General features: G+C 41.9%; 2 protein-coding genes across 2 annotated transcripts; both read left to right on the top strand.

Moving 5' to 3' along the window:
- The first annotated feature begins 16788 nt into the window (after positions 1–16788).
- Positions 16789–36177, top strand: ATP6AP2 (ATPase H+ transporting accessory protein 2). The gene is made up of 9 exons (XM_059911001.1): positions 16789–17029; positions 22959–23089; positions 24735–24866; positions 29510–29605; positions 29758–29895; positions 30939–30992; positions 31844–31993; positions 32989–33108; positions 35164–36177. The coding sequence occupies exons 1-9, from the start codon at positions 16990–16992 to the stop codon at positions 35356–35358; spliced, it is 1056 nt and encodes a 351-aa protein (XP_059766984.1). The 5' UTR covers positions 16789–16989; the 3' UTR covers positions 35359–36177.
- A 23016-nt stretch (positions 36178–59193) lies between these two features.
- Positions 59194–59667, top strand: MPC1L (mitochondrial pyruvate carrier 1 like). The gene is given in 1 exon segment (XM_059910370.1): positions 59194–59667. A coding segment is annotated over 1 exon segment (474 nt).
- The last annotated feature ends 1281 nt before the right edge of the window (positions 59668–60948 follow it).

The following is a 60948-nucleotide window of genomic DNA, read 5'->3' on the forward strand; positions in this document are numbered from 1 at the left end:
AGCCAGCAGCCCCCCGCCCGGACCCTCTCAACCCATCAGAGAAGGGAGATCCCTCAAAAGTGAAGGACTCGAGCCAGTTCCCTATAATCTCAGGAATCTCTTGAGTGCCACACAGATTTGCCCTGGGATAGTCTCTGCATACCAAGGCCTGCTGGGAGAGGCCATATCCAGCCACAAAGAAAGGTCTTGTTATACCCCTCCCCTGAGCTATCTGTCACCACGCATCTACATAGCTAGGAGAGGTGGCTTGAGGACCCCTTGGAACCAAAGTCAACACCAAAGTGACCTGCTGCCTCCCCCCTACACAGCCCGTGTTGTTTCACCTTCCTTTTGTTTGCTTTTTACTTTTCATCTTGTTCATTTATTTTTCAAACAGCTCATACATTTGCATGGTTCAAAATTCAAAAGCTGTCAAAGGATACATAAGAGAAAGCCTTCCACCCCTGTTCTCAGCCACCCAGATCGTCTCCCCAAAAGCAACCAATTTTATCAGTTTCTTGTGTTTCCTTCAGAAATATTTGTATGTCCATACAAGCCAATATCTCTCTCTCTCTATGTGTGTGTATATATATATATATATTCCCCTCCTTTTTACATAAATTGTAGCATACAATACACAGTGTTCTGCTCCTTGATTTTTTTTTCACTTAACAGGATATCTTTTCCTTTTTTTTTTTTTTTTTTTTTCCACCTAACAGGATATCTTTACAATCAATCCATAGGGCTTTCTGCTCTTATTACAGCTGCAGAGTATTCCAAAGCATGAATGTACTGTAAGTTATTTAACCGAAAGTCTTCTAATTGGTAGACTTTCAGGCTATTTGCAATCTTTTAAAATTACAAATAAAGCTGTACTGGATAAACTTATAAACAGGACCCAGACAGCTTTTAACAAGCAACTTCTCTTACCTAGAAACAAATTAAAATCCCAACTAAGGAAGCACCTTGCTGTATAAGATAAAGAATGATAAACTACTCTGGAGGATCAGAAAAAATGGAATGTACTTTTGGCTGCCTTGGGCCAGGGGAGAAAAGGTATTTGGAGTGGGAGAATGAAATCTGCAGGAGGGGAAATTACAGATGAATTCATTTTGAAAAAACTAAGTTACATTGAACTGTGTATAGAATGTATGGTATGGCGGGGGGGAGAGTTGTTATTTCAATTAAAAAAAAAACCTCCTCTAACTTAAAAACTCCTGTATTAGCATGGCATTATAGGAATGTAAATATCAGGCACTCCAAAATAAATTACAGACATAATGCAAAATCTGACCCAGTTCTTAGGAACACAGACTATAAAACACTATAACAAAGGCAAAAATCCACATCAAATCTCCATTGTCTCAGAAAATAGAATTTAAAGAAGTCCTTCCCTATTCAGCAGTGTTATCACCGGTAAATGAGAATAATTATCTTCCTGCCCTTTGTCATTAATATATGCTTGCCACTTCTTGGCAAATGTCTCTGGTTTGCTTTTTGGTTGGTGGGTGAAAGGTGAGTGGAATGCAGTTAAGGTAGTAGATTTTCCCACAAACAGGCAGTGCAGACATAATATCTTTCCACACTGCGCTTGATGCTCTGAATTATTAATTAGGACGTTAAATATATAGCTCAGTGCATGAGGTTATATTTAACTCCATATACTGACGATCTGAGCTTTGCACCTTCCTGGGTTTGAAAATTAGATTCTGTAACAACAGGATTTCTTACGTTTGTTCAGAAAATCATACCTGTAACGAGGGTGGGGAATCACTTTAAGCAGACCAAGAGAGGTGAAAAGTCAATTGAGGTCCTGGATGGAATCCCCAAATAGGAACTGGGAAAAGAACAACATCCATTATTAGCTCCTTGGCACTTTACTCCCAGGTTCCATCTTTCAGAAAATTCTGTTTAAAAGCATTAGAAAAGATTTGGGCTTCCATCAACCAGACCCAGGTTCTGATTTGGATTCTGCCAAAACCGAAGATACAAAAATAGGGGGTTCCAGCAATCCCACTACTGGGCATATACCCTGAGAAAACCATAATTCAAAAAGAGTCATGTACCAAAATGTTCATTGCAGCTCTATTTACAATAGCCAGGACATGGAAGCAACCTCAGTGTCCATCATCGGATGAATGGGTAAAGAAGATGTGGCACATATATACAATGGAATATTACTCAGCCATAAAAAGAAACGAAATTGAGTTATTTGTAGTGAGGTAGATGGAGTTAGAGTCTGTCATACAGAGTGAAGTAAGTCAGAAAGAGAAAAACAAATACAGTATGCTAACACATATATACGGAATCTAAGGAAAAAAAAGGTCATGAAGAACCTAGTGGTAAGATGGGAATAAAGACACAGACCTACTAGAGAATGGACTTGAGGATATGGGGAGGGGGAAGGGTAAGCTGTGACAAAGTGAGAGAGTGGCATGGACATATATACACTACCAAACGTAAAATAGATAGCTAGTGGGAAGCAGCTGCATAGCACAGGGAGATCAGCTCGGTGCTTTGTGACCACCTAGAGGGGTGGGAGAGGGAGGGTGGGAGGGAGGGAGATGCAAGAGGAAGAGATATGGGAACATACGTATATGTATAACTGATTCACTTTGTTATAAAGCAGGAACTAACACACCATTGTAAAGCAATTATACTCCAATAAAGATGTTAAAAAAAAATAGGGGGTTAGATCAATAAATTTGGGTGCATCCCCTCAATGAAATAGTTTGCAATTATTATGTTAAAAAATTTTATGCAAACATTTTGTGAAATGGATGGCACTGCAATGTTTAATGTAAAGGCGAAACATTAGAAGCATTTTAAATGTCTGTTGAAATGGGTTTGGAAAAATAAATTATGATCCATAATGTTGTGAACTGACCAAGGTCAATTTGGTCAGGTAGTCTTATGAGGCTCTCTTGTAGCTGCCATTAGTCCAAGGTAGGTGGGGCCTACCTATTCCCCACCTAGCCACCAGGTTGTAACAAGAGCGGGTCTCAGGCCCAGATCAGCCAGGTAGAAATTAACAAGCAGGCCTAAGCAACAGTGGTACAACCTCTTCTGTGTACCCAAAGGAGTCCCAGCTCGGTCCTTGCATGCAAAATTCATTTAAGACGGAGGCTACAGTACTCTAGAAGCAGGATTCTATTAGCCTTGAAGGCAGCATCAGGCAACCAGAATATTCAAATTCATGGTTGGACAAAGGCCCCCTTAGAGATCTAGCCGGATGTGCCCCTGAGCACAGGCTACATGCCCGCCTAGATTCAACTGCCCTGTCTGTGCAAGTTTGGAGAGCGTCTCTAAAATAGTTCAGCCAAGCCATATACCTTGAATACTTCTCAGTTCAACAATAAGAGCCCATTGGGAATATCCGTTGTGCAGATTCACTTGAACAATCACTCTGCTAATTAGCAAAATCTAGTGTTGATGGGAGATAAAAATAGATGAAGCTCGTGGAGGGTGACTTTTCTGATTAAAGTTGGCCGCCGCTCCTGGAGTGGGAATTCCTGTAAAGAGCAGCTCACTGGCCCTGAAAGCGTAGCTTAAACTAAATAACACACACTTTATAACACACTGCCCGTCTTTAAAGTAAGTTAGAGACATCATAACAAAGACAACAGAATACTATGCACCAATTAAAAAGAGTATGACACATCACTTTCTGCTACACAGCAAGATAGCTAAACCATTTTAAAGTAAAATAAGCAAGAATATATAACATGATTTTTATTTCTATAAAAAAAAATCATATATATGATTAAATAGGTATAAAGGAAAGTCTAAACAGATATAAAATTTATTGTTACCCCTAGAGAATAATTAGCAGGAAGAGAAGGGGGGACCTTCCATTGTTTCTTTATGCATTTCTGCGTTTTGAATTTTTTATGAGTATGTATTACTTTGATAACATGAATTTTAAAAATTAAAGCTTGTTAGAAAAGGATGTTGGGGAAGAATAATTATGTGGAGAAATGTTTATAATATATTCTTGGCTAAAATACATTAGATAGTATTATATTAGATATGGCAGCCATTGTCTCCTCATCTGTGTGCAAACCCCCTGTTGGGGATTGTATTTTCCAAAGATGGTCACGCCGATAAATATGCCAACGCACAAGCTCTTCTTCCGGTGTGACTCTGACAGGCCTCTGTTGACAGGTGGGGGTGGGGGTGGGGGTGCTGTCTGTGTTCCCTCCCCTTGAACCGGGGCAAACCTTTCTTGCTTTCTTTTTTTTTATTAAAGTGTTAACAATTTTTTAGTTTTTCTTACTGTTTTATTTATTTATTTATTTATTTATTTATTCATTTATTTATTTATGGCTGCGTTGGGTCTTCGTTGCTGCGTGCGGGCTTTCTCTAGTTGCGGCGAGTGGGGGCTACTCTTCGTTGCGGTGTGTGGGCTTCTCATTGAGGTGGCTTCTCTTGTTGTGGAGCACGGGCTCTAGGCACGTGGGCTTCAGTAGTTGCGGCACGTGGGCTCAGTAGTTGTGGCTTGTGGGCTCTAGAGCGCAGGCTTAGTAGTTGTGGTGCACGGGCTTAGTTGGGCGCCCGTATGGGATCCTCCCGGACCAGGGCTCGAACCCACGTCCCCTGCATTGGCAGGCGAACTCGTAACCACTGCGTCACCAGGGAAGTCCCTCTTTCTTTTTTTTTTAATTTAATTTTTCTTTTATATTATAGTTGATTTACAATGTTGTGTTAGTTTTAGGTATACAGCAAAGTGATTCAGTTACACATATACATATGTCTGTTCTTTTTCAGATTCTTTTCCCATATAGGTTACTACAGAATATTCAGTAGAGTTCCCTGTGCTATACAGTAGGTCCTTGTTGATTATGTATTTTATATATAGTAGTGTGTATATGTTAATCCCAAATTCCTAATTTATCCCTCCCCCACCTTTCCTCTTTGGTAACCATAAATTTGTTTTCAGAGTCTGTGAGTCTGTTTCTGTTTTGTAAATAAGTTCATTTGTACCATTTTTTTAGATTCCACATATAAGTCATATCGTATGATATTTGTCTTTCTCTGTCTGACTTACTTCACTTAGTTTGATAATCTCTAGGTCCACCCATGTTGCTGCAAGTGGCATTATTTCATTCTTTTTCATGGCTGAGTAATATTCCATTGTATATATGTACCACATCTTCTTTATCCATTCCTCTGTTAATGGACATTTAGGTTGCTTCCATGTCCTGGCTATTGTAAATAGTGCTGCAGTGAACACTGGGGTGCATGTATCTTTTCTAAATATATATATGCCCAGGAGAGGGATTGCTGGATCATATGGTAGTTCTGTTTTTAGTTTTTTAAGGAACCTCCATACTGTTCTCCATAGTGGCTGTACCAATTTACATTCCCACCAACAGTGTAGGAGGGTCCCCTTTTCTCCACACCCTCTCCAGCATTTATTGTTTATAGACATTTTGATGATGGCCATTCTGACCAGTGTGAGGTGATATCTCATTGTAGTTTTGATTTGCATTTCTCTAACAATTAGCAATGTTGAGCATCTTTTCATGTGCTTTTTTGCCATCTGGGCAGATCTTTCTGTCTGCCTTGACCAAGCAAGTGACATGATGAGCAAGTGAGCAAGGAAGTGATTGATGCTCAGTGACCTTCCAAGGCCTGGTCATAAAATGCAAGATGGCTGCCACCTGGCTTTCTCTCCCTCTTGGGACACACACTTGAGCCTTTGGTGTCCTGAGCCATCATGTAAGACATCTGGTTACCCTGAAGCCACCATGCTGGAATGATCATGTAGACATCTTTTCATGTGGAAAGATCACGTATCAATAGAAATAGAGAGAGAGAGGAAGATACCCAGTATGCCCAGCTGTGCCAACTCCCAGCTGTTTGAGTCTTCCCAGTTCAGGTGTCAGACATGTGAGTGCAGAAGCCTTCAAGATGACAACACCTCCAGCCACCATCTGACGGCAGTGGCATGAGAGATCCCCAAGCCAGGACACCACCTAGCTGAGCTGCTCCCAAATTCCTGATGCAGAGAAACCCTAAGAGATGATAAAAGCTAATGATTTGAAGCCACTAAATTTGGGGGCTATTTGTGGTGCAGCAGTAGATAACTGTGACACCCCCTGAGAGAACCTGCCACTTCCTCAAGTCTGGGAGGGGAAGCCCTAGGAATCCATTGGCTCCATACGCCCCTACACATACCACCAGTGACAGGACCCCTGGAGGCTGCCTTACCCCGGCGGGACTTCTCTGTTTTTCTCTTCCGGAAATTTGCAACGTGAACACCAACATTGAGCCTCCTAGCTTGAAGGCACTAGGAACTTCAGCTTCAGTTTGTAGCCTGTGTCCCAATCTGCAGAGGACAGAAGAAGGAATCAAACACTTAGAGAAAAGCAGGAAAGAGAGAGACCTCGTAGCCTTAAAAAAGGAACCTCCTTTCCTGTTTTTCTATCTTATTTCTTTAATTTTATTTATTTATTTATTTATCTATTTTTGGCTGTGTTAGGTCTTCGTTTCTGTGCGGGGGCCCTCTCCAGCTGTGGCAAGCGGGGGCCACTCCTCATCGCGGCGCGCGGGCCTCTCACTATCGCGGCCTCTCTTGTTGCGGAGCACAGGCTCCAGACGCGCAGGCTCAGCAATTGTGGCTCACGGGCCCAGTCGCTCCGCGGCACGTGGGATCTTCCCAGACCAGGGCTCGAACCCGCGCCCCCTGCATTGGCAGGCAGATTCTCAACCACTGCGCCACCAGGGAAGCCCTCTATCTTATTCCTGATGCTCTTCCTTGTTTCTTCCTTGAGACACCTTTATAACCATCATCATCGTCACCTTTATTATTATGGCTAAGGATGACTGAATGCTCACACGCCAAGTTCTAAGTGCTATATGCATATTAACTTTTTTTTAATTTTTAAAAATTATATATTTATTTATTATTTCTTTATTTTTGGATGCATTGGGTTTTCGTTGCTGCGCGCGGGCTTTCTCTGGTTGCAATGAGCCGGGGCTACTCTTCGTTGCGGTGCGCGGGCTTCTCATTGCGGTGGCTTCTCTTGTTGCAGAGCACAGGCTCTAGGCACGTGGGCTTCAGTAGTTGTGGCACGCAGTCTCAGTAGTTGTGGCGCATGGGCTTAGTTGCTCCATGGCATGTGGGATCTTCCCGGACCAGGGATTGAACCCATGTCCCCTGCATTGGCAGGCGGGTTCTTAACCACTGCACCACCAGGGAAGCCCTATGCATATTAACTTCAATCCTCGCATGACCTACGGGGTTGACACCACAATTATCCACATTTACAGATGAGGAAACTGAGCCCTGAAAGGTCAAGTCACTCGTCCAAGATCACAGTCAGTTGGATAACAGGAACTCTTTATCCAACACTGTTGTTATATACCCTTACATCCTGCCAATAAAGACTCCCTGTTTTTGTTAAGGTCACTTGCAAACAAATCGCTTCTGATCAAGCCAAATATGTATGGAAGTGTTCCAGTTTGGTAAAACTTGATGCAAATAGACTTAACAGGAGTCCAGAGGGAAGGATGCAGTGGTTGCAGGAGACAATGCGATAGCTCCAGATACAGATGCAGGTCAGAACTGCAAGCCACTGGGGCTTCCAGGCTTGAGGCTCAGCTGCTGGTTGAGACGGAGAGCACTGCGGCTGCGCAGGAGTGGAGTCGGGGTGGGGCTGCAGACGGAGACCATCCATGCTCAGGCCAAGGCAAATTTAGAAGACGATGGAAGGAAATGAATCAAAGCTCCAGTTGGATTAGGTTAAAACTGAGGGAATCTGAATAAAGTATGGGCTTTAGTTCATCATAATGTGTTAATATTGGTTCATTAGTTGTGACAAATATACACCAAACTAACATAAGAGGTTAACAATAGGGGAAACTGGGTGCGGGGTATGTGGGAACTCTCTGTGCTATCTTTGCAACTTTTCTGTGTACAGAAACTATTCTCAAATTTAAAATGTATTCAAACAAGCAAACCATCTGTAACTAGAAGGCCGAACCAGGCACCAAGAGACAGTCTGACAGTGAACAGAAGAGGAAGCAAAGGCCAGAGCAGGAGTCTGAACACCGGGTGGGTTAGGAACATGAGGCTGAGTCTGACCTGCCCTTCTCTCCCCAGCCCTGGGCACCCCATCCAGCGTGCACTGGAACTCAGGACGCTCAAAATGTGTGTGGGGGGGGGATGGGGGGTGCATGCCTGAGGGCAGCGACGGTGCAAAGCCAGGCTCCCACGCTCCCCTCTCGGCTCTCAGTAATCTCACTAACAACCGGGAGTGGGTCAGCGCAGGACACCCCCGCAGGCTGCTGTGTGCAGGGTTCCTGGTGTTGCCCTCTGAGGTTGAGGGAGGGTATCTGGAGACTGGAGATTTTTCATTCATAACTCCCCACATTCATAAGGAAGGGGAAGTAGCTGCCAGAGGTGATGGGAGAAGAGGGAGCACAGTTGGTTTCCTGATGCTGGTAATGGATCGGTAATGACCAATGCACACTCCTGAGTCTAGACTCTTTCCCATTATGGGCAGCAGGATGGATGCCCAACGGCGGACTGGAGCTAGGGAGGGCGGGGAGCGGGGGAGATAGGGGCTTGAAGACTTTTGCTGGCAGCTTTAAATAGTTATGGGGGTGGGGGAGGGAGAGAGGAGGCAGTGACTGGGTCAGCAGAAAGGATGATTGGGCAGGTTTTGGGGGCCCAGCTGAGAGCCAATCCCCAGAGGTAGGGAAATTTCCACAGCAGCCCATTATAGGGAGAGAAGGCCAGCAGCCACATGATTCCGGGGTCTGGGTTTTGTCCAGTAGTTCCAAGAGAAGTCCTGAGAGGCAAGGAAATCAGGGCGTAGCGAAGAGAAAGAGTGAGGGGTAGTCCATGGGTCCAAAGCGGAATGAGCATGGCAGAAAAGATAGAAGGGGAGGGACTTCCGCGCTTCCACCGCAGGGGGCACGGGTTCGATCCCTGGTCAGGGAACTAAGATACTGCATGCTGTGCGGTGTGGCCAAAAAAAAAAAAAAAAAGAGAGAAGGGGAATCAATGGGGGAAATAGAGGACCACGGGCCTGAGCAGGTAGCCAAGCATCCCCGCCAGCTCTTGTCAGCTTCAGAAGCTGTCTTGAAAACAGTTGTTGCCAAAGTATGGTCTTACCTTGTTCTTTCCTTTTGTAATTATCTGGAAGATGAACTTGCTGTGATCACTTCACTAGCAGAAGATTCCCTTATACACTTTGTGTATGACTAGAAACCATCACTTGTTAATTTGTTCATTCATTCATTCATCCATTCATATATCCAATGTTGAGTGTTTACAATGCGCTCTGTCAACACTGGGCCCTGCTAACTTGGAGCTGAACCATATGAAAAGAAGCTTTTTCCCCTTTCCCCCTTCATATGGGATGTAAATTCTCAGGTTATTTATGCAGGGTTCATCTCCAAGTTAGCAGGACCCAGTGTTCACAGAGCACACTGCAAACGCTCAACACTGGATATATGAATGAATGAGTGAATGAAAAAATTAAACAACTTCTATTCATGTTAGTTTAAATATGCTGATCCACTAGGTGCAATCTGAGAATACTCTTAAAATATTTTAGGTGTAATTTGCCTACTGTAAAATGCACGGATCTTAAGTGAACAGCTTGTTGTGTTTTCATCTGTGTATATCCCCCATGTAACGACAGTCGAGATCAAGATACAGAACATTTCTATCACCCCAGAGAGTTCCCTTGTGCCCCTTCTCAGTCTATCTCCCTCACCCTCAGATTACGAACATTCTGACTTCTGTCATCATAGGTTCAGAGGACATGGTGCTTTTGGTTAGGTTTTTCAGGGGGCTTTGGAGAGAAACTAACCCAAAGTCACTGAAGTCAGTATCCAGTGGCTCCATGAGATGAAATGCCCACTAAAACTTGGAAATAAGATTGTGCTCTGTCTCAGTCAGGGTTTAATCAGGAAAACAAATATGGCGAAGACCATGGAAGGGGGTTGGAAGCTCTCACGAATGGAGAGGTATGGTCTGTGCAGTCAAACCCAAAGGGGGCTTATTACAGTGCCCTGTCAGTCTGACACAATTATCTAGTCTGCCCAGCGGGTGTGTTCCTGCTGCGGAGATGGGTACCACAGAGCCTGATTCATTAAATATTTGCTGTGGTTTCATACTCACCAAGTTGATTTTGAGTAACTAGGATTCCTGTGTCACTTGCATTTTTGGAGAGAAAACACTCACCAGGTTGTCATGAATATGCAGACTACCACATACTTATATATGTCAAAATGCTATTTGCAACATTAAGAACTTACGACTTTATTGTTTTGGGTCAATGTCACAGTGTCAGATTCCCTCTGGGACACTGACAGAACTGGTGTTCTCAGGCTGGGAGGCTGAAGCCTGGATTTTGCCCTGTGGTGAATACCTATAGTAGATACCATCTCTTAAGATCTCTTGTAAGACAGCCGTTAACATGACAACCACAACTCTGGCCTTTCTTTGGAAACTTCCACCCTCATTGAACACATGTTTTGTAAACACAAGAATCTCCAAACATAAGTTGAAATTGCATACAAATAATTCCTACCAAGTCAAAGGGAGATACGGCTCCTCAAGATTCAAACAAGCAAACTAGATTTTAAAAACCTTTTTTATTGTAAAATATAACACACAAATAAACATACAACATCAATGTTCAAAATATGGATAATAATGAAATGAACGCTAGTGTAACAACAGCCACCTAAGTCATTAAGAAATGACCAGCATCCCCAAATCTTTCTGCATGCATGTCCCTTTTAGACATATACCCCTCTCTGCCACCCCATAGGTAACTTCTATGGCATTTTTATGGTAATCATTTCCTGGCTTTTCTTTATACTTTGACCACCTATACTGCATCTCTAAACAGCATACTTTCTTTTTGTGTGGTTTTGAACTTTATATAAATGGAATCATACTGTTCATTTCTTATTTCTATATAATATACAATACAATATAAATGTGATATATAATACATAATCTGTTTTTTATATTTATTCATTTTCATTATGATATAGTACGCCATTGTATGAAACATACAGTACCACAATTTATTATCCAGCCTACTGTTAATGGATATTTAAATTGCTTCCAGTTTTGGGCTATTATGAACAGTGCTGTTATGAACATTCTTGTACATGCATTCTGGCACATGTAAGTGCACATTCCTGTAGTATTTCTTCCAAGGAATGGAACTGCTGGGTCATAGGGTATGTATATCTTCAGCTTTAATAGACAAGGCAATGTTTTCAAAAATCATACCAATTTATACTCCCACCAGCATGTTATGAGAGTTTCAGTTGATTCACATCCTTGCCTACACTTGGCATGGTCAGACTTTTAAGCTTTTGCCAATCTAGTGGTGTGTCGTGGTATCTCGTGGTTTCAAATTTGCATTTCCCTAACTACTAATGAAGTTGAGCATCTTTTTATATAGTTGCTGGTCTTTCCTATTTCCTCTTCTGTAAAGTATCTATTCAAGTCAGTTGCCCATTTTTCTATCAGGTGGTGTCTTATTGATTTGTAGGAGTGATTTCCACTTTCTGGATATAATTGATCTTTTCCCATTTTGTGACTTGTATTTTCACTTACCTTATGGGGTTTTTTTTTTTTTTTTTTTTTTTTTTTATATTTCCATACATATTTCCATACAAATACAAATATAAGATTTTTAGAAATTTCATGTAATGTCTGAAACATTTATATTAACATGTTTCCATACAAATAACCCAATGAAAGTTTAGTATTAGTTGTTTTGTTTGTTTTTTTATACTGCAGGTTCTTATTAGGCATCAGTTTTATACACATCAGTGTATACATGTCAATCCCAATCGCCCAATTCAGCACACCACCATCCCCACCCCACCGCAGTTTTCCCCCCTTGGTGTCCATATGTCCATTCTCTACATCTGTGTCTCAACTTCTGCCCTGCAAACTGGCTCATCTGTACCATTTTTCTAGGTTCCGCATACATGCATTAATATACGATATTTGTTTTTCTCTTTCTGACTTACTTCACTCTGTATGACAGTCTCTAGATCCATCCACGTCTCAACAAATGACTCAATTTCGTTCCTTTTTATGGCTGAGTAATATTCCATTGTATATATGTACCACATCTTCTTTATCCATTCGTCTGTTGATGGGCATTTAGGTTGCTTCCATGACCTGGCTATTGTAAATAGTGCTGCAATGAACATTCGGGTGCATGTGTCTTTTTGAATTACGGTTTTCTCTGGGTATATGCCCAGTAGTGGGATTGCTGGGTCATATGGTAATTCTATTTTTAGTTTTTTAAGGAACCTCCATATTGTTCTCCATAGTGGCTGTATCAATTTACATTCCCACCAACAGTGCAAGAGGGTTCCCTTTTCACCACACCCTCTCCAGCATTTGTTGTTTGTAGATTTTCTGATGATGCCCATTCTAACAGGAGTGAGGTGATACCTCATTGTAGTTTTGATTTGCATTTCTCTAATAATTAGTGATGTTGAGCATCTTTTCATGTGCTTCGTGGCCATCTGTATGTCTTCTTTAGAGAAATGTCTATTTAGGTCTTCTGCCCATTTTTGGATTGGGGTGTTTGTTTCTTTGATATTGAGCTGAATGAGCTGTTTATATATTTTGGAGATTAATCCTTTGTCCGTTGATTCATTTGCAAATATTTTCTCCCATTCTGAGGGTTGTCTTTTCGTCTTGTTTATGGTTTCCTTTGCTGTGCAAAAGCTTTGAAGTTTCATTAGGTCCCATTTGTTTATTTTTGCACAGAAATCTCTTGCATTCCTATATACCAATGATGAAAAATCTGAAAGAGAAATTATGGAAACACTCCCATTTACCATTGCAACAAAAAGAATAAAATACCTAGGAATAAACCTACCTAGGGAGACAAAAGACCTGTATGCAGAAAACTATAAGACACTGATGAAAGAAATTAAAGATGATACCAACAGATGGAGAGATATACCATGTTCTTGGATTGGAAGAATCAACATTGTGAAAATGAGTATACTACCCAAAGCAATCTACAGATTCAATGCAATCCCTATCAAATTACCAATGGCATTTTTTACGGAGCTAGAACAAATCATCTTAAAATTTGTATGGAGACACAAAAGACCCCGAATAGGCAAAGCAGTCTTGAGGCAAAAAAATGGAGCTGGAGGAATCAGACTCCCTGACTTCAGACTATACTACAAAGCTACAGTAATCAAGACAATATGGTACTGGCACAAAAACAGAAACATAGATCAATGGAACAAGATAGAAAGCCCAGAGATTAACCCACGCACCTATGGTCAACTAATCTATGACAAAGGAGGCAAAGATATACAATGGAGAAAAGACAGTCTCTTCAATAAGTGGTGCTGGGAAAACTGGACAGCTACATGTAAAAGAATGAAATTAGAATACTCCCTAACACCATACACAAAAATAAACTCAAAATGGATTAGAGACCTAAATATAAGACTGGACACTATAAAACTCTTAGAGGAAAACATAGGAAGAACACTCTTTGACATAAATCACAGCAAGATCTTTTTTGATCCACCTCCTAGAGTAATGGAAATAAAAACAAAAATAAACAAATGGGGTTTTTTTTTAATCGACTTTATTTTTTAGAACGTTTTCGATTTAAAGAAAAATTGAGAAGATACTACAGAGAGTTCCCATATACCTCACACTCAGTTTTCCCTATTATTAACAACTTACATCAGTATGGCACATTTGTCACAATTAATGAACCAATACTGATACATTATTCTTGACTAGAATCCATACTTTATTCAGATTTCCTTTTTCTGTTGCAGGATCCCATCCAAGATCCCACATTACATTTAGTTGTCATGTCTACTTAGGCTCCTCTTGGCTGTGACAGTTTCTCACTTTCCTTGTTTTTGATGACCCTGACAGTTTTGAGGCACACCGGTTAGATATTTTGTAGGATGTCCCTCAATTAGGAGTTGTCTGATGTTTTTCTCATGATTTAGACTGGGGTTATGGATTTGGGGAGGAAGGTCACAGAGATTGGGTACCATTCTCATCCCATCATGTCAAGAGTATGTACTCTCAACATGGTTTGTCACTGTGGATGTTGACCTTGATCACCGGGCTGCAGTAGTGTTTGTCAGGTTTCTCCTCTGTAAAGTTATTCTCTCCTTCTCTCTCACTTTTCCATTCTGTATATTGTGTCTTTTGAACAGAAATCCTTAATTTTAATTGAGTGGGGCTCCACAGGGCTCCCTGATGGCTGATTTGCAGGGACCAGACCATCTCACCGTGGTCTCTCTGGGATCACTCAGAACTTACTGCTGGAATTAATAAGGAGTGGAGGGGGCAGAGTTAGGGAAGCAAACTATATTACATATTCTTTCAGATCTTCTATCTGGACCTCTCCTTTGGGAACTCAAGAACCAGGAATTTGACATTTTTGTTTTCTGGTTCTTCTCCAAGAGTCCTCCCCTCAGGGCAATGGATGGCTGGAATCTTGGCTATTTGGCCTGGGAGGAGAGGTGTGGCAAGAATCGGGGAGGAGGTTCTTTTAGGCTAACACATGGATCATTACTTCAAATATTATCCTGCCACACACATATCCACCTCGAAATGCTTCAATGGAAAAGTTAACTGCACATCACCGGTTGTTTACTGAGTGCTAAAGATTGAATCAGAAGGGCTGTGTTCATAAAGCAGAACTGCTGACGATTCAGAATGTGACCTTGAGTACACATGCCCTCCCCCAGGTTTCAATCTCTCAGTCTATGAAACAAGGAGAAGGCTTCCTACAGCGTTTATCCTGCTGCATTTCAAGGCTATAAGGAGCAGCAGTGCCCCTTTGAGACCCCAGATGAAAAGGGGTCTTAGGTTTAAAGGATAAGCTGTTCACCCTTAGCTCAAAAAAGGATGTTATTTCTCAAGACATAGAGTATGAAAGATTGTGAGATTTTGAGGTTTTCTTGGGGGTGGGGGGAAGAGGCAGGATTTATTTTATGTTCCAGTCTATTTATAATATTTTTAGTCTACTTCAAATTAATGGAAATAAGAACGTCCTAGAACTCTTTCAAGAACAGAAAAATTCCCTCCTTTCCCTGTTTCTTAGGCTGGATGAAATTGCAGGAGTTGTGCTCCACTTCTAGCTGATTATCTAGACAAACGTTTTCAGGGCCTTTGTCTAGAACCTGTTCTACAATATGTAGCAAGATGCACAAAGAATGAAATTTTAGTTGATGTGAAGAGAAATGATTCCATCGTGCTTGAAAATGAATTTTAAAAAAATGATTAAATTCTTATATTGATATTTATTTTTTTCAAGCCAGTCATTTTAGAGTTGATGTTTTGAACTTAGCTGCTTTAGATAGTTTTGGTAATCTAATAATTTCACATTCCTAATGAAAAAATATCCCTTCCCCCTTCAGATTTCTTTAAAATCACATTTGTGCAAATTCTCCTCTGAAAGAACACAAATTCGAGAGTCCAAGGGTTTTCTGAAATTGAGTGAGGAAATCCAGATTCCATTCCCTAAACTGAAGAGTGGCTTTGGTAAGCATAGGGGTTCTAGACAGTTTAAACCTGAGTATTTTCCTAGGATACCTGAGAAACTGCTGGGGTCACTGCTTTCAACCCACTCTCCTTTTTTTCTCCCTCTATTAATCCCAAGAAGAAAGTGGAGATTGGAAACTGAGGAAACAGTAGGGCATTTCCCGCCCCCCCCCCCGCCCCAACATTTTGGTCTTGCATTTGTGCACTGAACAATGCTCAGACACCTTTGAGTGGCTCCCCATTTCCTACCAACTGAAGCGTGGTTCTTTTATGTAACATTCAACATCCTCAATAAACATGTCCCTAATTGAAATTTTTAGCACTTTGTGCCCCTCTTCTTTGGTTAAACTAAACATTTAATGCTTAACCTGATGGGTTTTCTCCCTGTCATAGCTTAGTTTTTGCTACCTGAAAGAACCTCCCCATCTCCTGCGTACTGAAACCACATCCATCTTTCAAGGTCATTGGCTGGGGCATCGTTTTCTGACCACAGATGATACACTGTCATTTCTTGCTTCATATCATAGGTTTAATAATAATAATAAAAAAAAAACCCATAAGGTGTGAGAAGGAAGGATCCTGGTCAAATTATTATGTCTAGCCTTCGCGTAACACTGAGTGAATGGATGAAGGAAGTAATTAATGTAATTAACTCCTGGTGGATCAGAAAGTCTTAGATAGGGTTGCCAGATTTAGCAAATCAAAATGCAGGACGCCCAGTTATATGTGAATTTCAGATAAACAACTTTTCAGATGAACAATACTTTTTTTTAGTATAAGTACGTCCCATGGAATATTCACATGTTTATGCTAAAAAGTATTCGTTGTTTATCTGAAATTCAAACGTAACTGGGCGTCCTGTAGTTTATCTAGCACCCCTACTTGGAGTGCAGGGGTTTCCCGAAGCGCCTGGCTTCCTCCCAGCAGGTGCTCAGCATCTGTGTAATTGTTACAGCGAAACCCAAACCAGCCTTGCAGCTTCCACAGCTGCACCCGTAGCGGGACGGGGCCACGCGACCGGGACAGTCACCCTGGTTGGAGACCGTCGCTCGAGACTGGCGAAAGGGTCCGCACCCGGGAGGCAGCCCCACCCTGTGGGCTCTCTAGACCCCTCGACAGGTTCCGTCATCCCCCCAGCCCCCGACCACCCGCCCTACCCTCCATCCCGTGACCGGTCGTCACGGGCCGGGGGAGGAACTGCCCGGCTCTTCGATCGCTGCCTGCCATTGGCAGGGCCTTCCATCCATCACGTTAGGCTCCGCCCATGATGCTTACGTCTCCCAGGCTTCGTCTCTTCCCCAGGCCGCGGCGTAGCTGGCGGTTGGTGGAGAAGGTGGCAGCCGTCCCAGAGGAGGCGAGCAGGGAGTCGGGGCGAGCCCGAGCTCGTCACCCCCTCGTGCTGCGGTGGTCGATCGCGTCCCGCCGGCCCGCTCCGTGTCGTCCTGCACTGCTGCGGCCGCCGCGGAACCATGGCTGTGCTCGTCGTGCTCTTGTCCTTCTTGGTGGCGGGTGAGGCCCCGGGCCGCGGGACTCGGGGGCGGCCGCGGGTGGGCGGCAGTGGGGTGGATGCCGCAGTGCGGGCAGCTGGCGATGGCATCGCCCCAGCCGCCTCCTTCTCCGCCTTCTCTCCGGGCCGGCCTGTGGCGGCGCGGCCTGGCGGGCTTGCTGGGGCCGGGCGGGGCTGGGCTGCTTGGGGGCACCTGAGCCGGCCTCCACCCTCCGCCTCTTCAAGAAAGGCGAGTCCGCCTGTCTTGCTCCGGCCTCTTCCGGCTCGGGAGGCGCTTCGGAGGACGGGGATGCATTTCTCAGTCAACTGTTGAACCGCAGCCCTCTGCAAAGAAGCGAAGGCAGACTTCTTAGCTGCCATCAGCTGCTGCTTTTTGCATTTTTCTGGTGTCTTCATTTCTAGCGGTTGTCATCAGTAATTGGTGAAATCTCCCCACTCCCCCCAGTGTTTCAGGATACGGAAATTGATTTTGTATGATTATTGTTTTTGTATGATTATTTCTCAAGGAGAATTTAAAGTTCCTCTCAGTAGTTTGCAATAGTTCCCAATTTTAAGGATTTGGAAACTAAGATGTGAGTCACGTTCTTAGGGTCACATGTCAAATAAATGGTAGCTTTCTCCGTGGAACCTAGGTTCCCTAGCATTCGACAAGGGGAATGCAAGTCAGCTCATAATCGGCCTCTTACCGTGTATCATGTAATTCGGTTAATTTTACACCAATCCTTAGAAGAGGATATCACCCTCGTTTTACAGAGTGGTCAAGCCTAGATAAATTACCCAAACAGCACACAAGTAGTAAGCCGCAAAGCTGGAATTGAACCCAGATCAGCTGGTTCCAAAGCGTGGGCCTTTCCCATTATACGTGTCGTGGCACAGGTGTGAGAATGTGGGAATGATGGGGGCTGGGACTAGCGGCACAGTGGTGAACAAGAGGCCGACTTGATAACAGTTTGGAGGAATGGGTCCCTGTTCCCCAGTGTGTCGATTTAAAACCTAGACGTTAAAAATCTGTAGGACGCCTGTGCCGCTGCTCTGTGAGGTGCTGAGATGCCCCACTTTGGGAATGGTGGTTTAATTCTACATGAAGGTATAGACCTTTGATATTTTTGAAATCGGCAGGTTTTCTCCATCCCTGGAGGTGCCGAGTGTTGTGTGTTGATGATAGTTACACTTAAATGACCCCCAAATTTTAAGGTTGTATTGTACCTTTCGTCTCTGGCTCTGTCAAGGTCGTTCTGATCTATCTACTCAATTTCTTTGGGGGAATTTTTTAAGTTTTTAAATTTAAAGATCTTCCCTTTGATACAGTGATTTAGCTGAACATCTCGCTGAAATTCCATGTTTTAATGTTATGATTGATATTATTTTGATTCAGTGAGGTTTAGGGGTTTTTGTTAGGTTTTGGTCTGAGGCAAAATAATTGCCTCTGTATATGGTTTGAACCTGCTTTGCTAACTATAATAGTCTAGTTCATACAGATCAGGAATCTGATCCTGTCAGCTTCTGCACTGCATGGTCTTGTCAGATGAGGTTAAATTACTATTTTCCACAATGACTAAATGTGATTTAATGGAAAACATCTTTAAGAGATCTGACTTCTCTATTTGAGAAAAAAATGTGAGTCCTTTAAAATGGTGTTACGAAACCAGAGACCAGGGGACGGGATCTAGGGTTATGAATACCAGGTCATGAGGAGTATTTGAAAAAAATTCAGATGTTTAGCTTGGAGAGAAAAGGCCAAGGGTGAACACATGGAATTTGAAGGGATGTCATGTTGAAGACGGATTCAATTTGGTCACTGATGCCCCAGAGGTCGAAAGTAGGACCTGTTTATTTTTTCACTTGTCGATTCCATCCCCATTCGTAGATGACAGCATAGTATGGTGGGAGTTCCCAAAGAGGGGAAGGATTCTTAACCTCTCCCCCAGACTGGGGAGGCTGGGGGAAATTTCCCCAGGCAGGGTGCCTCACAGGCAAATGTGTGAAAGGTTGGGGTGGGAAGAAAAGGCATTTTTGACAGAACAGTATGTGTAAAAGCACAGAGGTGTGAGAGCAAAAGAGTGAATAGTTTGGTGGAGCTGAAACGTATAGGAGTTAAGTTGGGGAGATCCCAGAAGGAAGGGTGGTGAAGTGCTTTGGGTGTTACATTTTGGATTTTGTCTCAAAGGCTCCGGGCATCGAGTGAAGGTGGTTGAGCTGAAGGGTGAATGTTCTGTAGTTTGAAAAGGTGCTGGGAAGGCTGGATCCGAGAGTGGCATGACGGGTCATAAGGCGGCCAGTTCTAGCAAGCCTCGAGAGAGCCTGAAGTGGGGAGGGCCTGATGAGGACCCTGGACATGGAGGGGAAAGGGTTGTGAGATAAGAAGAAGAACAAAAGATGGACAGAATTCATTGGTTGATTAGCTGTGGTGCTGAGGAAGGATTTAAAGATGACTAATTCGAGCAGCTGGGTGGAAGGTGGTGTCATCCTTTGATACAGAGAATGTAGGAGGCGTGTATGGAAAAATGGTGAATTCAGTTCTGAACCTGTTGAGTTTGAAGGACTCATGGGACTTAGAAGGAAATGCTCAGCTGACTGTAGGCCTAAGGCTCAAGGGAAATCGAGGCTGAATATAAAAATCTGGGAGCCATTAGTGTGTTTTTGGTGTTTGCAGTCTTAGGGAGTAGATGGGCTCAGCCAGGGGGAGACTCCATTGTAGAACAGTGTAGAATAGAAAGCAGTGAGGGTCAGGAATGGAGCTGCAGATCTCCCAAGTGGAGTGTGCCCAGTGATATTGGGATGCCAGAAGAATGTACTGGAAATTCCATTTGTCTCTTATTTTCTCTCTCTTTTTTGTTTATAGTAATGGTCAGATATTTTTGTAGAATGTCCCTCAATTTGGGCTTGTCTGCTATTTTCTCATGATTAAATTGGGAAGAATACTAAGGTGTCTCATCCTTTTAAAAAATTTCTATTTTGTGTGTTCTGTAATATATTATGAATATATATTTTATACTACAAATGTATACTTTATAAGTAAATATATGTATATTGGGAATACTTTCAAACTTTATACTGAGAGGGTTGAAATCTCAAAAGTTTGGACGTCACTGCTTTAAAGGATGGGAAGGGGAAGAAACTGAGGAGAAAAGCAGCCAGAGGGATTGGAAGGAAAACTAGGGGCCCGGGCTTATGGAGACCAAGGCAGGAGTTGTCAGTATCAGTTGCTTTGGGAAGTTACATAAATTGAGGGCTGAAAATTGTCTTTGGGATTTGGTGAGTCATTTCAGTGGCATGGTGGGGTCAGAAGCTGTGGGTTAGGTAGCAAACAGGAGATGAAGAAGTAGCAGAGCCAGTGATGGCTGACAACTCTTCCAGGATTCTTCGTCTGAAGGGAAGCAGAGGTAGGTGGAGGCTGGTAGGACCAAAGGAAGGGTTTTGTGGTTTGGATTTTAGAATGGGAGCACCCTACGCGTATTTTTATGCTGAAGCGAAAGAGCCAGTTGAGAGGGGAAACGGCTAGTGCAACGTGTGGCTTCATTCGTTCACTCAACAAGTATCTATTGAGCACCAGTGTGCCAGGCACCGTTTTCAGCCCTGGGGATATTGTGTGAACAAGACAGACTGAAACCCCTGCCCTCGTGGAGCTCATATTGTACAGGGCCAGCTTCGTATGCCCCAAACCATATAGCCACCTAACTCCTGATACATCGTATGTTCCAGAATAGAGACTTAATAAACCCTGAATGAATAATTCAGTAGGTGAATGAATGAAGGTCCCTTGAAGGCTGAACCATGGGATATTTTCAACCGGAGGAGGGACATCCCTGCCAGCACCTGGAGGGAGAGGAGATAAGGCTAGGGGCTTGTGCAGATAAACTTGTGATGGGGAGAGGAAGCAGGAAGCTGGAGGAATTCCTGTGCTTTCTCTTGAAGCTGGAGATGAGGTTATCTGGTGAGACTGAGTTGGGAGTGATAAAACTGGAAGTTGAGAGAAGTTGGGAAGCCAACTTCTTAAACTTTTTAAAGGATTAGAATGTTGGGACAATGGAGATGATTGCTGGCAAACGTAGTGCTGAGGTGGCATCCCCATTCGCTGGTCACATTCAGGTAGAGGATGGGTGGCCTTCTTTCAGGTATCCCGGAGATGCCTGCGTGAAGCAGCAGTTTCTCAGCACAGGAGTCCCTGTAAGGTCTTCTAAAGCTCTAGGCTCCTGAAGGGCTGTTGTACAGGTGTGGAAGTGGCTTCTAAGTGTAAAGCTGAGGCAAAGTAATTTAGTAGAGCTCTGCTGGGGTCGAGTGAGTAGGGCTGCATCTCAAACAAGGCAATCTCCAGATCCAGATCTTGTTCTTTAAGTGTGTATGGTATTCAGAAAGTATGCCTTCCTTGCTGCCCCATTTTCCTTAGAGTTTGCAGTTAACTACTACTTCAGCGAACCAAGATGTCTGTCATTTACAAACTGCCATTCCATTCTGCTAATTTTTTTTTGTCTGCCTTTGGCTAGAGCAGTTTGGAAATTCCTGCTCTAGTGGCTGTGCTGAATGAAACTCGTAACTCTTCGTGTTGTATCAGCACCATCCTGAGGCCTTTTATTTACTGTCAATACTGCAACACCGAAACATTTACTGTTGCATCCAACGTTATTCCCATAGCCTGTAAGCGGTACTTTCCTTAGGTCAAGAGAGTAACAGTGATGCTTTATTAAAGTCTAATTTTCCTGTACTAGGCGTGACCAAGATTTGTTTTGGACTTGGAACTAATCTTTTCATAGGAACTCGAAAGTTTCCATTAGTTACTTGTCCTTGTGTAATCTAGACATGATTGGGTTAACTCACGATGGGTGAAGAAGCAAGATACCTCATCCTTAGCCTTGGAGGGCCTATAACATAGTCCCTTTATTCTCATTCTCACCTCTTAATCCCAGGCCCCATACCCCTAGACTAGTTGACTTTATTATTACAGAATACCTTTTCTCAGCCTCTTGATATGTGCATTGGAAATACTATGTCCTGGACTTTGTTTCTAGAGTCTGAAGTATTTTACATTCTGACTGGTAACGTGGACCCCCCATTTGACAGTACTCATTTCACTAGCTTTGCCTGTGGGACATAAGGGAAGCTATGATCTATCCTAAGATATACTAACCTGCTGAAGTTTTGGCATGATATACTAGGAATTTTATGAATTTGCATTTTCAAGAGAGGATCAACGGTAGAAATATTTATTTATCTAATCTATGGCTGTGTTGGGTCTTCATGGCTGTGCGCGGGCTTTCTCTAGTTGCGGTGAGCGGGGTCTACTCTTCGTTGTGGTGTGTGGGCTTCTCGTTGCGGTGGCTTCTCTTGTTGCGGAGCACGGGCTCTAGGCACGCGGGCTCCAGTAGTTGTGGCACGTGGGCTCAGTAGTTGCAGCTTGTGGGCTCTAGAGCACAGGCTCAGTCGCTCCGCGGCATGTGGGATCTTCCTGGACCAGGCCTCGAACCCGTGTCCCGTGCATTGGCAGGCGGATTCCTAACCACTGAGCCATCAGGGAAGCCCTTGATGGTAGAAATAATTTAGAGATTTCAAGTATCTTTTCTTCCTTTCTGGTCTGGGCCAAGGTTTTGGTTTTTGTTCTTTTAAAAATCTGGAGAAATGCTGCTGATTTCTAATTCTTGCAAAATTGCCACATGCCCCTGTTTAAGGGCCATCTGTAGGAAGGCACCTAGGTCATTAGGAGAATCTTGTTTCATAGTTGTAACTTTGTTACAGCAGAATGTATGGACTTAAATTCTTACAGTGATACTTTGAAAAAGAATTTGTTGATGTTTAGGTTTCAGCATTTTGTCCAATCAAAATTTAGTATGCTAAAGTCAATGGAGAATGGGAAAGTGTGTATTATATTTAATAATTTTCAATGTGGGTGCAAAAGATTTATGATGGTGATCATTTATTAATCTGTTTTCCTTTCAGGTGTCTTAGGGGACGAGTTTAGTATATTAAGATCACCAGGGTCTGTTGTTTTCCGGGATGGAAATTGGCCCATACCAGGAGAGCGAATCCCAGACGTGGCTGCATTGTCCATGGGCTTCTCTGTGAAAGAAGTATGTGTATTTAAAAAAAATATTTGGAGCTGCTTCTGAAAGCATTTTTGTTGATTTCTGCTAATAGGCCAGGAAAGCAACGGGCAAACATAGGTACAGATTACAAAAGTAAAAAGCTTATTTGTAGTCAGGGAGATTTTGGATAAGTGTTCCAAGCTCGATTATGAAAACAAATCATTATAAAACATTAACCATGTAATCGTTTATTCATAGTAGTGACGTTCTTTGTTATATAAGAGAACGCATCTGTCCTACTATTAATAGGATGTATAAATTTTATTGTGTTTTTCCAGTACACATGATAGATTTGTGTCTTGGTTCAGGCTGTTGTTACAAAGTACCATAGACTGGGTGCTTTATAAACATTTATTTCTCACAGTTCTAGGGGCTGGAAGTCTGCGATCAGGGTGCCAGCACGGTAGGGTTCTGGTGAAGGCCCTCTCTGGGTTGCAGACTGCCAACTTCTTGTTGTATCCTCACATGGTGGAGAGAGCCGGAGAGAGCCCTCTGGGGTCCCCTCTATAAGGGTGCTCTAATCTCATTCATGAGGATTCCATCCTCATAATATAGTTACCTCCCTAAGGCCCCTCCTCCTAATACCGTCACACTGGAGGGATTAGGATTTTTGCAACATGAATTTTGAGGAGACACAAACATTCAGTCCATTGCAATTTGTTATGCATGATAAAATGTTTACCTGAGTTTAGGAAAATAGTGTGGTCAGTAGCCATAACCTGTTGTAATATCTGGCTGCTTACATGATTGTTGCGTAGGGGGCCTAGGTCCAGTCAGTATGAGACATCTTATAAAGCTCAGGGCTGGAAGAAAGGAGATGGAGTTTGCTCTATCTTCCTATCTCCTCCCACTTTAAACTTTGGTGCTTTTGAGGTGGTCTCTAGATATCGTCAGTCACTCAAAGGAACATTCTTCCTAGGTCCTGAGTGCCCTTGAAACCAGAAGCAGTGCATGGGAACTGCCTCTCTGCTGGGCCTTTGGGTGGAGCCCCTGCATTCCTTGGGTGGAGCCCCTGCATTCCTTGCGTGAACCTGATGGGTTGTTTACATTTTAGGATGAAATTTGCACCTAGTTCTTTACAAACTTAATTTTGACTACAAATGGCTGTCAAAGTAACCTTTAGAAATAATTATTAATAAACTACTATGAGTTACTTTCAGCCGGAATTTTATTTATAAAGCACTTAGTCTAAAGAGAATGTTGTAATGGTAGCCTTGCTTGTGTCACTGTGAAAGAGAAAAGTGATGCTGTAGGTAAGGGCAAAGAATGATGTGAGGGAAGGAAATGTCCATGGTTATATGGAAAAGAGAATGTTTTGTAATCTGGAATTTGAAAAGTACCTACATTTTGTTTATTTGCCTGCTTTTTTCCACAGAAGGTTTGAGATGACTTGTTATTAGACTTTATTGTTTCAAGTCTGTAAAGGTTTAAGAAAATGAAGAAGGTAGAAATCAGCATCCTCAATTAGGAGATTGCAACTACTGCTTTAAATAAGACATTTGCTGCTGTCCCTGTGAGTTTTCATTGCCAGTGTCATCCCAGTACCCCTTAATTCTGCTTGTTAGATGTTATTAGGGAAATGGTTTCCTGCGTTGATAATTGGCACAGTTTCACACTTTTCAATGTGTAGGACCTTTCTTGGCCGGGACTTGCAGTGGGTAACCTATTCCACCGTCCTCGGGCTACCGTTATGGTGACGGTGAAGGGAGTGGACAAGCTTGCTCTACCCCCAGGCAGTGTCATTTCGTACCCTTTGGAAAATGTGAGTATTTATTATAAAGAATTAAAGGGATGCATTTAAAATTTTGTCTTGTCAGCTGTCATTATGGATTGTGTTCTAAGCACTCGTCTTTTTTTTTTTTAATGCACTGATAAGTAAAATAGTTGTTGTTTTTTTTTTAATTATATGATGGTTGTAAATTTATTGAGACTTGGCTGTTTGCTATGGATGAGAATACTTTCTAAGGTAGAGAAATTGGCCCACTCTCAGAATAGTCAGAGGCTCAAAAAAGAGAAACCAGTTGAGGGTGTAACCTGCTGACATTTTCTAGGGCATTATTTTGTCACCTTCCCTTCAGAATTTTATCATTTTTGTGTAAGAAGGAGACTGGAGGCAATTTTGCTGGCTCACTTATTCCTTCACTGGCCTTTCAGGCAACATGGCTGGCTGAGCTGTTGTGAGAGGCCCTCCTTCTACTGTAAGCATATAGAAGTCACCAAACATCTTTACATGTATCACTAAACTTGAAAGCGAGGAAGGGATACACACAGGTGCCAGATATGAATAGAGAATTCAAAAGCCACAATGGTGAGCAGGAGCTGAAGGTGAAATTGTGTTCCTTCCCTACAGAAAGCCTGGGGCTATAAAATGCTGTCTTGTTCTTGAAAGGAGGACTAGTAAAACCCCAGCTGCCCCAGGGCTACCATGAAGGAGCTGGGTTGCCACCCTTAGCTGTGGGGCCCAAAGAGCCCCCCCTAAGAGAAATCGGAACTATGGGCTTGTGCTGTGCAGAGTCACATGCTCCAAATTCACACAATCCACCCCACACAGACACCTCCCCAGCCCAGGGCTCCTTCGGTAAAAAAGAACTGAAGAGGAGTTGAATTTACCAAACACTTGAAGGAAAAAATGCCATGAGAAAGTCAGCAGGTGCAACAAACAGAATTCATCCCCCTAGAACTACTACAGATAATAGACCAGCCTCAAAAAGAGATTTAAAAATACATATATTAAAATTGTGGAAGAGTTAAAGGAAGGGATGGAAACCAGAGGCAGTTAAAAGATATTTTTGATATGTGGTGCTTTCATTTTCACTTAAAAATATTTTGTAATTTATACTGATTTCTTTAACCCATGAGTTATTTAGAAGTGTTGTAACATACGGGTTCTTTCAAAATAATTTTTCAGTTTCTAATTTCACTGCATTGTAACACTGGTCTATATGATGCTGACTTTGGTGGTGGTGGGGGGTTTCACACTTTTCCTGTGGTCTAGTATACATTATCTCCAAGCACACATGACATGCTTACAAAAAATGACCGTGTACTAGGCCACAAGGCAAATCTCAATGGATAATAATCAGTATCATGTAAACCACCCTCTCTGACCACAATGCAGTTAAATCTGAATACAATAACAAAATGATACCTTAAAAAATGCTTGGAAGTGGTAGAAACAAACACAAGATACACGACTCCTCAGGTTTAGAGCACACTGAGGTAGGCTAAAGCCAAATCAACACCTAAATATAGTGAAATTGAAGAACTGTCAAGGACGCTAATAATCTTCCCAGAGAGAAAAGACGCTGTCATGACAAAGGAATGAGAGTAAAATGGTAGCAGATTTCTCATCATTGCCATTAGGGACCAGAAGCGCAAGAAAGGAAAAGCAGGAATTGCACAGTATGAAGCTAGGCTGAGAATATTGTTTAAGTAGTTATAATAAAATGATACAGAAATGAAAATTATAACTATTGGGAGGGTGGAGAGATAGAAACAGAGTGCTTGTAAGGGGATAGGGCTGTGGTTGGTAATGTGGGAGCGCTAGATCCTCATTTTCTATAATGGGCGATAAATACATAATGCCTAAAATTGAAAAATCAAGATGGAGTAGTATAAACATTATTTAGAGGTGGTGGTAAAAAGAAAAGGAAACAAAGGATTTGAAGGTGAGTGCTATAAATAGGTACTAAGGATGTAATGTTCAGTCAGTCAGCATGATGACTGTAGTTAACACTGCTGTGTGATACATATGAAAGTTGTCAAGAGGGTAAACTCTAAGTTATCACAAGGAAAAAAATTTTCTTTATGTTCACTAAACTTATTGCAGTAATCATTTCACAGTATATGTAAGTCAAACCATCATGTTGTATACCTTAAAACTTACACAGTGATGTATGTCAACTGTATCAATAAAACTGGAAAAATTAACTCGAAGTGAGGAAGAAAAAAGATGGGGGAGGAAAGAAAGTGAGTACCTCAGAGAAATAGGAAATGGACGGGCAACCTTATCTTCCCTAGAAAGTCTTAAAGAATTGTTTGTCTCTTTAAACCACATATAACTCTTAAAAATTAATTTTTAAAAAGCCAGTAAGAAAAGATAGCTGAAATAGACACAGTCCTAAATAATTCATTGGTTGAGGAGAAAATTATGGTGGAAGTATTGAAATTATTTGGAACTGAATATCACAAATGTGCCATATATTTAAAGGGTACAGCTAAAGTGGTAAGAAGAGGGAAAATTTATAACCCTACATGCACATGTTAGATAATTTAAAAGATTGGAAATTAATGAGCTAAAGAAACCAGAAGAATTTCAGAGTAAATGGAAGGAAGGGAACAACAAAAATGAAAGACATGTGAAAAAGATACTTTTAGTCTTCTCAAAGATTATTAAGTAGCTTGTTGTGTGATTTCTGTAAAAATCACTGTAGAAGATCTCTTTTAAAAAAGTATATATGGGACGTCCCTGGCGGTCCAGTGGTTAAGACTCCACGCTTCCACTGCAGGGGGCACAGGTTCCATCCCTGGTCAGGGAACTAAGATCCCATATGCCACGCAGCACAGCCAAAAAATAAAAATAAAAAAGTATATTAAAAATCCAATATGCCATTAAGATTTTCATTAGCCTACAATCCAAAACTAAACATTTTAAAACAGACTAGCCTCATTTTACAGGAGTAGAAGCTGTGAAAAGAGGTCATGTTATTGCTTGACCCTGACTGACCGCTTCTAATACTTTTACTGGCAGTAGGTGGAAAGATAGATATAAGGCTCCGAGGGAAAAATCCACCAGAAAAAAAAAAAAAAAAAGCCTTAGAATTCCACTTAACAAAGCTTCTATTTGATTAGCTAGCTGTTATCATTAGATTTTCAAGTCCTGTAGATACAGAATTTCCATTTTTCCCAGGACAAACGTGTATCCTTATAATGTAGTAGAAGAAAACAATCATGGGATTTTAAGCATGACCTTTTTTCCTTTTTGAGTATAGCAGTCTATATAATTTTTTCTTTTCCTTCACAGTTTGGCGCTCACCTGACTCAGTAGCTTCTCCAATTTGATTGCTAGGGACACGTTACCTTTAATCTTCAACTTTCCTGCTGTGTGTGCCACTGAGGTGAAATGAGGCTGGAGAGTTTGTGTTACATTTTCTCATATTCCTTCCAAAGCCCAAGGAAGTGAAGTGTGTGCCTGCAAAAGGAGGAGCGCTTGTGGCTGACTCAGGGAGCTTGTAACAGGATGCTTTTGCAAGCTGGAACTCTTCCCCTTCTTCAGTTACTCATTAACTTATTTTAAGAGAATTTGGGGAAGAGTTAATATGCATCTTGTGTAAGAGTAAAAATAGATAACACTTCACATTTATTAATCACATTTATTTCTGCCTGGCCCACATTAACGAGCTACTTATATATATGAACCTTTTAATAGTAAAGGGAATTACTGGGAAAAAAAATCACTGTACGAAATCTCCATTAAAACAAAAACATTACTACTGTACTGCTTGTTGTAATAATATTGAGAATAAATAAGTTTTTGAGGGGAAGAATTACCATAATTTAAAAAAATAATGTGGGGCAAAAACAGGTCTATGGGAATAGAAGTCAGAATTTTGGTTACCCTTGGGGATGGAGGGAGTGGGTAGAGAGGCTTGCAGAGTGCTGATGTTTTGTTTTGCTCTGGTTGGGTTATATGAGCATATCCATCTGTAAATATTCCTTGAGCTGTTACTCCAAGATTTGTGCACCGTATTATATGTATGTTACACTTTAATAATAAATTCACGGAAAAAAGTACATTTTATCACAATTAGCTATTTCAGTTTATTAATATCATGTGTTCCCAAGATAAATTTCACATTCAGAATTCTTGTGACATACTTTATGCCTTGCCTAAGAGTCTTCAGTCTATCTGAAGACCAAACCCTACATCTTATTATTTTTAAAATTTTAAAATGGAAAATGAGGTCTCTCTTTCAATTATATTCAAGTCTTCAAATTCTTTTGACCCTCTCTTAATTGCAAGTTAATACATTATTGTAGAATATACATTCATTGTGGCACATTTTATCAATATTGAAACCAGATGTATTGCTGCTTAAAATACCTGAATGACCACCAGAAAATGGTCGTTTGTGCAAGGTAGTGTTTTCTCCTTCATTTTGCACGTTTTTTCTCATTTAGGCACATTTGGAGACACAAACTCATTGGCCCACTAGGGGGCTGTTTAATCTTCTGTGCCCTCAAAAGGGCTCTTTGCGTTTGGATATGATTTAGGTCTTTTGAATTTCCAAAGAAAATGCTGGTACTTTTTTTTTTTTTTAAAGGCTCCTTTTTTAATACTATGTAAATGATTTTTCTTACCATTTTGGTTCAGATAATAATTAAGATCTCACTATTAAATTTCAGGCAGTTCCTTTCAGTCTTGACAGCGTTGCAAGTTCCATTCACTCCTTATTTTCTGAAGAAACTCCTGTAGTTTTACAGTTGGCTCCCAGTGAGGAAGTAAGTGTGATACAGTTTTTATTTTAAATGCTTTAAAAAATAAGCTTTCTTTATTTAATGAAAATTTAAAACTAATTTTATGAAAAATGCTGACAGACCTCTGTATATTGGAATTAATCTGTAGAATGTAACAAAATTTTGGATTCTTGCAGAGAGTGTACATGGTGGGGAAGGCAAACTCGGTTTTTGAAGATCTCTCAGTAACACTAAGACAGCTCCGCAATCGACTGTTTCAAGAAAACTCTGTTCTCAGTTCACTTCCCCTCAATTCTCTGAGTAGGAACAATGAAGTAAGTAGTGCAGTTATTGAATGAATAAATGAATATCATTAGTAACTTGCCATTTCTTATGCTCCTGACTTTAGAGCAAACTTGAAATTTTAGAAAATGAAAAGTTTTGCAAGTTTATTGCTTGGAGTAGATTCTTTTTTCCTTTAGTGTAATTTTTAAGAAATGAATTTCATCTCTTTGTGAGCTGATCTGTAGTAATAAATAGCACTACATTCTAGCGCAAGGGTTGCCACCAATTAATCCTGACAGGCCAGACATCACAGTAACTAGTTGGTAGTTGGTAGAGCTGTGTGGATCTGGTAATGTGGGAGCCATTATTCACTGCCACTTTTGATGTGTTGCCTCATTTTTCTAATTCATTCTTGACTGTACAGTGGAGGGCACCACCCTTACTTTTGACTCCTGTATGTCAGCTTCACCACCTGTTCATGCACCCTCTTAACCACATGGCATGCCACCTTTGTGGTAGCCTCCCTTCTTCACCTACTCTGGATGACCAGGACCACCATCTTTTATTCTTCAAGGGATGTGAGCAAAGTAGGCTATTGTCAGGACCTCGTTGCAGTGCGCCAGAATATTCTGATGCCCTGAGGGAAAACCAGTTTAGATGCTTTTTCACAGCTTTATCAAAAATAAAGCTATTGGGACTTCCCCGGTGGCGCAGTGGTTAAGAATCCGCCTGCCAATGCAGGGGACACGGGTTCGAGCCCTGGTCCGGGAAGATCCAATGCAGCCAAAAATAAATAAATACAATAAATAAATTAAAAAAAAAATAAAACACACAAAAAAGCACTCCTTAAAAAAAAATAAAGCTATTTGAGTGGTAGTCACTGTGCTGGAGAATGACTATCACCTTTTTGTTAGGAAATACTGTTTTATAAGCATTTTCAGTTGAAATGAACCTAGCAAATGGAGGACAGTTGTTGCATAAATTCACTCATGTACTTAATGTCTGTAATATCCTGTGCCTTATTTGATAGATGGCAAATATAGATCTTAGATGCATATTTAAAATAATGCTCATTTCTTTCTGCTCTCTGCAGGTTGATCTGCTTTTTCTTTCTGAACTGCAAGTGCTACATGACATTTCAAGTTTGGTAAGTAGGCTTCTCAAATTTTTCCGTTCCATTTATTCTGGTTCCAGAAGACATTTCTAGAGAGTCCTTGAATGATAGTGAAACTGGTCAAAAAGTTTAAGTATGCCCTAGATTTATGATTCCATGAAAGTTGAGAAAGCAGTGGTGGTGTTGGGAATTTTGAACTCATCTCATGTTAACAAATTACTTTGCATTTCTACCTTTAGGAGGGATAGTAAGTATTAATATATCTTCCAAGAACACAGGCTTAGGAGTAAGGCCACCCTGGCTGTGGTCCTGACCTGTTGATTTCTTGTCAGACATTAAGACTTAAACAGTTTGGACTAATAACACAGTCGACCAAGTCAGGAAGAGAATATATATGCCTGTAGTGTATTCTTTTTTTTTTTTTGGTGATTTTTTTTTAAAAACTCTCCTATGATGAAATAGAAAATCTTACCCATGTGCTATCTTCTGAAGTTGCTGGCCAAACTCTCAGTGGGGTTGGTTTGGGGAGTGTGGAAGTGTAGTGCTGGTGGTGTGGGAGATGTCTGCTCTGTGAGCACTGATGGCTCATCTCTCCTGGGATCAAACTGGTCCAACCATCTGTTCTCTCATACCCTGGCCCGTATCTGAGGTTTTTAAACTAAGAAATTTTTAAAAGAGCTTTTATTATAACTGCTCCTAAAAATGAGATTTGTGTTGGATTTGTTTTATCAGAAACTCCCATTTAAACCAGTTCTGTTTGCCACCGTTCTAGACTACTGTGGTACCCTGGGGTGCTTCTGCCTAGTTTAGTTAGGTGTGAAACTCCAACTGGCTGTGTTTGACAATACTTCATCTATTTCCTTTTGTTTGTTTTTTCTCCTAAGTTGTCTCGACATAAGCATCTAGCCAAGGATCATTCTCCTGATTTATACTCACTGGAGCTGGCAGGTTTGGACGAAATTGGGAAACGTTACGGGGAAGACTCTGAACAATTTAGAGATGCTTCTAAGATCCTTGTTGATGCTCTACAAAAGGTAAACCATCAATGGGGTGTGAGCAGTTAGAGTATGAGCATTTGACTTTTAGCCTCCTAATGGGAAAAATCTGCTTAGTGAAATACTATTGATTGAAGTCTTTTACTCACCTTCTTTGAGGGCCCTCTAATTTCAGTGACCGAGGATGGAGTAGGTCACAGGTGTATGTTGGGATGTGGGATGTCTGTCTGTTTTTTTTTTTTTTTTGGCCTTGCCGAGCGGCTTGCAGGATCTTAGTTCCTCGACCAGGGATTGAACCCGGGCCCTGGCAGTGGAAGTGCCAAGTCCTAACCACTGGACCACCAGGGAAATCCCAGGGATGTCTCTCTTTCTAATGCTGGCATAGGCAGCATAGGAAATGATCAGTAACTCTAGCACAGTACTTTTTTTTTTTTCTTTTTGGCATGGTAAAATATATCTAACATAAATTTCCCATTTAACCATTTCTAAGTGTACAGCTCTGTGGCGCTAAGTACATTCACATTGTTGGGCAACTGTACCACCATCCATCGCCAGAACTTTCATCTTCCCTGAAACTCTAATCCCTATGAAATAATCGAAGGAGAACACTTAGTACAGTACCAGACATTTAGTAGATACTAGTAAATGCTAGTTTTCTTCTGCCCTTGACGTTATTCACCTGCAGCTCTTCAGTGAGGCTTCATAGTTAAATCTTCGTAGATGTTTGTGATCAACCAGAGACAACAAAGATTTCATTTTTCCTACTTCCCTGCCCCCAGTTTATACACCAACAAATTCAGTGACCCTTCTTTCTGGAAGTAATTTTATTTTGAACGTTTATATGTTGAATCTTAACACTTTTCTGAATATTATTTTAACATCATCAAAACCTTTAAGACTTGCCTATTTTAAGACACAGTGTATTTCATGAGCCAGTAGGTAATTGTATTTGTTCTTGTAGGTGCACAGAAGCTTTACAAAAATTTTAATAAGTGTGTATTTTGAGATTCATAGTAATGTCAGTAACTCTTCAGTTTGCAGATGACATGTACAATCTCTACAGTGGGAATGCAGTGGTAGAGTTAGTGACTGTCAGATCGTTCGACACATCCCTTGCGAGGAAGACTAGGACTATCCTTGAGGCAAAACAAGCGGTGAGTATGTTTTTAGATCCTGCTTTAAAATTGCAAAATTAACTCTAAAAAACCCACTAAATCCTGTATCACTTGTGGGCAATATGAATGAGCAGTCAGTAAATCTGAAAAAACAATTAAAACGTAGGTTTCTTATTCACGTAGGTATGTGTGTTTTGCCAGTGATGCTCAGTTCTTTGGGGTTGTAATCAGATAATGCAAGACTTTGTTAGGGATGCGAGACTTTGTTAGGGATAAAAGCAAATGTGTCAGAGCCCATAAGATAATTCAAATTATGGGTATTACAAGGAGACCTCAGAAGTTAACATGAGGGAGTGGTGTGGCGCTCTCAACTTGTGGAGTCTGCTTTTCTCAGAGGTACATCGTCTTTGTGGTACAGTCTCCCATTTTCCAGCTACGTACACTCTTTATAATACAATTTTTTGACCTAGATCTTGCTTTGATTTTTAAGCATTTAGAGGATCATAGGCAAGGGTGCCAGCTCTAGTATATATAACAAGTGCGTGTGCGCGCACGGCCAAGAACATTACTTACAGCTGGCTTCAGCTGGCTTCATCTCTCAGAGCAGGCGGATTCCCAGTCGTTTATGGACACTCTCCTTTGGGTCCATTTTGCAGCCAGCACTCTCCTCAGTTTTATCAATCGCTGTGTGGGACTTAGAGTGAGATGCTCAAAAGTAATGTGTTCAAGATAATCTAGATGTGACTTGTTTTCATCCTTAACAGGAGCGGAAGGACCTCTGTTTAAGACAGCATGGCAGGCTAGACAAACCGAAAAATTTTCTGACGACTACAGAGCATCTAGAAATAGTGGATAAAAAGTAAACACCCTCTTGAGTGCACAGTTTAACTCTCAAGAAAGTAAGGGAAACTCTTAAGGAGCAACTGCAGAAAGGGAACTGGAGAACTGTGTTTGTTAGTCAGGCTGCCCTGGGAACATTTCCAGTTGGGTTACTGAGCAACTGGCTCTCTGTGGGGAGTTGGAACTGACGCCTCCCCGTGAAGCTGGGACCCTGAAAGGGCCGTGCCCGCAGCGAGACTAGAAAACAGCCCGCCTGCCAGCAGAAGGAGACAGGAAGGCAGCTTGGGGGCTGTGCAGTCGGGGTATGTGCTGGGGGTGGAATGTCTCCTAGGGAATCCTTAACCACAGGGCTACCTTCATGTGGGTTTGAGGCTCAAATTTATACTATCCGCAAGTTCTAGGAAGCCCCAGGCCAAGAAATTAACACAAACCTCAGCCCCAGGCTGGTAAGACCGGTGGCCTCCAGCGGAAGCGAATGTAAAACCTCCCTGGCAGGACACACCCTCCACACACAGCGTACAAAGTATGTAACATGCAGGACACACCCTCCACACACAGCGTACAAAGTATGTAACATGTAATACTAGTTAAAGAATTTTAAAAATTTAACGTTATAAAGCTGAAGAGAATACTTGTTCTTCTGAAGCTCCCTCTTGTCTTATTCCTTTACCCTCCCCATCTAGAGGTAATTGCTCTCCTGAATATTATGTCAACCAGTCCCTGGCTTTTCTTTACAGTTTTAATACATATGTATTTATCCTTAAATAATGTTTGGTTTTGCCTGTAATTGAATTTTCTATAAATGGAATCATACTATATGTATTTTTCTCTGAGCAAAGGCTCAGTATTGTTTTTAAGAGCCACGCAAGTTGATAAACATAGCAGTAAAATGACCTGAACTACTCCTATATGTTCCACTGGATGTGCCACATTTATTCATCCCGTTGCTGGATGTCCTTGCACATGTCTTGGTACATCTAGACGTGTTCCCTAGGGCACGCACTGGCTGGATCACAGTATACGCACACTGTCAAGTTTATTGGCGTTGCAAGCAGTTGGAGCACTGTATATACTTCCACCAACAGTGTGCTAACCTTCTCTTTGAAGGCTCCCCCTTCTTGGTTCCTCCTAATATAGGGAGCTCTTATGCCACTTATTAATATACTTTGTTTGTTAGATAAACGAATCATAGCTAGCAAATTGGGATAATTTCCTAACTTAACATTCTTCCCTCTGTGATTTTCTTTCCTGTAGAAGGACCCATCAAGTACCTATAACCTCGCATATAAGTATAATTTTGAATATCCAGTGGTTTTCAACATGATACTCTGGATAATGATCGCCTTGGCCTTGGCTGTGATTATCACCTCTTACAATATTTGGAACATGGATCCTGGATATGATAGCATCATTTATAGGATGACAAACCAGAAGATTCGAATGGATTGAACTTTCCTTATGCCAACTTAGAAAAGGGGTTTGGAAATCGGCTGTTTCGTTATAATAAATCTTTTAGTGTAAAGTAGATAGTATAAATTTATAAAAAAGCAGATTGTGTTCTCGCTTTTATGTGCCTGTGAGATGATGTTCTTTTAGAGTGAATTAATTATAGTATTGATGTGAGTTGATTTGTGTGATACAGGTTCCATAATATGCTCAAATACTATGATTGATATAACCATTTAATATGAATTTCATTCCATTTAATATTTGGAAACATGCACTGAAATAACAGTTTGTGTTATTTATGTTGGGAAAATGTACTGACTTTGAAATGCTTAATTAACTTACTTCCTTACACAGGACAGGTGAAAGTGGTAACTGGACTGTTATATACTATGAACATAAACATCTTAATCTGAAACGAGTAAAGTAAAGGTTTTTAACTTCAAGCAGCTCTAAACTACGTATGTCTATGTATGTGCTTATACAGTCACTTACTTAGATTTGGACTTCCATCTGATTGACAGACTATAGCTGTTTTTTAACCTCTTCTGAAAGTTTGGTGATCCGAATGGTCAGGTGTGGATATTAAAGATACTACATTGATCTAAGAAGGAACTAGCTTTGTGGAGTTACACACAAAAACATTTGGGGGACATCTTGGGGCATGATTTAATTTTTCCCCTTTTGTAAGTAAGTTACTCTGGTTTGCAGTACAACATCGTGCTATAGAATGTTAAGTGGAAGTAGATGCTCCCTACTTTTCATGTGGAAGTGGACCAATGTCTATAAAGAGTGGCAAATAAAGTTAATAATGATTCCAAATTTGTGTCGTTTCAATATTAAATCTATTTTATATTGTAAAAACCTAACTGAAAAGGGTTTTAATCTAATTAAAATTGGCTGTTTTGTTACACAAACTTTTATTATTCTCACTGCCTCCTGAGAGTCATTACCAATTGAGGAAGACATTTCAGTTACTATGCTTGTTACTAAATTTATACAGAATATGTGATAAATTCACACTAGACTTCAGGTAGGGAAGGCTTAAATTTTCCTATAGCATTTAAAAAGGTGAATATACAACTAACTGATTACAGTATGAAGAACTAATAAGGTAAAGGCTTAAGGGATACAGTTTTAAATTCTTATAGCTTACCCAATTAGAATTTTAAACTTCATGATTATGTAGCTAAGTTACTTTAGTAAGAGAGTTGTGCTGCCCTGCCCCTGGGAACCCCCTACTTGGGTTTAGTATTAGCTGTGTCTGCCTCTTCTTTGCAAAGAACATCAAATCATTTCTAAATAACATGTTTGAGAAGACGGAGTCTATTTATCCTGCAGGATACCATTGACAGTTACAGTGTTAAACTTCCATAGAGTGGAGGAAGTTTTTGTTTTCTTTTTGCCTCTCATTGAACTATAAATAGTGAAGCTAATAACTCCACAGGAAGGAAAAACTAATGGTCCTAAAATCACTCAAGTGTTCTCCTCCACCACTACCCCCTGCCAAGTTTATGAGGGTGAGGGCATCTTCAGCAACCTAGCCCGGAAACACTCTGACCCCCACGGAACCCAACAGGGCCTATGTCTGGGGAACAGGGATCTATAATGCTGCAGAGCGGTTAAAATTCATTTTTCTTTCACAAAAGTTTCTTATATAAATATTGCCACAGAAGTTAGATTGTTATGATGAAATATGAAGTAAACCAGTGCCTTTGTAATTTAAAACTGATGAGACTACGTTCTAGAAGAAAAAAAATTAATAACATGACAGCACTAATCCTTACAGGGTAAATGGCATCAGCACCCTTCCATCTATGGTAGGCAGAAAGCAATTAATTAAAATAAATGTTCTGCCAAGATTATTATACCTGTTGCTGATGATTTGCTCTTAAATTAAGTCTAATTTGTTCAGGAACATAAATCATGATGTCAAGATTTGTGTGAGAGGCAGGAAAGTCAGGCTCATGGCAGACTATTCCACTGACACTGAAAGAGAAAACCCAGTCACTTTATATCTAATTGGTGGAATATTCCAGGTTTATAAAATATCTGAGATTCTACATGTGGCAGATACTGCTTATGGCCTAATTCTGTTAAGAATAATAGAGAATTGATTTTTTACTTTCTTTGGCTGTCTTTTGTGAAGGAATGCTATCCTGAATCCATTTTCACTAGTACCGAATAACATGGAAGCCATAAACTTACCTTTTAATGGGTGATCAACAATTTCCAAAACATGCAGTGGCATCAGGCCTTCCAACCTTGGCTTCAGGTAGGTTTCTTTCCAGCCTTTTCATGACAGAGTGACTATGCAGTGGTTTCCTGGAAAAGTAAGGAGTTGTCAGAAAAAGGCATTAGTTAAGAAGCACTGTGACTGAAATAAAGATGAATTCAGTTATCCGATTCACCACTTACTAGCTGAACAATCTTGGGCAAATCCCTTAATCCTCTCTGAATCAAAGTTTTTCATCTATATAATGGGGATGGTAATACTCCAGGTTTGTGAAAGTCAGCATTCAGCGGGATAACATGCTCAAAGGTTTGTGAATGCTTAATATAAACTATAATAATAGTACCAAATTCAAGGAACTCTGCTTGGGCCCATCATTGTACCACTGATATGTACTGGCTAGTTTCTTGGTTGCAAATAATAGGAACAAACTTTGATTAGTAAATTATGTCAGTTGTCCTACTCTAGTGACCTTTTACTGGCCCCAGATGCAGTTCAGGAGCGCATTTCGCATTTAGTTGTCCTGTCTCCTTAGTCTCAGTTCCCCAACCAGGGATTGAACCCGGGGCCCCAGCAAGTGAAAGTGCTGAATCCTAACCACTGGACCACTGGTGCACTTTTGAAAAAGTAATGGCCAGTGATTTTATAGAATGTCTCTCTATAAGATTGTTGGTTTGATATTTGCTCATGATGTCAGGAGGCACATGATCTCAATATGTCTAATCTTTGGTGACATTAACTTTTTTTAAAACTCTAATCCAAGAAATAAGAGAAAATTTAAATCTACATATTGAAATGGCCCACCATGTACTTCAGAAAATTGACATTAATCTATCAACTCTGAGACATATCTTATTAAAATTTTAGACTTTTAAGACAAAAGATCTTCAGGGCTTCCAGGCACAAGGTCAAGTTATTTATATGAATAAGAAAAGTTGCCTAGCATCAGACTTCTCGTGTAATATGCAAAGTACTGCGAGGGTGGAACAGCATTTTCAAGAAACCCAAGGAAAGAACATACAAGCCCAGAATGTTACATACATCTCAAACCATGGCTATAGAAAACAAGTTTCAGTTTTGAACCACTCTTAAAAGACACAAAAATAGACAAATGAAAAGACATCTTTTTGAATAGAAAAACAACATGTATATCAGTCGGTGTGCTCCAGAGAATATATGAAAAATACATATACACACACATATATACATGCACGTTTGTTTTAAGGAGCTGGTTCATGTGATTGTGGGCACAGGCCAGCAGGCTGGAAACTCAAGCCTGTATTTGTATGCTAGACGAGGCAGAATTCCTTTTTATAAGAACAGTCATATTGGACTAAGGGCCCACCCTTAGTACTGGGCCCACTCCAGTATGACCTCATCTTAACTAATTACATCTGCAACGACCCTATTTCCAAACGAGGTCACATTGTGTGGTACCAGGGGTTAGAACTTCAACATATCTTTTTGGTGGACAAAATTCAACCCACAACAACATCATAAAAATGTCAGTTCTTCCTAAGTTAATTAACAAATTTAATCTGATCCTGATGAAAATAAAAATGTTTTTATGGAGCTAGACAGGTTGATCCTAAAGTTTATATATGAAAAACTAAGAAAACAGTGAAAAGGAAAAGTTACAAGGGTGAACTAGCTCTACCAGATATTAAAACATAAAGCCTCTATGATTAAAACAGTATGGTTTATGCTAACATATATATGGAATCTAAAAAAAAAAAAGGTACCGATGAACCTAGTTGCAGGGCAGGAATAAAAAGGTAGACACAGAAAATGGACTTGAGGAAATGGGATGGGAGGGCGAAGCTGGGGCGAAGTGAGAGTAGCATCAACATATATACACTACTGAATGTAAAATAGTTGACTGGTGGGAAGCAGCAGCATAGCACAGGGAGATCGGCTTGGTGCTTTGCGATGACCTACGGGGGTGGGATAGGGAGGGTGGGAGGGAGGCTCAAGAGGGAGGGAATACGGGGACATGTGTATGCATATGGCTGATTCGCTTTGCTGTGCAACAGAAACTAACACAGTATTGTGAAGCAATTATACTCCAATAAAGATCTATTAAAAAAATAAAAAATAAAATGTCCCACTAAAAAAACAAACAAACAGTATGGTATTGATGCACTGATAGACAAACCAATGGAATAGAACAGAAAGTCTAGAAATAGACTGAAGTACATACAGAAATTTAGTATATGGTAGAAGTGGCATCTCAAATCAATCACTGGGCAAAGGTGAACTTTTGAATAAATGTTGGGGCGACAGGATACCCATTTGGGAAAAGATAAAACTAGATCCCTATCTCCCAGCACACGCAGGAACAAACTCCAAATGGGTGAGAGATCTAGATTTTAAAGAGAGAGAAAGAAACCATACAAGTATTGGAAGAAAACAGGGTGAATTACTTCAATGGCCCAAGTGTAGGGAAGAGCTTTCCCAACTTGACTCAAAACCCAGATGCAATGAAAGAAAAGGTTGATAAATTTGACTATCTAAAAATATAATTTTTAAAAAATTTTATTGAGGTATGTTTTAGATATCATATAACATACCTATTTCAAGTGTACAGTTCAATGGTGTTTTAGTAAATTTACCGAGCTGTGCGACACTGCCACAAATCAGTTCAGAACCTTCTCATCACCCAAGATCCCTCATGCACATTTACTATTGATCCCATTTTGCACTCTGGTCCCCTGAGCCAGGCAACCACTAATCTACTTTCTGTCTCTATATATCTACCTTTTCTGGATATTTTATATAAACGACATCGTATAGCATGTGGTCTCCTGTGTCTGGCTTCTTTCACTGGGCATCAGGTTTTTGAAGTTCATTTATGTCATAGCATGTATCCATAGTTCCTTCCTTTTTATTGCTGAACAGTATCCCAGTAATGGACAGACCACATTTTAAATGTCCATTCACAGTGTGAGGCTATTATGAGTAATGCTGCTAAAAACACCACAAAAGAAGAAAATATTTGCAACATACTTCACAGATAAAGTACTAATATTTCTAATATAGAGAGAACTTTCAAAATGAGAGGGGAGAAAAGTCCAAAATTCCCATATAGAAACAAGCCAAAGACATGAATTGACAATTCACCTAAAAGGATACTAAAATGGCCCTTAAACATGTGAAAAGATACTCAAATTCACTCATACTAAGAGTGCAAATTAAAACTACACTGAGAACATCAACTAGGATGGCTGCGATCAAAAAGAGAACAACAAGCGTTACTGAAGCTGTGGAGACACTGGAACCCTCGTACACTGCTGGTGGGAATGTAAGACGTTGAAGCCACTTTGGAAAAACAGTCTGACAGTTTTTCAAAAGACTAAACATAGAGTTACCATATGACCCAGTCATTCCACTCCTAGGGATCTACCCAAGAGAAGTGAAAACATACAACCATATAAAACAACCCAATCAAAAAATGGGCAGAAGAGCTTAATAGACATTTCTCCAAAGAAGACATACAGATGGCCAGTAGGCACATGAAAAAATGCTCGACATCACTAATTATTAGAGGAATGCAAATCAAAACTACAATGAGGCGCTACCTCACACCAGTCAGAATGGCCATCATTAAAAAGTCTACAAATAACAAATGCTGGAGAGGGTGTGGAGAAAAGGGAACCCCCTTCTACACTGTTGGTGGGAATGTAAGTTGGTGCAGCCACTATGGAGAACAGTATGGAGGTTCCCCAGAAGAGTAAACACAGAATCACCATATGATCCAGCAATCCCACTCCTGGGCATATACCTGGACAAAACTATAATTCAAAAAGATACATGCACCCCTATGTTCACAGCAGCGCTATTCACAATTGTCAAGACATGGAAACAACCTAAATGTCCAATGACAGATGAATGGATAAAGAAGATGTGGTACATATATACAATGGAATAGTACTCAAAAAGGAATGAAACAATGCCATTTGCAGCAACATGGATGCAACTAGAGATTACCATATTAAGTGAAGTCAAAAAGAGTAAGACAAATAACATATGATATCACTTATATGTGGAATCTAAAATATGGCACAAATGAACTTATCTACAAAACAGAAACAGACTCACAGACATAGAGAACAGACTTGCGGTTGCCAAGGGGTGGGGAGGGGAGGCAAGGACTGGGAGTTTGGGGTTAGCAGATGGAAACTATTATATGTAGGATGGCTAAACAATAAGGTCCTACTGTACAGCAGAGAGAACTATATTCAATACCCTGTGATAAACCATAATGGAAAAGGATATAAACAAAGAATGTCTACATGGTATAACTGAGACACTTTGCTGTACAGCAGAGATGGGCACAACATTGTAAATCAACTATACTTCAATTAAAAAAACAAAAAAACCCCAAAAAACAAAAACCTTGTACACAGATGTTCACAGCAGCATTATTCACAATAGCCAAAAAGCAGAAACAACCCAAATGTCCATCAACTGATGAATGGATGAACACAATGTGGTCTTTCCACATTGTAGAAGAGTGTTCTGCCATAAAAAGGAATGAGGTACTGACACACACACTACCACATGGACGAACCTTGAAAACATAAAGCTAAATGAAAGAAGCCAGACCAAAATATCACATATATGAAATGTCCAGAATAGGCAACTCCTTAGAGTCAGGAAGGAGTTGAGAGGTTGCCAGGGACTTTGGGGAGGGGACAATGAGGAGGGACTACTAATGGGTACGGGGTTTCTTTTTGGGGTGATGAAAATGTTCTAAAGTTGATTACCGTGATGATGGCACAGCTCTGTGAAAACACTAAAAACCATTGTACATTTCAAATGGGTGAATTGTATGGTATGTGAATTGTACCTCAATACAGCTGTTATTTAAAAAAACTACAGTGAGATACCATTTCTCATCTATGAGGTTAGCAAACATTCTAAAGCTTGACAGTATACTGTTGACAAGGCTGTGCGGTAACAGACACTCTTAAACATTGTGAGAATGCAAAATGGAAGGTGAATTTGTCAATATCTGGCAAAACTAGATTTGTTATTTACCCTTTGACCCAGCAGTACCATTTCTAGGGCCTTCCTCTTAAAATACACCAGTAACAACAAGAAAATACAGACACAAGGATATTCAGGGCTTCCCTGGTGGCGCAGTGGTTAAGAATCCACCTGCCATTATTAGGGGATGAGAGAAGATGGCGGAAGAGTAAGATGCGGAGATCACCTTCCTTCCCACAGATACATTAGAAAGACATCTACACGTGGAACTTCTCCTACAGAACACCCACTGAACACTGGCAGAAAACGTCAGACCTCCCAAAAGGCAAGAAACTCCCCCACGTACTTGGGTAGGGCAAAAGAAAAAATAACAGAGACAAAAGAATAGGGACGGGACCTGCACCAGTGGGAGGGAGCCATGAAGGAGGAAAGGTTTCCACATACTAGGAAGCCCCTTCGCGGGCAGAGACTGCGGGTGGCAGAGGGGGGAAGCTTCGGAGCCGCGGAGGAGAGCGCAGCCACAGGGGTGCGGAGGGCAAAGCGGAGAGACTCCCGCACAGAGGCTCGGCGCCGAGCAGCACTCACCAGCCCGAGAGGCTTGTCTGCTCACCCGCCGGGGCGGGCGGGGCTGGGAGCTGAGGCTCGGGCTTCGGTGCTAGCCGGGAGGGAGTCCGGGAAAAAGTCCGCAGCTGCCGAAGAGGCAAGAGACTTTTTCTTGCCTCTTTGTTTCACGGCGCGCAAGGAGAGGGGATTCAGAGCGCCACCTAAACGAGCTCCAGAGAAGGGCGCGAGCCGCGGCTATCAGCACAGACCCCAGAGACGGGCATGAGACGCTAAGGCTGCTGCTGCCGCCACCAAAAATCCTGTGTGCGAGCGCAGGTCACTCTCCACACCTCCCCTCCCGGGAGCCTGTGCAGCCCGCCTCTGCCAGGCTCCTGTGATCCGGGGACAATTTCCCCGGGAGAACGCACGGCGCGCCTCGGGCTGGTGCAACGTCACGCCAGCCTCTGCCGCCGCAGGCTCACCCCGCACTCCCTACCCCTCCCTCCCCCCGGCCTGAGTGAGCCAGAGCCCCCGAAGCAGCTGCTCCTTTAACCCCGTCCTGTCTGGGCGGGGAACAGACGCCCTCAGGCGACCTACACGCAGAGGCGGGTCCAAATCCAAAGCTGATCCCCAGGAGCTGTGCGAACAGAGACGAGGAGGGGAAATCTCTCCCAGCAGCCTCAGAAGCAGCGGATTAAATCTCCACAAACAACTTGATGTGCCTGCATCTGTTGAATACCTGAATAGACAACGAATCATCCCAAATTCAGGAGGTGGACTTTGGGAGCAGGATATATTAATTTTTCCCCTTTTCCTTTTTTTGTGAGTGTATATGTATATGCTTCTGGGTGAGATTTTGTCTGTATAGCTTTGCTTTATAATAGCTTTATTTTACTTCACTATATTATATCCTCTTTCTTTCTTTCTTTCTTTCTATTTTTTATCCCTTTTACTCTGAGCCGTCTGGACGAAAGGCTCTTGGTGCTCCAGCCAGGCATCAGGGCTGTTTCTCTGAGGTGGGAGAGCCAATTTCAGGACACTGGTCCACAAGAGACCTCCCAGCTCCACGTAATACCAAACGGTGAAAATCTCTCAGAGATCTCCATCTCAACATCAAGACCCAGCTTCACTCAACGACCAGCAAGCTACAGCGATGGACACCCTATGCCAAACAACTAGCAAGACAGGAACACAGCCCCATCCATTAGCAGAGAGGCTGCCTAAAATCACAGTAAGGCCACAGACACCCCAAAACACACCACCAGATGTGGACGTGCCCACCAGAAAGACAAGATCCAGCCTCATCCACCAGAACACAGGCACTAGTTCCCTCCACCAGGAAGCCTACACAACCCACTGAACCAACCTTAGCCACTGGGGACACATACCAAAAACAACGGGAACTACGAACCTGCAGCCTGTGAAAAGGAGACCCCAAACACAGTAAGATAAGCAAAATGAGACGACAGAAAAACACACAGCAGATGAAGGAGCAGGGTCAAAACACACCAGACCTAACAAATGAAGAGGAAATAGGTAGTCTACCTGAAAAAGAATTCAGAATAATGATAGTAAGGATGATCCAAAATCTTGGAAATAGAATAGACAAAATGCAAGAAACATTTAACAAGGACGTAGAAGAACTAAAGAGGAACCAAGCAATGATGAAAAACACAATAAATGAAATTAAAAATACTCTAGAAGGGATCAATAGCAGAATAATTGAGGCAGAAGAAAGGACAAGTGACCTGGAAGATAAAATGGTGGAAATAACTACTGCAGAGCAGGATAAAGAAAAAAGAATGAAAAGAACTGAGGACAGTCTCAGAGACCTCTGGGACAACATTAAACACACCAACATTCGAATTATAGGGGTCCCAGAAGAAGAGAAAAAGAAAGGGACTGAGAAAATATTTGAAGAGATTATAGTTGAAAACTTCCCTAATATGGGAAAGGAAATAGTCAGTCAAATCCTGGAAGCACAGAGAGTCCCATACAGGATAAATCCAAGGAGAAACACGCCAAGACACATATTAATCAAACTGTCAAAAATTAAGTATAAAGAAAACATATTAAAAGCAGCAAGGGAAAAACAACAAATAACACACAAGGGAATCCCCATAAGGTTAACAGCTGATCTTTCAGCAGAAACTCTGCAAGCCAGAAGGGAGTGGCAGGATATACTTAAAGTGATGAAGGAGAAAAACCTACAACCAAGACTAATCTACCCAGCAAGGATCTCATTCAGATTTGATGGAGAAATTAAAACCTTTACAGACAAGCAAAAGCTGAGAGAGTTCAGCACCACCAAACCAGCTTTACAACAAATGCTAAAGGAACTTCTCTAGGCAAGAAACACAAGAGAAGGAAAACACCTACAATAACAAACCCAAAACATTTAAGAAAATGGGAATAGGAACATACGTATCGAAAATTACCTTAAATGTAAATGGATTAAATGCTCCCACCAAAAGACACACACTGGCTGAATGGATACAAAAACAAGACCCGTATATATGCTGTCTACAAGAGACCCACTTCAGACCTAGGGACACATACAGACTGAAAGTGAGGGGATGGAAAAAGATATTCCATGCAAATGGAAATCAAAAGAAAGCTGGAGTAGCAATTCTCATATCAGACAAAATACATTTTAAAATAAAGACTATTACAAGAGACAAAGAAGGACACTATATAATGATCAAGGGATCAATCCAAGAGGAAGGTATAACAATTGTAAATATTTATGCACCCAACATAGGAGCACCTCAATACATAAGGCAAATACTAACAGCCATAAAAGGGGAAATCGACAGCAACACAATCATAGTAGGGGACTTTAACACCCCACTTTCACCAATGGACAGATCATCCAAAATGAAAATAAGTAAGGAAACACAAGCTTTAAATGATACATTAAACAAGATGGACTTAATTGATATTTCTAGGACATTCCACCCAAAAACAACAGAATACACATTTTTCTCAAATGCTCATGGAACATTCTCCAGGATAGATCATATCTTGGGTCACAAATCAAGCCTTGGTAAATTTAAGAAAACTGAAATCGTGTCAAGTATCTTTTCCGACCACAACGCTATGAGACTAGATATCAATTACAGGAAAAGATCTGTAAAAAATACAAACACATGGAGGCTAAACAATACACTACTTAATAACGAAGTGATCACTGAAGAAATCAAAGGGGAAATCAAAAAATACCTAGAAACAAATGACAATGGAGACACGATGACCCAAAACCTATGGGACGCAGCAAAAGCAGTGCTAAGAGGGAAGTTTATAGCAATACAAGCCTACCTCAAGAAACAGGAAACATCTCGAATAAACAACCTAACCTTGCACCTGAAGCAATTAGAGAAAGGAGAACAAAGAAACCCCAAAGCTAGCAGAAGGAAAGAAATCATAAAGATCAGATCAGAAATAAATGAAAAAGAAAAGAAGGAAACAATAGCAAAAATCAATGAAACTAAAAGCTGGTTCTTTGAGAAGATAAACAAAATTGATAAACCATTAGCCAGACTCATCAAGAGAAAAAGGGAGAAGACTCAAATCAATAGAATTAGAAACGAAAAAGGAGAAGTAACCACTGACACTGCAGAAATACAAAAGATCATGAGAAATTACTACAAACAACTCTATGCCAATAAAATGGACAACCTGGAAGAAATGGACAGATTCTTAGAAATGCACAACCTGCCGAGACTGAACCAGGAAGAAATAGAAAATATGAACAGACCAATCACAAGCACTGAAATTGAAACTGTGATTAAAAATCTTCCAACAAACAAAAGCCCAGGACCACATGGCTTCACAGGCGAATTCTATCAAACATTTAGAGAAGAGCTAACACCTATCCTTCTCAAACTCTTCCAAAATATTGCAGAGGGAGGAACACTCCCAAACTCATTCTACGAGGCCACCATCACCCTGATACCAAAACCAGACAAAGATGTCACAAAGAAAGAAAACTACAGGCCAATATCACTGATGAACATAGATGCAAAAATGCTCAACAAAATACTAGCAAACAGAATCCAACAGCACATTAAAAGGATCATACACCATGATCAAGTGGGGTTTATCCCAGGAATGCAAGGATTCTTCAATATACGCAAATCAATCAATGTGATACACCATATTAACAAATTGAAGGAGAAAAACCATATGATCATCTCAATAGATGCAGAGAAAGCTTTCGACAAAATTCAACACCCATTTATGATAAAAGCCCTGCAGAAAGTAGGCAAGAGGGAACTTTCTTCAATATAATAAAGGCCATATATGACAAACCCACAGCCAACATTGTCCTCAATGGTGAAAAACTGAAACCATTTCCACTAAGATCAGGAACAAGACAAGGTTGCCCACTCTCACCACTATTATTCAACATAGTTTTGGAAGTGTTAGCCACAGCAATCAGAGAAGAAAAAGAAATAAAAGGAAGCCAAATCGGAAAAGAAGAAGTAAAGCTGTCACTGTTTGCAGATGACATGATACTATACATAGAGAATCCTAAAGATGCTACCAGGAAACTACTAGAGCTAATCAATGAATTTGGTAAAGTAGCAGGATACAAAATTAATGCACAGAAATCTCTTGCATTTCTATACACTAATGACGAAAAATCTGAAAGTGAAATTAAGAAAACACTCCCGTTTACCACTGCAACAAAAAGAATAAAATATCTAGGAATAAACCTACCTAAGGAGACAGAAGACCTGTATGCAGAAAATTATAAGACACTGATGGAAGAAATTAAAAATGATACAAATAGATGGAGAGATATACCATGTTCTTGGATTGGAAGAATCAACATTGTGAAAATGACTCTACTACCCAAAGCAATCTACAGATTCAATGCCATCCCTATCAAACTACCACTGGCATTTTTCACAGAACGAGAACAAGAAATTTCACAATTTGTATGGAAACACAAAAGACCCCGAATAGCCAAAGCAATCTTGAGAACGAAAAATGGAGCTGGGGGAATCAGGCTCCCTGACTTCACACTATATTACAAAGCTACAGTAATCAAGACAGTTTGTTACTGGCACAAAAACAGAAATATAGATCAATGGAACAGGATAGAAAGCCCAGAGATAAACCCACGCACATATGGTCACCTTATCTTTGATAAAGGAGGCAAGCATATACAGTGGAGAAAAGTCAGCCTCTTCAATAAGTGGTGCTGGGAAAATTGGACAGGTACATGTAAAAGTATGAAATTAGAACACTCCCTGACACCATGCACAAAAATAAACTCAAAATGGATTAAAGACCTAAGTGTAAGGCCAGACACTATCAAACTCTTAGAGGAAAACATAGGCAGAACACTCTATGACATAAATCACAGCAAGATTCTTTTTGACCCAGCTCCTAGAGAAATGGAAATAAAAACACAAATAAACAAATGGGACCTAATGAAACTTAAAAGCTTTTGCACAGCAAAGGAAACCATAAACAAGACCAAAAGACAACCATCAGAATGGGAGAAAATATTTGCAAATGAAGCAACTGACAAAGGATTAATCTCCAAGATCTACAAGCAGCTCATGCAGCTCAATAACAAAAAAAGGAACAACCCAATCCAAAAATGGGCAGAAGACCTAAATAGACATTTCTCCAAAGAAGATATACAGATTGCCAACAGACACATGAAAGAATGCTCAACATCATTAATCATTAGAGAAATGCAAATCAAAACTACAATGAGATATCATCTCACACCGGTCAGAATGGCCATCATCAAAAAATCTAGAAACAATAAATGCTGGAGAGGGTGTGGAGGAAAGGGAACACTCTTGCACTGTTGGTGGGAATGTAAATTGATACAGCCACTATGGAGAACAGTATGGAGGTTCCTTAAAAAACTACAAATAGAACTACCATATGACCCAGCAATCCCACTACTGGGCATATACCCTGAGAAAACCATAGTTCAAAAAGAATCATGTACCAAAATGTTCATTGCAGCTCTATTTACAACAGCCAGGACATGGAAGCAACCTAAGTGTCCATCATCGGATGAATGGATAAAGATGTGGCACATATATACAATGGAATATTACTCAGCCATAAAAAGAAATGAAATGGAGGTATTTGTAATGAGGTGGATGGAGTTAGAGTCTGTCCTACAGAGTGAAGTAAGTCAGAAAGAGAAAAACAAATACAGTATGCTAACACATATATATGGAATCTAAGGAAAAAAAAAAAAAGGTCATGAAGAACCTAGTGGCAAGATGGGAATAAAGACACAGACCTACTAGAGAATGGACTTGAGGATATGGGGAGGGCGAGGGGTGAGATGTGACAGGGTGAGAGAGTGTCATGGACATATATACACTACCAAATGTAAAATAGATAGCTAGTGGGAAGCAGCCGCATAGCACAGGGAGATCAGCTCGGTGCTTTGTGACCACCTAGAGGGGTGGGATGGGGAGGGTGGGAGGGAGGGAGATGCAAGAGGGAAGAGATGTGGGAACATATGTATATGTATAACTGATTCACTTTGTTATAAAGCAGAAACTAACACACCATTGTAAAGCAATTATACTTCAATAAAGATGTTTAAAAAAAAAAAAAAAGAATCCACCTGCCAATGCAGGGGACACGGGTTCGAGCCCTGGTCCGGGAAGATCCCACATGCCGCAGAGCAACTAAGCCCGTGCACCACAACTACTGAGCCTGCGCTCTAGAGCCCGCATGCCACATCTACTGAAGCCCACGCGCTCTAGAGCCTGCGCTCCGCTACAAGAAGCCCGCGCACCGCAACGAAGAGTAGCCCCCACTCGCCACAACTAGAGAAAGACTGCGTGCAGCAACGAAGACCCAAGACAGCCAAAAATAGTAAATAAATAAAAAATAAAAAAAATTTATTAAAAAAAAAAAAGGATATTCAGCATTACTCGTACTCACAAAATAGTAGAAACTACCCAAGTGTCCAAATCAAGGCTATTGGCTAAATAAACGATGATACACCCACACAATGGAGTACTATGTAGCTGTAGAAAAAAGAATGTGGGGCTTCCCTGGTGGCACAGTGGTTGAGAATCTGCCTGCCAATGCAGGGGACATGGGTTCGAGCCCTTGTCTGGGAAGATCCCACATGCCGCGGAGCAACTGGGCCCGTGAGCCACAACTACTGAGCCTGCGCGTCTGGAGCCTGTGCTCCGCAACAAGAGAGGCCGCGATAGTGAGAGGCCCGTGCACTGAGATGAAGAGTGGCCCCCGCTTGCCGCAGCTAGAGAAAGCCCTCGCACAGGAACGAAGACCCAACACAGCCAGCCAAAAATAAAAAATTTTTTTAAAAATTAAAAAAAAAAATGTGGAAGATCTCTGTGAGGTGGTGTGGGGTGTTTCCAGGACATACTGTAAAGTGAAAAAGAGTTTAAACAGTCTGTTTCCATTTGTGTAAGAAAGGGAAATAAGTAAATATGCACATATCTCCTCACTTTTGCAAAAGGAAACACAGGAAGGATGAACCAGAAAACAATGTAGTTAGGTACCTATAAGTTTGGGGATGGGGGTGGACAGCATGGAATAAATCAGGGAGAAGACATCCCTTGCAGGGTGTATCTTTTTGTGTAGTTTAATGCTGAAAGGTCAGAGGAGACAGCTTCAAGGGGCTCCCACTGTCCAAATATGGGCTGATTAGGGCATCAAATTAAGGGGACAGTAAAGGATTATAACCCACTGAATAAAGTAGAAATCCATGAGACCACCTTAATAATAAATAGGTACGTATATAAAAGGGGGGAGAAGGGGGGAGTTCCCTGGCGGTCCAGTGGTTAGGACTCAGCACTTTCACTGTCAAGGGCCCGGGTTTGGTCCCTGGTCGGGGAACTAAGATCCCGCAAGCGGCGCAGCGCAAACAAACAAACAAAAAATGGAGAATGGAGGGTCTTCCTTACAGTAATGTTGACGGATATATATGGAAGGACTGGTGGAACTGGAAAATCACCACTCTGCATCCATCATAGTAAATATTGATTTGGAGAAGATGGATGCTGAATCTATGGGAGAGAAAGTCTGACAAGGAGCAGGATATTTACATAGTCTTAAAGTAATTACCTACTGAGCGTTTATTAGCTGCAAGGGGCAGTCGTATCTCTGCAGTGGAGAAACTGGACAATGCCTTGACTAGGTAATGAAAATGGACATCAGCAGTGAGGGGCAGACAGACACGTGCTTCTGGATGTGATACTCTGAGAAGGACACAGATCACTTTGACAGTATTTTGGCTGAGATGTGACTCTGTGAGGAAACATCAGGCAGGCCCCAACTGAGGAACAGTCTATAAAATAACTGGTCTGTGCTCTTCAAAAATGTCCACGGTATGAAAAACAGAGAAAGGCTGAGGAACTGTTCCAGATGAAAGGGGACTACTAAATGCCCTGCGTGGGTCCTGTACTGAAGAGAAAAAAATGCAATAAAGGACATTTTGGGGACCATTGACAAAACTGAAATGTGCACTATAATTACATAAAATATTGTATACAACGTTTCATCAGTGATAACTATACTGTGGTTACATCAGAGAATATCTTTGTTCTTAGGAAATACACAGTGAAGTATTAAGGAGTAAAGCAAAATGATGTCTGCAACCTACTCTCAAATGATTCAGATAAAAAGTAATGTGGGGCTTCCCTGGTGGCGCAGTGGTTGAGAATCTGCCTGCCAATGCAGGGGACACGGGTTCGAGCCCTGGTCTGGGAGGATCCCACATGCCGCGGAGCAACTGGGCCCGTGAGCCACAATTGCTGAGCCTGCGCGTCTGGAGCCTGTGCTCCGCAACAAGAGAGGCCGCGATAGTGAGAGGCCCGCGCACCACGATGAAGAGTGGCCCCCACTTGCCGCAACTAGAGAAAGCCCTCGCACAGAAACGAAGACCCAACACAGCCATAAATAAATAAATAAATAAATAAATAAATAAATAAATAAATAAATAAAATTTTAAAAATATATATATATATATAAAAAAAGTAATGTGTGTTTGGATTATATATATATAAATATATTACATATATAGATACACACACACACACACACACACACACACACATATACACATGCATATGTATAAAGAGAACAATAAAACGAACATGGCAAAGTTTCAACTTGGCTGCAGTGGTTGGTACTGTGTCAACCCGGTAGAGCCGGAACTGTGGTTCCCGGAATCGCCTTCCCCGCGCGATTCCAGGGAAGAGCTGGCTCAGACATCACTGCAAGAGGTTTGAAGCAGAAGGAAACCGACTCTCAGAAGGCAGCGGGGTTAAACGCAGTGGAAGGCAGGCAGGCAGGCACAGAGGTGCTGGTGGACCGCAGCTTGTTCTCTTCTCCTCCGCTCCGCGGCCAGCTCGTCCCCCTGACTGCGGGGCTGACCCCAGCGCCTCTCCCCAGGCCCAGCACTAGACTCCTGGCCAGCCTCCCTTCAGGGCCCAGGCCCCGCTTTGGCTCTTCGCACTGACCGGCTGTCGACTCTTGCTCCCTCCACCTCCCCCATAACCTCCCCAGCTCCGTCCCGTCTATTCGCTGCAATAAATCCCTTCTCACGCTCAGCGGCCCTGCTTCCCGGATAGAACTCTGACCTTGGTGGATCTCAGGAAAGGGTATATGAGAATTCTCTGCATTCTTGCAACCTTTTTGTAAGTGTGAAACATTTTCAAAACAAAGTTTTAAAACATCAAATTTTTCTAAGATTTAAAATACTTGATGATCCTTTCAGTAAAAGGTTAACAGAAGGTTTTTTCATTTCCGGTGCCAAGACTATGTATGAGGAGTAGGCACTGACCTATTTCCGGTGACAGGATGCTGCAAATGAGGCCCTGGCAGGGGAGGGGGAGGAAGGCCTGCAGCCTTCTGCTTCTTTCACCACTGACCTGATCTGAGGACACAGGAATAAGGCAGACATGAAACAGAAGATGGGGAGGAAGCCACGGTCCACTGGGGGCCGGACCCAATGATTCCCCTCCTGCCACGCGATTGCACGGAGGGTCCCAGACCAGAACAGGACACAGGGGGTGTTTTATAGCTAGAGAAGCTGAGGTATAACACACTTAATTGACGTTCTCTTAGCTACTGGAAGACGCTGGATAACCACGCAGGCTTCAGCCACTGTATTCACATGTGGGGGAAAAACGGCATAAGAAGGCAAAAGATTAGAATCAGGGCCACAGATGGCTCTAAAATTACTTTTTGCAGTAACTGAAAATAGCAGAGCCAATATATCTGCCTACTGTTTTATTCATCCAGCTTCTCTTGAGGCACTGTGCTATTGATTCCCTTTGGTAGAATGTGAGAGCAAATATTCCAAGGAAATCAGCATAATATGTGGCCAAAAAAAATTTCATAAAATACCTAAATCCTAAATGTTCAGTTTTCACAGCCATAATTCAGGAATAGTCTTATGTCTTATAAATGTTGGCCAGCATTCCAGGGCAGCTCTAATGAAATACAATCTCTGATTTTTGTTTTAAACGACAAGACAGAAAATCATTTAAAAAATAAACTGCTGGGACTTCCCTGGTGGCGCAGTGGTTAAGAATCCTCCTGCTAATGCAGGGGACATGGGTTCCAGCCCTGGTGCGGGAAGATCCCACATGCTGCGGAGCAAAGCCTGTGCGCCACAACTACTGAGCCTGCGCTCTAGAGCCCGCAAGCCACAACTACTGAGCCTGCGTGCCACAACTACTGAAGCCCGCGTGCCTAGAGCCTGTGCTCCGCAACAAGAGAAGCCACTGCAATGAGAAGCCCGCGCACCACAACGAAGAGCAGCTCCTGCTCGCCGCAACTAGAGAAAGCCCGCGTGCAGCAACGAAGACCCAACGCAGCCAAAAATAAATTAATTAATTAAATGCTGTCATCATTACAGTAATTCTTTCCCCCCACCCCCTGGGCCGCACTGCAAGGCTTGTGGGATCTTAGTTCCCCAACCAGGGACTGAACCCAGGCCACGGCAGTGAAAGCGCCGAGTCCTAACCACTGGCCCACCAGGGAAGTCCCATTACGGTAATTCTTGATTCAGGCAAGAATCATCAATGGATGCTAAAATATTTGATGAGGAAATGGATATTTACATAGTCTCAAAGTATCTCCCCACAAATTACTTATGAATTACAAAGGGGAAAATACTGACTTTACAGTGGAGAGACCTAGTGAACATTACCTTGGTCTCTCACTAGTCACCAGAAGGCCACCTTCGTCTCACTAATGGCCATCATGTGCCTGCTAAGGTGCCGCGCCGGGCACAGGATGTCACTTCTGCAGGGCTCCTGCCAAACATGAACTCCCTGCACGTGGTCGTGAGGAAACATCAAGGGAACCCAAACTGAGGGACATTCTATCAAACCGCTGGCCTGTACTCTTCTAAAGTGTCATGGTCATGAATGCTGAGGAAAGGTGGAGGAACTGTTGTAGATTAGAGGAGGCTACAGGGACATCACAATTAAATGCAATGCGTGACCCCAGTCTGCATCCTGGACTAGAAACAGAAGATTGTTACACAGGACATTTACTGGGACAATTGGCAAAATGTGAATAAGGACTGTAGATTACAGTACTATATCAACGGTAAACGCCTTGCTGTTGATGGGTATATTGCGGTAACGTAAGAGAAAGTCCACGAGCGTCCGCATGCTTAGGAAAAAGACACTGAAGTTCTGAAGTTCTTAGGGGCAAAGAAAACCATAAAGCGAATGTGTCAGAATGTTAACAGTTGGTAAATCTTGGTGAAGGATATACATGAGTTCTTTTCACACTTCTTGCTTTGCCATTCTTGTTTTAAACTATTTTAACTTTTCTGTGAATTTGAAATTATTTCAGAATAAGAAGTTAAAAAGAAAATAAATTAAAATCAAAAGGTGTGCTCTCCATGGTCCACTGCCCTGGAACTCACTGAGCGGTCACGTGGGTCCGGATCCTTCACGTCCAGCAAAATGTCATGAGACCTGTAAACCTGGAATCTTCGTTAGAATAAAGTATGCGATGGCAAGTTTTCAGTAGACTGGGGAAAGGTAGGAATCTATCTTAGTATTTGCCAGTCTTCTCCCAGCGTTTTCCTTTGAAAGATGACAGTGAACTTGCCCTCCATGTTCATGTGTCTCAAGGTGGAGCCACACAGTAGGCCCTGACAGCTTTATGTTGGCACAGAGAGTAGAAATGATAGTAATGGTAAAGAAATACTATCAATAATAATAATAAACCTTTAGCTGCTTAGTCTCATCTATTAAAATACAGTGAAATATACAGCAGCCTAATTTCCCTGTGCGGAAGGGTAATCCCAGGACAGCATTACCGATGTTCTCTAATCCTAAAACTGTTTTGCCACTATCTTTGCCAGGTAGGATTCTCTACAGCTTTGCCCATTCCTAGCCTTGTATCCTTCTCAAGTCTCCCCAAGTTCCATTACAGTGTCTTACCCTCCATTTGGGCCATTCACTGCAACTGTAACAACCAACAAATATCTACCAGGCACAAACCTTATACAAAGACTATATTTAGCCAGGCATCTACCAGCCGGGAATCTACCAGGAAAGTCACTTAAACGTTGCCTGTACCGTTGTCTGTACCTCCGTTTCTCTAGCTTTAAAATGCCCCTCTGAACAGGCAGATCTTGTCTTGTTCAATTTGGGCCACATCCAGTCAACATGTTAGAAAGGCTTGTGGGGAGAAGGAATATTTCATCTGGTGATACTTCCGCTGGTCTAAGGGAACTTACAACATAGTTGGAAAGACAGAAACACATCAGACGTTAAAGTGATTTGTGCAGAGGATTACTGCGAGAGAAGGAAATCTTAATCCTGGTCTACCATGAATTTACCGAGTCACCGTGGCAAATGACACAATTCCCTAAAGCTTCCTGCCTTACTTGTAAACTGAGAGGGTTGGACTGGACGATAATAATGATAACAGGTAAAATTCACTGAGCACTTCTTATACACCAGGCCCTATATTAAGCACTGAACATGGATGAACACACTGAAACCTCACAATACTGCTGTGAGGTAGGTACCACTATCATCCCTATTGTACAGACAATCCGTGAGATCCAATGTTCTAAGGTCATGTGATTTCAAGTTAAAGAATATGGTAGACTGTAGTTTCCAAAGGTGGTCCAACAATATTTCCCATCCCACATGCTCTTCTTAAAAAGTATGACTTTGAACATTCCTGCCTTACAGAGGTGGGTCTATGTCCGCTCTCGTTGAGTTTGGGTGGGCTTTTGTGTGGAGAAAGTTATGTTATGGGACTTCCGAGGCTAGATCATAAAAGCCAATAAATACAGCTTATATTAGCTTTCTATTGCTACACAACAGATTATCACAAACTTAGTGGCCTGAAAGAACACCCACGTATTAGCTCACAGTCTGTAGGTCAGAATTCCGGGCACAGCATGGCTAGGTTCTCTGCTCAGGGTCTCAAAAGGCGTGCATGCTGTTGGAAGAATTCAGTTCTTTGTGGCTGTAGGACTGAGGTCTGCCTCTCCTTGCTGGCACTCAGCTGGGGCTGCCCTCAGCTCCTAGAGGCTGCCGAAATTCCTTGCCACGTGGCCCCCTTCACACTCAAAGCCAGCTACAGAGAATCTCCCTCAGGTCAAATCCCTCTCACACTTTCAATCTCTGACTTTCTCCGTCTCTGACCTCCAGCCCCACACTCAAATGGCTCATGTGGCAGAGAGAAGACACACAGAAGAGGAGGAGGCAATGTTACCATGGAGGCCAAGACTGGAGTACTGTGGCCGCAAGCCAAGGAATGCTTGTAGTCACCAGAAGATGGAAGAGGCAGCCCCAAAAGGGAGCGTGACCCTGCTGAATTCTGGACTTTTAGTCTCCAGAACTGTGAGAAAATAAACTCGTTGTCTTAAGCCAAAAACAAAACAAAACAAAGCACCTCATGTGATTAGGTCACGTCCACTTAGAGAATCTCCCTATGTTAAGGTCAACTACTTTGGGACCTTAATTATATCTGCAAATTCCCTTTTGTCATATAATCATGGGAGTGATATCTAATCATATTCATAGGTTCTGCCCACACTTGGGGGAGATTATGCAAGGGCAGGGGTCATTGGGGGTCATTTTAGAATTCTGCCTACCACATAGCTTCTGTTTGATTCTCTTGTTACACTTGTTCTTAGGCACCATGCTGTGAGGAAGCACAAGCAGCTTTAATAGTCCCAGCTGAGTTCCCAGTCAACAACCAGTATCAACTTGCCAGCCTTGTTAGTGAATCATTTTGAAAGTGGATCTTCCAGTGTCAAGCTGAGCTGCCCCAGCTGGCCATGCATGGAGCAGATAAGTTGTCTCCATTGACTCCCACCCAAATTGCAAATCTCTGAGTAAAATAAAGGATTGTTGTTGTTCTAAGCCACTATGTTTTGGGGTGATTTGCTACACAGCAATAGGTAATCAAAATCAAGTAACAACCTATGTGAGACGATCTACAAGTACTGATAGCTTCTTGTGGACAAGGAGTGGCAACTTATATTTCTTTTAGGACATTGGAGCATCTGGCAGGGTAGGCCTAAAATGTCATTCAATTCATGCTTGCTGACTTATTAATTCAAATGTATACTTACCTGACTCACACCAGTATACCAGTCATTGATATTTGGAAGCCCAGTGCTTTAAAAGGGTTATATGAAAATGATGCTGCTTTCCTTTTGAACAATGGCTATACCGTATATTTTAAAGCTATATTTGTAAAACATCTGGGATGTAAATGAACATAGATAATGAATGTATTAATTTTTAAAGGTATAATGGGCTTGTTGGTAAATCACTACTTAAAGTATTAATATTTCAACGTATACTTTATTACTTTTCAACACATTACTTTTACTGGAAAAGGTAGAAAACACTGGGAAAAGAGTCATCAGTTTTGTCATTAAGAATTTTCATCAATGGATATTAACTATTAGGTGAAAGACTTATCCATACACTCTCATAAGAGGCTCCCCTTGGATCATCTGTTGATTACATAGAGGAAAAGGTCCTTTACAATGGAGAAATCTGGCAGACAACTCCTTAACCGAATGATCAAACTCACTATCACCAATGAGGGAACAAAGTGATATCACGTGCCTCCCACTGTGATGCACTAAGGACACAACCACACGTGTATAGTATTCTTGCCAAAAAACATTCAACTTAAATTTAATTAAGAGAAAACAGACTAATTCAAATTAAGGACATTCTGAAAAAAACACTGACTTGTACTTTTCAAAAATATCAATGTCACAAAAGACAAAAAACGCTGGGGAACTCTTCTAGATTAATGTAAAAGAGATGATAACTAAATGTGAATCTTGAGTGGATCCTGGATCTCCCCCCTCCAACAATAAAGAAAAAAAACAGCCATAAAACTGTAACACTTAATTAAATATGCACTGCATATTAGATGATAGTACTAAACGTTAAGTATCTGAGTGGATTATTGTACTGTGGTTTGTAGGAGAAAGTCCTTGTGAAGAGCCAGATGCTGAAATATTTAGAGGTGAGACGTCGCTTCGCAAGTAACACTCGGGCAAATTGTGCAAAGAAAATTCTGTACCTGGCCGAAGAATTCTGTATCAACATCTAGTCAACGCTGTCCACAGACTGGAGAGAAGAGAGTTTCCCCCTGTGTAGCTGAGAAGTAGTCAGCAGGACCCTCGCCTCCCTGGGCGAGGAGCTTTCAGGTGGCCGCAGCACGACGGGGAGCGAAGGACGAGGCTGTAATCCCACCTCCACTTAGAAGCACACGCATGCACACTTTACGGCAGTCACGCGAAGGCACGAGGGCGAGGCTGCGCCTCGCGTTTCCAAAGACAGGCACGGCAGCTGCACGCGCCATCTGGTGCACTTTACGGCAGAAACGCGAAGGCACGAGGGCGAGGCCGCGCCCCCGCCCCCAAAGCTACGCAGGACGGCGGCACGTGCTGTCTAGCGCGCTTTACGGCCGCCGCACGAAGGCGGAGGTTCCGGGCCGCCGCAGGGTAATCAACGGTTCCGGGCTCTGCGCTCCACCTCGTTGTCGGTTGGCTGTTCATCCGTTGGCGCTCCCACGGCTCGGCGATCATGGCGGCGGTGGCGGCACTGTGGCGGAGGGCGGTGGAGATCGTGAAGACCAAGGAGTTCCGGGATTACGTGACCAGCACGCACTTCTGGGGTCCAGTGGCCAACTGGGGCCTCCCGCTGGCCGCCTTCAAGGACATGAGGGCGCCGCCGGACATCATCAGCGGCCGCATGACGACGGCGCTCATCTTCTACTCGATGGTCTTCATGCGCTTCGCCTACCTCGTACAGCCTCGCAACTTGCTGCTGATGGCGTGTCACGGCACCAACGTGGTGGCGCAGAGTATGCAGGGGGGCCGCTATCTGATCTACCACTAGGGCGGCGCCACGGCGGCCACAGCCGCTGCTGCCTCTGTCGCCTCTCCCGGCTCTACCGCCGCTACCCCCGCTACCACCCCGGCAGCTGAAGACCCTGTGACTGACGGCGACTGCCTGGAGGTCACCGACTACGATCCGCTGACCCCAGAACATGATTGAGAGGGCCCTATCAAATCTTTGCAGCTTGCAAGCACTGAACTGTTCTTCCTAAAGAAAAGATCCATAAAAAGTTTTGTTTTGACTCTGAAACAGTGCGAATCTGATTGAAACCTGCAGTTCTGTTAATAAAAAATGGCAAATAGCACAGAACTGAAGCTGTTGAGTGTTGTTTATTTCGTGACGGGGAAATAAAATGGTTTTTAGAAGGTGAGGGTAGATTGGCTAGTCTTCCTCTACACGGAACATGCAACTCGAGGGTTAGTTTATATAGGGGAGGAAGGCTGAATGAAAGACACTTCAACTTAGCTAATTTATTGATTTTTTTTTTAAGCTCTCTTGGGAACATGCTTTTGTTACTTGTTTTGGGTGTCCGGGCCAGATAAGCCACAATGTCTGTACGCCAAAAAATTCCAAGGGTTACTTCTACTGAGGGAAATACTTCCGAGTGGGTTTAAATGAATTCAGTGAAATCCAGCTCAGACTTTTAAGGAGTACTTAGCAAGAGAGCCTAGAATCTGTTGATGACCGGGAGCAATGACAGAACCTTCAATGGAATCAGGATAAATAAACAACTCAGCGGTCAGTGGCTGTCAACCCTGAATTCTAGGTAAACAGAAAATAAAAACGACAAGATCATAATCCTTTCCTCTTTTCCTCATGCCTAAAAATGGGGGAACTGGCAGTTTGTAAAGCTGATGAACCTATCACCCTGTGTTGCACTCTAGCTAGGGGTGAGGGTGAGGGTCAGTGGTCAACAGTATTAGCCCAGGGTATCCCCCTAGGAATCCTATGGGTGCTAAAGGACTTTGCTTAAACCTGGGAGCATGAGGAGGGAAAAGAGAAGGGTGGGGCTTTGGGTGTAAGGCCATTACCTCTGCAGCAGAGGCTGCCCTTTAGGATTTGACCCCCAATCCCCCCTCCCTCTGGAGAATGGGGGAAGTTCCAGGGTGGTCTACTGGGGAACCCCAATGTATGTGATCAAAAACCCTACTTTTGTTAAAGATTTCAAATGCAAAGATATTGAAAACAACTCTGAAAGTTTCTGAAGACATCAGGTTTTGGACAAGACAGGCACAAGTTTACCTTCTGTGGCACCTAAGCAGTAAGTCCTCTTTGTAGGCAGTTTCTGCATTTCACATTCTGCATACAGGGGGAAAAACAAACCCTGGAAAGTGACAGTGTATGAGTTATCTATTGCTGTGTAACGAATCACCCCCAAACTTAGCTTAAAACTTAAAACAACAAATATCTCACATAATTTTGGAGGGCCAGGAATCTGGG

Source organism: Balaenoptera ricei, chromosome X, assembly GCF_028023285.1.
Source record: "Balaenoptera ricei isolate mBalRic1 chromosome X, mBalRic1.hap2, whole genome shotgun sequence".
Lineage (NCBI taxonomy): Eukaryota > Metazoa > Chordata > Mammalia > Artiodactyla > Balaenopteridae > Balaenoptera > Balaenoptera ricei.

Bases quoted from the DNA above. Each gene is read 5' to 3' on its own strand.
- ATP6AP2 (XM_059911001.1), top strand. From the start codon at position 16,990: ATGGCTGTGCTCGTCGTGCTCTTGTCCTTCTTGGTGGCGG. The intron at 29,896-30,938 runs GTAAGTAGTGCA...TGCTCTCTGCAG, and splicing joins CTCTGAGTAGGAACAATGAA to GTTGATCTGCTTTTTCTTTC. The intron at 33,109-35,163 runs GTGAGTATGTTT...TCTTTCCTGTAG, and splicing joins TCCTTGAGGCAAAACAAGCG to AAGGACCCATCAAGTACCTA.